Raw genomic sequence first — 72,089 nt, forward strand, 5'->3', positions numbered from 1 at the left:
AAGAGGCAATGATTGTGGTTGTTTATTTTTCGTGCCCAAGCAGGAAAAGTCCTTTAAATAAGGCAATTGGTGGAAGGTAGGGATATGCAATCTATCCCCCACTATTCAGTTGAGTCTTCTCCTTGCTCCCATTACATGGTTGTAGCATTGAGATCACAAGCCCAAGATCCGTGCAGTGCACATTGTGTCAGAGTCTCTGAGTATAGAAGGGTTCCCCCATTCTGGACCCATGCTCATTTGTCAGAAGCTCTCCCTGGTCAGGGATAAGAGCTGTGAGGTCTGATCCTCACTTCATCCTTTCATCTGCTTCACCTTAGCCTCGTAATGGCAAGGTTAAGAGCAAACACAGCCCGTACAGATGACTTGCTGAGGCAGTCAAACCTATTGTGTGAGCCCCTTGTTTGGTTATAGTGCGTGCTATGTGGATATCTGTTTGAGATGCTTGTTCTCATTTGATGTATGTTTGAATTATTCTGTATGCTTGTGTGCTTGCTTCTTTCCTGGATAGGAGTAGTTTGCTTATGCAAGTAGGATAGAAAACTAAACTTAGGGCAACGATGCATGACAACACTAGGCTCGAGTCCAGCTCCCTAGTAGTGTGTCTTTCCCTGGTTTCTGGTTAGCAATGCGGTCCCTTTCAGGGGAACTACATCGCCCTGATCCTTGTTCCAGACAAGGTATGTAGGCAGGTGGTCGTGCGAGACCACTCCGGGCAACCTTTTTCTTTTTTACGTGTGTTTACTTGTTGTCTGATTGTGTTTTGGCTCGGATGCCGACGTAAGTCCAATGATTGGCTGTCGGGCTCCACGTTTGCCCTTTTGAGTGCGTTTTGGTTCGGATGCCGACGTAATTCCATCCAGTGGTTGTCGGGCTCCATGTTTGCCACCCTTGCTTGTTTGTATGTTTTGTGTTGTTTGGCGTGCGTAAGCCGAACTACAGTGGCTCTGATTCTTGTTCCAGACAAGATATGTAGGCATAAGGTGCGATACCTTATCGAGCTCCCTTCTCTTAACCCCACCTGCGTTCCCTGAGTGTGTGTGTGATGTTTTAGCAACCTTTTCTTTTCTTAGAACGTGGATCCCGTCGAGTACGACGGACGTGAGGGGTGCTAATACCTTCCCCTTGCGTAACCGACTCCCTTACCCTTTCTCTTTGGTCGCAAGACCATTTCCTTTCCAGGTCTCTCTGAGCGTTTCCTTTCCCTATCTTGGGATAAATAACGCGCAGTGGCGGCTCTGTGTTGTGTTTTTATTTGAGCCTCGCCGGTTGTTTTTTCGCAGGATGCGACAGCTTCTAAGTGTGATTTATGACTTGCTTCAAAAGAAAAAACACTGTTCCATTGGTTCAAGCTATCAAAGGGCAAATTGGCCAATTTCCATAACAAGCTTCATTTTGCTAATCATCCAAATTATGCTAAACATGATTAAGGCATGGATTAACATGAGGTATAAAAGCTTAATCCTAACAGAATGCTCAGAATCAACAATCATTTTTTCAGATCAAAATCCAAAATCTCACAAATTCTCTCAATTTCTCACAATTTTTCTCCACACTTTTTTCATCATTCATCAAGAATTCGTGATTTCCTTTGCTTCTTTTTGCTTTGATCATCATCTGCAGGTAATTTGAGAGATCTGTTGAACAAGATTGGTGGAAGAATCAATCAAATTCTCACTGTTGCAAAGCTTGAGCTTCCATGGCAGTTGCAAAATTCCATTGATCCAAGCACTGTTGAGCTGAGCTACACCTTGCATCCACCTCCTACAACATCATACACGATTCTGTTTTCGCTAATTGGGACCAAACTCGCACGATTTCCACAGCTGCACAATCACAAGGTAAAATTTCGAAAGCTCCGATTCTTGAAATCCACATGTGGTTTAGATAGATCTTGCGACATAGAATATACTGCAAATCGAATCATGATTTTTCGTTGAGTATTGAATGAGTTATGTAGATCTGAACGTTTGAGTGTGAAACTTTCTTCGATCGATCCGTGAAGCATGATTAGATCTAGGTTAATTGCTTGTTAGAATAATGATCTACATGACATGACGTTTCGATCGGTATATCATTTGCTGGTTTTCGTGGCAAAAAAGTGATGTTGATGATGAACAGCATGAGAACGTGAAGAACGCGTCCAGCTTCGAATTTCTGGGCAAAAACACGCGTTTGATCCTTCCGCCTGGATTTCCATTTCAAAATCTTGTTTCCCGCCGCGCCTGGACCAATCACATGACGCCATGGAGTTTAGTGAAACGGGGCGTTTTGCCCCCTGGTTCAATTAATTACAGAAATGACACTCAGCGCTTAATTCATTTAATTAAATGTTAATAATTATTTCATTTTATAACCTAACTTCTAAAAATCATAATTAATTCAATTTTAATCCAATTTGAGTGAGGATTTTTGCATTGATCTCCAAATTTCCTCTAGTTTTTTTTAGGCATGATAATGAAAGTTGTGCCTGGTAGATTGTTGGTTTTGGCTAGTGATCTTTGACATGTATGCATTATACATATGTTTTGCCATATTGATCATGAAATCTTGATGCATTATCCAAAATGATTGAAATTTCACATGCTTGTTCTTGACTCTTTCCTGGTGATTTTGATGTATAGTTTGCTATTTTTGAGTCCCTGGTTAGAGAGATATGATGTGATCTTCATGAGTGTGACAATGTGTGTCACACTATGTTATGCCATGTTCATGATTTTATTTTCCATACCTATGCTATGCCTATGGCTCTTAATGTTTGCATGTGATATCATATGTATGTCTAGTTTCACCATGACTTTTTGTGGATTTGTTTGATCCATTTCCTATTTGATTGGGATTTTTGTTGGCTGTTTAGTCATTTTAGGGTTTTTCTTGAGTGATCAACTTACTTATCTTGTGAAATCCTCATCCCTTATCATATGAAGGTGAAATTTGGTGGAGTGTTTCTTGACATGTTTAGCTTCATCTTGGGTTTGGTCCCATCCATTTATCATTTGTTTTCACTGTTTTACATTTGCTTGAAGTTGGTGTACACTTTGTGGCCTTATTTGGAGTTGTATTTGCATACCATGACTTCCTGATTTAATTCCCCTACTTCCATTTATCCAAATGTCATGAAATTTGATATGTAGCTCATTGAATGTGTGCTGTTTGAGCTGGAATTTTTGTGGAATTTATTGAGCTGTTTTGGTATTAGTTTGATTGTGATCATTCTGTTTGCTCCAATGTGATTCCAAAATGCATAGTTTGACATGTTTAGCTTGTGAAATGCAATTGGTGAATGTTTTGGATGTGGGACCAACTGGAATTTATTCTTGTTTGTTAAATATTGATTTTGATCAATTTTCACTTGCTGTTTTGAATTTTTCATCTCCTTTTGACCCTAGGCTTGTCCTAGTGGTCTTACTTCTCACATTTGAGTTGTTTTTTCAGGTTAAGAAGCAAAATGCTTTGAAGAGCTTAATTCAAGTTAATTGATTTTGGTTTATTTGATTATCATGAACTGACTTGTTTTATTTTGTAGGATGCTAACTCATTTGCTTTGAGTTTGTGCTTTGCACATATGATTGATTGTGTTGTCTGTTGGTTCATAACTTGTTTGTTTTGACTTTATGACCTGAATACTGATTATATTTGATTGATTTCAGGTACCATAGTCGCTTTAGTTCCTTGAGAACTAGCTATTGCTTTGCTTTGCTTACGCATTGAGGTAGACTCTCTTGTCTCCATGTAGTCTGGAAGACCTGGCTTGTTATTTAGCCAGGCAACTGTCTGAAGTCCTCCTTAAGAGGCAATGTTTGTGATTGTTTACTTTGTCCCCAAGCAGGTAAAGACCTCATATGAGGCAATTGGTAGACAAAAGAGATATGTAACCTATCTCCTACTATTCTGTGAGTCACTCACCTTGCTCACACTACATGTGTTGATGCATAGTGAGTAAAAACCCAAGATCTATCGAGTCTAACTTGTGGAGAGAGTTCCATCTTTCTGAACTCCCACACCTTCTGATATTCAATACTCTCCCTGACCAGGGATACGAGTGATGAGGCACACCCCTCATATCCTTTCATCTGCTTCACCTTGGCTCTCAATGTCAAGGTTAAGAGCGCCTTTCACCCTATTCCAGTTGACTTTTAAAGTCCAACCTTTGTTTGAGCCCAATTGTGTGGTTATAGTGTGTGCTACTTGAACTTGTTTGATTGATTATTTGATTCATTTGAACATGATTGCTTACTTGCCATTGTGCATTCATCATTATTGATTGTTAATTCTTGTATGATCATCATTGCATACCCTTGTGGTTTGTTTGAGTTTACCCATTGAGGACAATTGTAAGACCAGGTTGATTGGCTTTTGTTCCCATGATATGGAAGGATAGAGTGTAAGACCTCATTGGTCACTCATATCTTCTTTGCTCTTGTTTGTTGTATGAGAGGATGCAATTATAAGTCCCTGTGATGTGGCATTTGTATTCCTATGACCATACTTTAGAGGTTGGTATAAGTCCAGATAGATTGGCATCCGACATCCAAGTTTTGTTTACTTTAGGAGGTTGGTATAAGTCCAGATAGATTGGCATCCGACATCCAAGTTTTGTTTTACTTTAGGAGGTTGGTGTAAACCCAGTTATTGGTATCCGACATCCGCTTTTGCTTTTGTGAGATTGGTATAAGACCATTGATGGCATCCAATATCATTGTTTATTTTAGGAGATCGGTGTAAACCCAGTTATTGGTATCCGACATCCGTTTTTGTTTGTGAGATTGGTATAAGACCATTGATGGCATCCGGTATCACCTTATTTTGCTTACTTGCATTGTTGCCTCATTCCTAAGGACACACTTGAATCATCTTCTATATGATTTCAAGAGGTGAAATTCTAGGAAGTTCTACACTTCTTCATCCACACCCTTTTTGTTTCAAAACCCCTTTTCACTTGTTGACTTTTAAAAACTTGAAAATGCATGTTGTGCAAACATTCTCATTCTCTTTTCAAATTAGAAACTTGGACCCTAAGTCCTTGACTTTTCAAACTTCTTTTCATAACACTTCTTTGAATCAATCTTAACCATACTCTGACCATATTTTGTGAATAATCATAATCAGTTAATCCAACTCATTCAATTGTTTTGTGGCTTTGTCCATGCTTGTTAAGTTTTCATACATTAGCCATAGGTTTGATTTATCCTAGTTGGTTGATGTTAATCTCACCTATTTGTCCTTAGTTGATTGAATTGTAAGTCTTCCTTGCTTATTATAGGGTTAACCCCTCATTAGCAAGTGGAAGCTTTTCTCACATGGTGGACTTGTTGTTTCATAAGGTTGAGTCTTCTCCCATTGGTAATGAAAAGCCTTAATGCTTATGTTTTAAAATGAACTCACAAATCTTTGGAAATCTTTTAGCCGAACTACGGGGTTTTGATCCTTACCTTTGATGGAAGGTACGTAGGCAACGGGTTCATCCGTTCAAACACAAAAATAACTAACTTGTACATTCTTTTCTCATCATCCCATTCGTGTTTGCACAATATGTCAAAAACAAATAAATATTCTTATACAACAAGTGTGAAAAGGGCTCCCTAGGAGTACCTAGGACGTGATGGGTGCCTAACACCTTCCCATTGCGTAATTTACCCCTTACCCAGACTCTCTGATCTTTTATTGGTTTTCTACGTGTAAAACTTCTTAGGTTTTTGTTCGCTTTTTAACCAGTCCTTAGGATAAATAAAAGTGCGGTGGCGACTCGATTCATTGTATACTTTGCTTATGGTTTAATCAATAAATCATATAGCGACGAATACACCGCTATAGAAAAGTGGCGACTCCACTGGGGATAAATGCATTTTAGACCTTCCCTGGTGGTATTGCCTACTTTTCACCCTTGTTGTATGATATTTGTTTATGTGTTATTTGTACAATTTGGGATAACTGTATTGATTGTAATGTTTGAATTGCTTGATATACAATTGCTGTTTGCTTTGGTGATCTTTGTGAGATGAGTTCTATACCCGAACTCGAGTGCACTCTAGGATAGGAGAATGACATAGTCTTGTTGACTGGTGTGGAGTATTCCTTAGCCAGTTGACTTGCGAGTCCATTCACTTGGTGGAGGTCATGTTGAATTAACAATGTCACACAAGTCATTTGTGGTTAGGCATTATTCATTCAATCATGTGCCTTAGAAGCCAAGGACCGTAGTTTACCAAACCCATCTTGGCCTATTTTTAGGACGTAGTGCGGAGGTCGTTCAGATGTAAGATCTGATGCGATTGTTACGCGATACTACACTCATAAGAGTCTCTCTCGAGAATATTTTTGGAATACGAGTATTCGTTTCTCCGATAATATCCGAGAGATGGGACGATGATTATGGGAACCTCGGGTAGAACATGTCTGGCAGGTTTAAACCCTAGTACACTCCCTTTGGGTGGTTCTTAACCGAGACTCCATGCTCGTGACTCTCAGCAAACCCGTGATTCGTGGTTGAGTCGTTCAAACGTCGTTAATATCAATGGAACTTGGGCGTTGATAAGGTGTAAACCATAATCCGCCAAAATGGATGGTTGATATTAAGGATGTTAGAGCCGGTTCATGTACCGTTAATATCAATGGAACTTGGGTGTCGATAAGGTGAAAACCTAAATCCACCAAAATGGATGATTGAAATTAGGGATACAATGAGCTTTCCCACGACCTTTGTTTGGTGTGCTTTGCCTGATCCTTGAGTGTGATTGTTGCATTCATGCATTCATGCATTCATCTTCATTTCATGTCATCAGAAAAAGAGAAAATTTTCAAGGAACCTAAAAGGGTTTATTTGCAAAATTTTCAGACATGGAAAGACCAAAAAGGCATACAAAGAAGTACAGTTTCCGACAGCCCGATGTAAAAGAGTTAAGGAATCTGACATCTTATGTACTAGATCCCTTGGGTTTCAAAGCTCGTTATGGGAAGCTTCTACCTCTGCTCACTACTCAGGTTGATGAGGGTCTGATGAGTACTCTAGCTCAGTTCTATGATCCGCTGTATCATTGCTTCTCCTTTCCGGATTTCCAGTTGTTGCCTACCTTGGAGGAGTATTCTCACCTCATTGGGATCCCTATTCTGGATCAAGTGTCGTTCAGTGGCCTAGAGAGTATTCCATCTGCTCGAGAGATTGCCAGTTTGTTGCATATAGATGAAGATCTGATTAAAGCTAATCTGACTACCAAAGGTGGAATTCAGGGTTTTCCTTCCGAGTTCCTCGTCGCTCAAGCTACCATCTATGGGAAAGCAATGAGTGAGGATGCCTTTGAGGCTTTATTTGTGTTGCTTATCTACGGTTTAGTGCTGTTTCCCAACTTCGACAAGTTTGTGGACATGAATGCTATTAGGATCTTCTCAGTTCTTAATCCTGTTCCGACTTTGTTGGGTGATGCATATGTCTCTTTGCACTCGAGGAATGCGAAGGGTGGTGGAGTTATCGTCTGCTGTCTGCCTTTGCTGTACAAGTGGTTTATTTCGCACTTGCCACAGACACTTGCTTTTAAGGAGAACAAGGGATGTCTACGGTGGTCTCAGAGACTCATGTCTCTCACTAATGATGATATCTCTTGGTATGATCGCGTGTATGATACCGTTCAGATTATTGACTATTGTGGTGAATTCCCTAATGTGCCTCTTCTTGGTACATGTGGTGGGATCAGCTACAACCCTATTCTAGCACGACGTCAGCTTGGGTTCCCCCTAAAGGATAAACCTCATAACATTCTGTTAGAAGGTGTGTTCTTTCAGGAGGGTAAAGATCCCCAAGGCCTGAAAGCCAGATTCGTCCGCGCTTGGCGCAAGATCTGCAAGAAGAGCAGGAATGAGTTGGGTCCGAAGAATTGCATTGCTTTGGAGCCTTATACCTCTTGGGTCATACAGAGAGCTTCCGTATACCTTATGCCATACGATCATTCGAGACCTACACCGTTGGATGTGGTTGGGCCTTCAACCCTCCCTACCCAACGTGTAGAGGAGTTGAGAGAAGAAGACCTTTCACGTGCTTGGATCCGCGAAAGAGAGGAATTGCTGCAGCAGCTTAAGGAGAAAGACGCTCTGATTGAGTTTCTTGAGCATCGAGTGATCGATGATCCGAACGATACATGGACTTCTCTGCTTCCTCAGTCTTCTAAGTTCTGGAAGAGGAGGTATGATCAGCTTGCTAAGGAGAAAGCAGATATGGAAGCAGCCTATGAAAGAGAGATCAAGAAGCTGTGCACTTCTCGTCTTCCAGCATCCCGAGCTATTAGGGATCCATAGGATATTATTTTCCTTTTCTCCTTGTAATTGAATCAAAAATGCTGTACTTCTTTGTCTCGATTATATTGAATGAGATATTTTCCACATGAGATCAAAATGCTTAAAAAATCAAAAATTGCAAACAACACCCTAAAGGTTCCTTGAAAATAAAATAAAGCATATGCACTAGCATTTCATGCATCATTTTGCATAAGCAGGTACCTTGTTTCCGGTCTTCTTGTCCTAACTCTGTGTTCTTCATTTATTTTGAAGACAAGCTGACTCACCGGTATTATACTCGAGCCAATTCTGCAAGAGTTATGGATCAGCTAGAGCAAGAGAACCGTGAATTGAAAGAAGAGGTCGCCAGACTTGGCGCTTTAATGGAGCAACTTCTTGCTGCCCAGAATCAACCTGCTCAACCGCCTGCAACTCCTGTCCAGAGGACAGTTATTTCTGAGATTGTGGCTCCGTCTGTGCCGGCCGCCAGTGCTCATTTTGCATCTCACGCAATGCCAGCCGGATTTCCTTGGGGTATGCCTCCAGGTTTCATGCCTGATATCCCTGCTCCAACCTTTGCTCACATGCCGGCATCTAGCCCGGTCCCTGTTGTTGCTCCTCCTGTCGTGCATACCATGCCGAGGGTAGACGACACCATCTATCATTCTGAGCCGTCTGAGGGCCCGGACGTCAATGAGAAGATGGACGCCATGAATGACCAATTCCTTGAGCTGAGGAAGGAATTGAAGACCCTCAGAGGTAAAGATCTTTTCGGCAAGTCTGCTGCCGAATTATGCCTTGTTCTTGGCGTGAAAATACCGATCAAATTCAAAGTGCCTGACTTTGAAAAATACAAGGGGAACACCTGTCCACTTGCTCACCTGGTCATGTACGCCAGGAAGATGTCTACCCAAACTGATAATGATCAGCTGTTGATTCATTATTTCCAAGACAGTTTATCGGGTGCTGCGCTCAGATGGTATATGAGCTTGGATAGTGCTAATATCAGATCCTTCAACGACCTTGGCGAAGCCTTCGTCAAACAGTACAAATATAACGTCGATATGGCGCCTGACCGAGATCAACTCAGGTCCATGTCGCAGAAAGACAAAGAAACCTTCAAGGAGTACGCCCAGAGGTGGCGAGAGCTTGCTGCTCAGATTACTCCTCCGCTAGAGGAGAAAGAGATGACTAAGATCTTCCTAAAGACTCTTAGCTCATTTTATTACGAGCGGATGGTAGCAAGTGCTCCCTCTGATTTCACCGAGATGGTGAACATGGGGATGCGACTTGAGGAAGGTGTCCGTGAAGGACGGTTAGCCAAGGATGAGAGCTCTTCTTCTAAACGGTATGGGGCGTTCAAGAAGAAGGATGGGGAGGCACATGCTGTGCAATCCCATACCAAGCCTAGAAGACCCTCTGTTCAGAGGAAGCCTGCACGGCATAACAACAATCAGCATCAGGTGGCTCACATAGCACCTGTTTTCAGAGACAGCGCTCCGCAACAACAGCCTTACCAGCAACAATATCAGCCGCCTCAGTATCAGCAACCGCAACATCAACAACAATCTTCTCAACAGTATCGTCAACAACAATCTCGTCCACAGCAATAGGCTTACCAACCTCGGGGTAGCACAACCAATCAAGCTAACATGAACTACGATAGGAAAAAGATCAGTTTCGATCCAATTCCTATGTCATATGCAGAGCTTTATCCTTCCTTGTTGGAAAGGAAATTGGTTAGTCCAAGGGATCCTCCAGCTGTACCGGTCAACCCTCAGTGGTGGTATAAGCCTGATCTGCATTGTGTCTATCATTCTAGCGCTCCAGGCCACGATATAGAGAACTGTTTTCAGCTGAAGACCAAGGTTCAGGACCTTGTGAGATGCGGTATTCTGAGTTTCGAAGACTCAAGCCCAAACATTACCAAGAACCCATTGCCCGCGCATGGGAAATCTGTTAATATGGTCCAGGGATGCCCTGGGAAATACAAGGTCAAATACGTCAGCCATATTAGACAGTCGTTGGTCGAATTACATCGGTTGCTGTGTCAGTACAGCCACATGGAGCACGACCACGACAAGTGCCGCATTTACTCAGTTAACCGCTTGGGTTGCAATCATGTGCGCAGAGAACTCCAAGAGTTATTAGATGAGGGAACCATTGAGATTCTGCAGAATCGCAATGTTGACGAGGACGAACCTGAAGTGAATGTTATATCTCCAGTGTTCAAATTACCTGAGCCTGTTATTATTCGCTATGATAGCAGCAAGCCGAAGGCTTCTCCCTCCTTAGTGATCAAACCTGCAGGCCCCGTGCCTTATTCGTCTGACCGAGCTGTGCCGTTCAGATATAACCCAGTTGCTGTGCAAGATGGGGTAGAAGTGCCTTTGCCTTCAACTGCTGTAACCAATATCGCTGACGTAAGCGGGCTGACCCGGAGTGGTCGTGTTTTCTCTGCACCTGCTAAGGCCCCTGTTGCTTCTGAATCCGCTGAGCGTCCGGTTGGGACCGCTGTTAATATTCAGAATCCGGCACTTGATGTTGCTAGACCCTCCTCTGTACAAAAAACTCCTACTTCTTCATATGGCCCGAGTGGCATTGCGAATGAAGAATCTGATGAGATGCTGAGGCTCATCAAGAAGAGCGAGTATAACGTTGTAGACCAGCTTCTACAAACGCCATCCAAAATCTCCATACTATCCTTGTTGTTGCATTCAGAACCCCATAGGGAGGCTCTGCAGAAAGTCTTGGATTTGGCGTATGTTGATCACGACGTCACCATTGAATAATTTGACAGTATAGTTGCAAACATCACTGCTTGCAACACTTTGAGTTTTAGTGACGCTGATCTCCCTGAGGAGGGAAGAGACCACAACATGGCTTTACACATATCTCTGAACTGCAAATCTGATGCTATGTCCAACGTGCTGGTGGACACTGGATCATCCCTAAATGTATTGCCAATATCCACACTCTCCAGATTGTCATATCAAGGTCCTCCTATGAGGCAGAGTGGGGTCGTTGTGAAGGCATTCGATGGGTCGCGCAAGACCGTGATTGGGGAAGTTGATCTCCCTATCAAAATCGGACCAAGTGATTTCCAGGTTACCTTTCAGGTAATGGATATCCACCCAATATGCCGACTGTGAATAGATCCAACCAAACACAGACAACCTAAGCAGAATTACCTTTCAATTCAAAACATTAAACTGAAACCTCACCAATATTAAATTTTAAGAACGTAACCAAAATACCGCTGGCGTTTAAAAGCTTCAACTTAACTCATAGCCCAAATAAACTCTCCAATTGTAATGTTTCCATGAAAACACCTAACTTTTACTCCGCTTTCTCTTTTAAATTTTTTTAAATATTAAAATTGGGATAGTAGAAAAGTATACGCATAAAAATATAACATTAGGTTTATTTGTGATCCGAATAATAAACGGGTATTCAGAGAAATAATTAGATTAATTATTGGATATCTAAATTTGTTTGTCTCGTATATAAACTTTATTTTATCAACGCCCTGATTTTAGTCATCCTTTCATAAATAATATACAATAGTAAAGTCAAGTAATTAATTCTATTGATTATATTACTTTTTAAATTATTAATTATTATTTATTATATAAAAATCATAATTAGTTACAACTAAGTTAATCTTTGATTTGAGAGGAAGGAGAAGTATTTAAGTGACACTTTATTAATATCTTGATGTTAGAATAGTGAGTGGTATTCTATTATGGATATCATATTAGACCTTTTGAGATATTTGTTATTTCTCATTATAATATAATAAAACCTTTATTATCTAAACTTATTTTATACATTAGAATAGAAAGCAAAAAAAGTGCAATAGAAAAAAAATGTGCATTAGTTTTAACTTAGTAGGTTTTATGATAAAAATGTCAAATAGAGAGTGGAGAGATTTAATATTAAAAATAAATTTACCAATTGATACTCAATATGCCGACTGTGAATAGATCTAACCAAACACAGACAACCTAAGCAATATTACCTTTCAATTCAAAACATTAAACTGAAACCTCACCAATATTAAATTTTAAGAACGTAACAAAAATACCGCTAGCGTTTAAAAGCTTCAACTTAAGTCACAGCCCAAATAAACTCTCTAATTGTAATGTTTCCATGAAAACACCTAACTTGTACTCCACTTTCTCTTTTAAATTTTTGTAAATAATAAAATTGGGATAGTAGAAAAGTATACGCATAAAAATATAACATTGGGTTTATTTGTGATCCGAATAATAAACGGGTATTCAGAGAAATAATTAGATTAATTATTGGATATCTAAATTTGTTTGTCTCGTATATAAACTTTATTTTATCAACGCCCTGATTTTACTCATCCTTTCATAAATAATATACAATAGTAAAGTCAAGTAATTAATTCTATTGATTATATTACTTTTTAAATTACTAATTATTATTTATTATATAAAAATCATAATTAGTTACAACTAAGTTAATCTTTGATTTGAGAGGAAGGAGAAGTATTTAAGTGACACTTTATTAATATCTTGATGTTAGAATAGTGAGTGGTATTCTATTATGGATATCATATTAGACCTTTTGAGATCTTTGTTATTTCTCATTATAATATAATAAAACCTTTATTATCTAAACTTATTTTATACAATAGAATAGAAAAAAATAAGTGCATTAGAAAAAAAACGTTCATTAGCTTTGACTTAGTAGGTTTTATGATAAAAATGTCAAATAGAGAGTGGAGAGATTTAATATTAAAAATAAATTTACCAATTGATACTCAATATGCCGACTGTGAATAGATCCAACCAAACACAGACAACCTAAGCAATATTACCTTTCAATTCAAAACATTAAACTGAAACCTCACCAATATTAAATTTTAAGAACGTAACAAAAATACCGCTAGCGTTTAAAAGCATCAACTTAACTCACAACCCAAATAAACTCTCCAATTTTATTGTTTCCATTAAAACACCTAACTTGTACTCCACTTTCTCTTTTAAATTTTTGTATATACTAAAATTGGGATAGTAGAAAAGTATACGCATAAAAATATAAAATTCCATAAAAATATAACATTTGGTTTATTTGTGATCCGAATAATAAATGGGAATTCAGATAAATAATTATATTAATTATTGGATATCTAAGTTTGTTTGTCTCATAAATATACTTTATTTTATCAACGGCTTGATTTTACTCATCGTGAGTGGTATTCTATTATGGATATTATATTAGACCTTTTGAGATGTTTTTTATTTCTCATTATAATATAATAAAACCATTATTATCTAAACTTATTTTATACAGTAGAATAGAAAAAAAAAGTTCATTAGAAAAAAATGTGCATTAGTTTTGACTTAGTAGGTTTTATGATAAAAATGTAAAATAGAGAGTGGAGAGATTTAATATTAAAAATAAATTCACCAGTTGATACTCAATATGTCGACTGTGAATAGATCCAACCAAACACTAACAACCTAAGCAGAATTACCTTTCAATTCAAAACATTAAACTGAAACCTCACCGATATTAAATTTTAAGAACGTAACCAAAATACCGCTAGCGTTTAAAAGCTTCAACTTAACTCACAACCCAAATAAACTCTCAAATTGTAATGTTTCCATGAAAACACCTAACTTTTACTCCGCTTTCTCTTTTAAATTTTTTTAAATATTAAAATTGGTATAGTAGAAAAGTATACGCATAAAAATATAACATTAGGTTTATTTGTGATCCGAACAATAAACGGGTATTCAGAGAAATAATTAGATTAATTATTGGATATCTAAATTTGTTTGTCTCATATATAAACTTTATTTTATCAACGGCCTGATTTTACTCATCCTTTCATAAATAATATACAATAGTAAAGTCAAGTAATTAATTCTATTGATTATATTACTTTTTAAATTATTAATTATTATTTATTATATAAAAATCATAATTAGTTACAACTAAGTTAATCTTTGATTTGAGAGGAAGGAGAAGTATTTAAGTGGTACTTTAAATAATATCTTGATGTTAGAATAGTGAGTGGTATTCTATTATGGATATTATATTAGACCTTTTGAGATGTTTTTTATTTCTCATTATAATATAATAAAACCATTATTATCTAAACTTATTTTATACAGTAGAATAGAAAAAAAAAAGTTCATTAGAAAAAAATGTGCATTAATTTTGACTTAGTAGGTTTTATGATAAAAATGTAAAATAGAGAGTGGAGAGATTTAATATTAAAAATAAATTCACCAGTTGATACTCAATATGTCGACTGTGAATAGATCCAACCAAACACAGACAACCTAAGCAGAATTACCTTTCAATTCAAAACATTAAACTGAAACCTCACCGATATTAAATTTTAAGAACGTAACCAAAATACCGCTGGCGTTTAAAAGCTTCAACTTAACTCACAGCCCAAATAAACTCTCAAATTGTAATGTTTCCAGGAAAACACCTAACTTTTACTCCGCTTTCTCTTTTAAATTTTTTTAAATATTAAAATTGGGATAGTAGAAAAGTATACGCATAAAAATATAACATTAGGTTTATTTGTGATCCGAACAATAAACGGGTATTCAGAGAAATAATTAGATTAATTATTGGATATCTAAATTTGTTTGTCTCATATATAAACTTTATTTTATCAACGGCCTGATTTTACTCATCCTTTCATAAATAATATACAATAGTAAAGTCAAGTAATTAATTCTATTGATTATATTACTTTTTAAATTATTAATTATTATTTATTATATAAAAATCATAATTAGTTACAACTAAGTTAATCTTTAATTTGAGAGGAAGGAGAAGTATTTAAGTGACACTTTATTAATATCTTGATGTTAGAATACTGAGTGGTATTCTATTATGGATATCATATTAGACCTTTTGAGATCTTTGTTATTTCTCATTATAATATAATAAAACCTTTAGTATCTGAACTTATTTTATACATTAGAATAGAAAGAAAAAAAAGTGCATTAGAAAAAAAATGTGCATTAGTTTTGACTTAGTAGGTTTTATGATAAAAATGTCAAATAGAGAGTGGAGAGATTTAATATTAAAAATAAATTTACCAATTGATACTCAATATGCCGACTGTGAATAGATCCAACCAAACACAGACAACCTAAGCAATATTACCTTTCAATTCAAAACATTAAACTGAAACCTCACCAATATTAAATTTTAAGAACGTAACAAAAATACCGCTAGCGTTTAAAAGCTTCAACTTAACTCACAGCCCAAATAAACTCTCCAATTTTAATGTTTCCATGAAAACACCTAACTTGTACTCCACTTTCTCTTTTAAATTTTTGTAAATAATAAAATTGGGATAGTAGAAAAGTATACGCATAAAAATATAACATTGGGTTTATTTGTGATCCGAATAATAAACGGGTATTCAGAGAAATAATTAGATTAATTATTGGATATCTAAATTTGTTTGTCTCGTATATAAACTTTATTTTATCAACGCCCTGATTTTACTCATCCTTTCATAAATAATATACAATAGTAAAGTCAAGTAATTAATTCTATTGATTATATTACTTTTTAAATTACTAATTATTATTTATTATATAAAAATCATAATTAGTTACAACTAAGTTAATCTTTGATTTGAGAGGAAGGAGAAGTATTTAAGTGACACTTTATTAATATCTTGATGTTAGAATAGTGAGTGGTATTCTATTATGGATATCATATTAGACCTTTTGAGATCTTTGTTATTTCTCATTATAATATAATAAAACCTTTATTATCTAAACTTATTTTATACAATAGAATAGAAAAAAATAAGTGCATTAGAAAAAAAAACGTGCATTAGCTTTGACTTAGTAGGTTTTATGATAAAAATGTCAAATAGAGAGTGGAGAGATTTAATATTAAAAATAAATTTACCAATTGATACTCAATATGCCGACTGTGAATAGATCCAACCAAACACAGACAACCTAAGCAATATTACCTTTCAATTCAAAACATTAAACTGAAACCTCACCAATATTAAATTTTAAGAACCTAACAAAAATACCGCTAGCGTTTAAAAGCATCAACTTAACTCACAACCCAAATATACTCTCCAATTTTATTGTTTCCATGAAAACACCTAACTTGTACTCCACTTTCTCTTTTAAATTTTTGTAAATACTAAAATTGGGATAGTAGAAAAGTATACGCATAAAAATATAAAATTCCATAAAAATATAACATTAGGTTTATTTGTGATCCGAATAATAAATGGGAATTCAGATAAATAATTAGATTAATTATTGGATATCTAAGTTTGTTTGTCTCATAAATATACTTTCTTTTATCAATGGCTTGATTTTACTCATCGTGAGTGGTATTCTATTATGGATATTATATTAGACCTTTTGAGATGTTTTTTATTTCTCATTATAATATAATAAAACCATTATTATCTAAACTTATTTTATACAGTAGAATAGAAAAAAAAAAGTTCATTAGAAAAAAATGTGCATTAGTTTTGACTTAGTAGGTTTTATGATAAAAATGTAAAATAGAGAGTGGAGAGATTTAATATTAAAAATAAATTCACCAGTTGATACTCAATATGTCGACTGTGAATAGATCCAACCAAACACAGACAACCTAAGCAGAATTACCTTTCAATTCAAAACATTAAACTGAAACCTCACCGATATTAAATTTTAAGAACGTAACCAAAATACCGTTGGCGTTTAAAAGCTTCAACTTAACTCACAGCCCAAATAAACTCTCAAATTGTAATGTTTCCAGGAAAACACCTAACTTTTACTCCGCTTTCTCTTTTAAATTTTTTTAAATATTAAAATTGGGATAGTAGAAAAGTATACGCATAAAAATATAACATTAGGTTTATTTGTGATCCGAACAATAAACGGGTATTCAGAGAAATAATTAGATTAATTATTGGATATCTAAATTTGTTTGTCTCATATATAAACTTTATTTTATCAACGGCCTGATTTTACTCATCCTTTCATAAATAATATACAATAGTAAAGTCAAGTAATTAATTCTATTGATTATATTACTTTTTAAATTATTAATTATTATTTATTATATAAAAATCATAATTAGTTACAACTAAGTTAATCTTTGATTTGAGAGGAAGGAGAAGTATTTAAGTGACACTTTATTAATATCTTGATGTTAGAATACTGAGTGGTATTCTATTATGGATATCATATTAGACCTTTTGAGATCTTTGTTATTTCTCATTATAATATAATAAAACTTTTAGTATCTGAACTTATTTTATACATTAGAATAGAAAGAAAAAAAGTGCATTAGAAAAAAATGTGCATTAGTTTTGACTTAGTAGGTTTTATGATAAAAATGTCAAATAGAGAGTGGAGAGATTTAATATTAAAAATAAATTTACCAATTGATACTCAATATGCCGACTGTGAATAGATCCAACCAAACACAGACAACCTAAGCAATATTACCTTTCAATTCAAAACATTAAACTGAAACCTCACCAATATTAAATTTTAAGAACGTAACAAAAATACCGCTAGCGTTTAAAAGCTTCAACTTAACTCACAGCCCAAATAAACTCTCCAATTTAATGTTTCCATGAAAACACCTAACTTGTACTCCACTTTCTCTTTTAAATTTTTGTAAATAATAAAATTGGGATAGTAGAAAAGTATACGCATAAAAATATAACATTGGGTTTATTTGTGATCCGAATAATAAACGGGTATTCAGAGAAATAATTAGATTAATTATTGGATATCTAAATTTGTTTGTCTCGTATATAAACTTTATTTTATCAACGCCCTGATTTTACTCATCCTTTCATAAATAATATACAATAGTAAAGTCAAGTAATTAATTCTATTGATTATATTACTTTTTAAATTACTAATTATTATTTATTATATAAAAATCATAATTAGTTACAACTAAGTTAATCTTTGATTTGAGAGGAAGGAGAAGTATTTAAGTGACACTTTATTAATATCTTGATGTTAGAATAGTGAGTGGTATTCTATTATGGATATCATATTAGACCTTTTGAGATCTTTGTTATTTCTCATTATAATATAATAAAACCTTTATTATCTAAACTTATTTTATACAATAGAATAGAAAAAAATAAGTGCATTAGAAAAAAAAAACGTGCATTAGCTTTGACTTAGTAGGTTTTATGATAAAAATGTCAAATAGAGAGTGGAGAGATTTAATATTAAAAATAAATTTACCAATTGATACTCAATATGCCGACTGTGAATAGATCCAACCAAACACAGACAACCTAAGCAATATTACCTTTCAATTCAAAACATTAAACTGAAACCTCACCAATATTAAATTTTAAGAACCTAACAAAAATACCGCTAGCGTTTAAAAGCATCAACTTAACTCACAACCCAAATATACTCTCCAATTTTATTGTTTCCATGAAAACACCTAACTTGTACTCCACTTTCTCTTTTAAATTTTTGTAAATACTAAAATTGGGATAGTAGAAAAGTATACGCATAAAAATATAAAATTCCATAAAAATATAACATTAGGTTTATTTGTGATCCGAATAATAAATGGGAATTCAGATAAATAATTAGATTAATTATTGGATATCTAAGTTTGTTTGTCTCATAAATATACTTTCTTTATCAATGGCTTGATTTTACTCATCGTGAGTGGTATTCTATTATGGATATTATATTAGACCTTTTGAGATGTTTTTTATTTCTCATTATAATATAATAAAACCATTATTATCTAAACTTATTTTATACAGTAGAATAGAAAAAAAAAGTTCATTAGAAAAAAATGTGCATTAGTTTTGACTTAGTAGGTTTTATGATAAAAATGTAAAATAGAGAGTGGAGAGATTTAATATTAAAAATAAATTCACCAGTTGATACTCAATATGTCGACTGTGAATAGATCCAACCAAACACAGACAACCTAAGCAGAATTACCTTTCAATTCAAAACATTAAACTGAAACCTCACCGATATTAAATTTTAAGAACGTAACCAAAATACCGCTGGCGTTTAAAAGCTTCAACTTAACTCACAGCCCAAATAAACTCTCAAATTGTAATGTTTCCATGAAAACACCTAACTTTTACTCCGCTTTCTCTTTTAAATTTTTTTAAATATTAAAATTGGGATAGTAGAAAAGTATACGCATAAAAATATAACATTAGGTTTATTTGTGATCCGAACAATAAACGGGTATTCAGAGAAATAATTAGATTAATTATTGGATATCTAAATTTGTTTGTCTCATATATATACTTTATTTTATCAACGGCCTGATTTTACTCATCCTTTCATAAATAATATACAATAGTAAAGTCAAGTAATTAATTCTATTGATTATATTACTTTTTAAATTATTAATTATTATTTATTATATAAAAATCATAATTAGTTACAACTAAGTTAATCTTTGATTTGAGAGGAAGGAGAAGTATTTAAGTGACACTTTATTAATATCTTGATGTTAGAATAGTGAGTGGTATTCTATTATGGATATCATATTAGACCTTTTGAGATCTTTGTTATTTCTCATTATAATATAATAAAACCTTTAGTATCTGAACTTATTTTATACATTAGAATAGAAAGAAAAAAAGTGCATTAGAAAAAAAATGTGCATTAGTTTTGACTTAGTAGGTTTTATGATAAAAATGTCAAATAGAGAGTGGAGAGATTTAATATTAAAAATAAATTTACCAATTGATACTCAATATGCCGACTGTGAATAGATCCAACCAAACACAGACAACCTAAGCAATATTACCTTTCAATTCAAAACATTAAACTGAAACCTCACCAATATTAAATTTTAAGAACGTAACAAAAATACCGCTAGCGTTTAAAAGCTTCAACTTAACTCACAGCCCAAATAAACTCTCCAATTTTAATGTTTCCATGAAAACACCTAACTTGTACTCCACTTTCTCTTTTAAATTTTTGTAAATAATAAAATTGGGATAGTAGAAAAGTATACGCATAAAAATATAACATTGGGTTTATTTGTGATCCGAATAATAAACGGGTATTCAGAGAAATAATTAGATTAATTATTGGATATCTAAATTTGTTTGTCTCGTATATAAACTTTATTTTATCAACGCCCTGATTTTACTCATCCTTTCATAAATAATATACAATAGTAAAGTCAAGTAATTAATTCTATTGATTATATTACTTTTCAAATTACTAATTATTATTTATTATATAAAAATCATAATTAGTTACAACTAAGTTAATCTTTGATTTGAGAGGAAGGAGAAGTATTTAAGTGACACTTTATTAATATCTTGATGTTAGAATAGTGAGTGGTATTCTATTATGGATATCATATTAGACCTTTTGAGATCTTTGTTATTTCTCATTATAATATAATAAAACCTTTATTATCTAAACTTATTTTATACAATAGAATAGAAAAAAATAAGTGCATTAGAAAAAAAAACGTGCATTAGCTTTGACTTAGTAGGTTTTATGATAAAAATGTCAAATAGAGAGTGGAGAGATTTAATATTAAAAATAAATTTACCAATTGATACTCAATATGCCGACTGTGAATAGATCCAACCAAACACAGACAACCTAAGCAATATTACCTTTCAATTCAAAACATTAAACTGAAACCTCACCAATATTAAATTTTAAGAACCTAACAAAAATACCGCTAGCGTTTAAAAGCATCAACTTAACTCACAACCCAAATATACTCTCCAATTTTATTGTTTCCATGAAAACACCTAACTTGTACTCCACTTTCTCTTTTAAATTTTTGTAAATACTAAAATTGGGATAGTAGAAAAGTATACGCATAAAAATATAAAATTCCATAAAAATATAACATTAGGTTTATTTGTGATCCGAATAATAAATGGGAATTCAGATAAATAATTAGATTAATTATTGGATATCTAAGTTTGTTTGTCTCATAAATATACTTTCTTTTATCAATGGCTTGATTTTACTCATCGTGAGTGGTATTCTATTATGGATATTATATTAGACCTTTTGAGATGTTTTTTATTTCTCATTATAATATAATAAAACCATTATTATCTAAACTTATTTTATACAGTAGAATAGAAAAAAAAAAGTTCATTAGAAAAAAATGTGCATTAGTTTTGACTTAGTAGGTTTTATGATAAAAATGTAAAATAGAGAGTGGAGAGATTTAATATTAAAAATAAATTCACCAGTTGATACTCAATATGTCGACTGTGAATAGATCCAACCAAACACAGACAACCTAAGCAGAATTACCTTTCAATTCAAAACATTAAACTGAAACCTCACCGATATTAAATTTTAAGAACGTAACCAAAATACCGCTAGCGTTTAAAAGCTTCAACTTAACTCACAGCCCAAATAAACTCTCCAATTGTAATGTTTCCATGAAAACACCTAACTTTTACTCCGCTTTCTCTTTTAAATTTTTTTAAATATTAAAATTGGGATAGTAGAAAAGTATACGCATAAAAATATAACATTAGGTTTATTTGTGATCCGAACAATAAACGGGTATTCAGAGAAATAATTAGATTAATTATTGGATATCTAAATTTGTTTGTCTCATATATATACTTTATTTTATCAACGGCCTGATTTTACTCATCCTTTCATAAATAATATACAATAGTAAAGTCAAGTAATTAATTCTATTGATTATATTACTTTTTAAATTATTAATTATTATTTATTATATAAAAATAATAATTAGTTACAACTAAGTTAATCTTTGATTTGAGAGGAAGGAGAAGTATTTAAGTGGTACTTTAAATAATATCTTGATGTTAGAATAGTGAGTGGTATTCTATTATGGATATTATATTAGACCTTTTGAGATATTTGTTATTTCTCATTATAATATAATAAAACCTTTATTATCTAAACTTATTTTATACCATAGAATAGAAAAAAATAAGTGCATTAGAAAAAAAAACGTGCATTAGCTTTGACTTAGTAGGTTTTATGATAAAAATGTCAAATAGAGAGTGGAGAGATTTAATATTAAAAATAAATTTACCAATTGATACTCAATATGCCGACTGTGAATAGATCCAACCAAACACAGACAACCTAAGCAATATTACCTTTCAATTCAAAACATTAAACTGAAACCTCACCAATATTAAATTTTAAGAACGTAACCAAAATACCGCTAGCGTTTAAAAGCTTCAACTTAACTCACAGCCCAAATAAACTCTCCAATTGTAATGTTTCCATGAAAACACCTAACTTTTACTCCGCTTTCTCTTTTAAATTTTTTAAATATTAAAATTGGGATAGTAGAAAAGTATACGCATAAAAATATAACATTAGGTTTATTTGTGATCCGAATAATAAACGGGTATTCAGAGAAATAATTAGATTAATTATTGGATATCTAAATTTGTTTGTCTCGTATATAAACTTTATTTTATCAACGCCCTGATTTTACTCATCCTTTCATAAATAATATACAATAGTAAAGTCAAGTAATTAATTCTATTGATTATATTACTTTTTAAATTATTAATTATTATTATATATAAAAATCATAATTAGTTACAACTAAGTTAATCTTTGATTTGAGAGGAAGGAGAAGTATTTAAGTGACACTTTATTAATATCTTGATGTTAGAATAGTGAGTGGTATTCTATTATGGATATCATATTAGACCTTTTGAGATCTTTGTTATTTCTCATTATAATATAATAAAACCTTTAGTATCTGAACTTATTTTATACATTAGAATAGAAAGAAAAAAAAGTGCATTAGAAAAAAAATGTGCATTAGTTTTGACTTAGTAGGTTTTATGATAAAAATGTCAAATAGAGAGTGGAGAGATTTAATATTAAAAATAAATTTACCAATTGATACTCAATATGCCGACTGTGAATAGATCCAACCAAACACAGACAACCTAAGCAATATTACCTTTCAATTCAAAACATTAAACTGAAACCTCACCAATATTAAATTTTAAGAACGTAACAAAAATACCGCTAGCGTTTAAAAGCTTCAACTTAACTCACAGCCCAAATAAACTCTCCAATTTTAATGTTTCCATGAAAACACCTAACTTGTACTCCACTTTCTCTTTTAAATTTTTGTAAATAATAAAATTGGGATAGTAGAAAAGTATACGCATAAAAATATAACATTGGGTTTATTTGTGATCCGAATAATAAACGGGTATTCAGAGAAATAATTAGATTAATTATTGGATATCTAAATTTGTTTGTCTCGTATATAAACTTTATTTTATCAACGCCCTGATTTTACTCATCCTTTCATAAATAATATACAATAGTAAAGTCAAGTAATTAATTCTATTGATTATATTACTTTTTAAATTACTAATTATTATTTATTATATAAAAATCATAATTAGTTACAACTAAGTTAATCTTTGATTTGAGAGGAAGGAGAAGTATTTAAGTGACACTTTATTAATATCTTGATGTTAGAATAGTGAGTGGTATTCTATTATGGATATCATATTAGACCTTTTGAGATCTTTGTTATTTCTCATTATAATATAATAAAACCTTTATTATCTAAACTTATTTTATACAATAGAATAGAAAAAAATAAGTGCATTAGAAAAAAAAACGTGCATTAGCTTTGACTTAGTAGGTTTTATGATAAAAATGTCAAATAGAGAGTGGAGAGATTTAATATTAAAAATAAATTTACCAATTGATACTCAATATGCCGACTGTGAATAGATCCAACCAAACACAGACAACCTAAGCAATATTACCTTTCAATTCAAAACATTAAACTGAAACCTCACCAATATTAAATTTTAAGAACCTAACAAAAATACCGCTAGCGTTTAAAAGCATCAACTTAACTCACAACCCAAATATACTCTCCAATTTTATTGTTTCCATGAAAACACCTAACTTGTACTCCACTTTCTCTTTTAAATTTTTGTAAATACTAAAATGGGATAGTAGAAAAGTATACGCATAAAAATATAAAATTCCATAAAAATATAACATTAGGTTTATTTGTGATCCGAATAATAAATGGGAATTCAGATAAATAATTAGATTAATTATTGGATATCTAAGTTTGTTTGTCTCATAAATATACTTTATTTTATCAACGGCTTGATTTTACTCATCGTGAGTGGTATTCTATTATGGATATTATATTAGACCTTTTGAGATGTTTTTTATTTCTCATTATAATATAATAAAACCATTATTATCTAAACTTATTTTATACAGTAGAATAGAAAAAAAAAAGTTCATTAGAAAAAAATGTGCATTAGTTTTGACTTAGTAGGTTTTATGATAAAAATGTAAAATAGAGAGTGGAGAGATTTAATATTAAAAATAAATTCACCAGTTGATACTCAATATGTCGACTGTGAATAGATCCAACCAAACACAGACAACCTAAGCAGAATTACCTTTCAATTCAAAACATTAAACTGAAACCTCACCGATATTAAATTTTAAGAACGTAACCAAAATACCGCTAGCGTTTAAAAGCTTCAACTTAACTCACAGCCCAAATAAACTCTCCAATTGTAATGTTTCCATGAAAACACCTAACTTTTACTCCGCTTTCTCTTTTAAATTTTTTTAAATATTAAAATTGGGATAGTAGAAAAGTATACGCATAAAAATATAACATTAGGTTATTTGTGATCCGAACAATAAACGGGTATTCAGAGAAATAATTAGATTAATTATTGGATATCTAAATTTGTTTGTCTCATATATATACTTTATTTTATCAACGGCCTGATTTTACTCATCCTTTCATAAATAATATACAATAGTAAAGTCAAGTAATTAATTCTATTGATTATATTACTTTTAAATTATTAATTATTATTTATTATATAAAAATAATAATTAGTTACAACTAAGTTAATCTTTGATTTGAGAGGAAGGAGAAGTATTTAAGTGGTACTTTATTAATATCTTGATGTTAGAATAGTGAGTGGTATTCTATTATGGATATTATATTAGACCTTTTGAGATATTTGTTATTTCTCATTATAATATAATAAAACCTTTATTATCTAAACTTATTTTATACAATAGAATAGAAAAAAAAAAGTGCATTAGAAAAAAAAACGTGCATTAGCTTTGACTTAGTAGGTTTTATGATAAAAATGTCAAATAGAGAGTGGAGAGATTTAATATTAAAAATAAATTTACCAATTGATACTCAATATGCCGACTGTGAATAGATCCAACCAAACACAGACAACCTAAGCAATATTACCTTTCAATTCAAAACATTAAACTGAAACCTCACCAATATTAAATTTTAAGAACGTAACCAAAATACCGCTAGCGTTTAAAAGCTTCAACTTAACTCACAGCCCAAATAAACTCTCCAATTTAATGTTTCCATGAAAACACCTAACTTTTACTCCACTTTCTCTTTTAAATTTTTTAAATATTAAAATTGGGATAGTAGAAAAGTATACGCATAAAAATATAACATTAGGTTTATTTGTGATCCGAATAATAAACGGGTATTCAGAGAAATAATTAGATTAATTATTGGATATCTAAATTTGTTTGTCTCGTATATAAACTTTATTTTATCAACGCCCTGATTTTACTCATCCTTTCATAAATAATATACAATAGTAAAGTCAAGTAATTAATTCTATTGATTATATTACTTTTTAAATTATTAATTATTATTTATTATATAAAAATCATAATTAGTTACAACTAAGTTAATCTTTGATTTGAGAGGAAGGAGAAGTATTTAAGTGACACTTTATTAATATCTTGATGTTAGAATAGTGAGTGGTATTCTATTATGGATATCATATTAGACCTTTTGAGATCTTTGTTATTTCTCATTATAATATAATAAAACCTTTATTATCTAAACTTATTTTATACATTAGAATAGAAAAAAAAAAGTGCATTAGAAAAAAAATGTGCATTAGTTTTGACTTAGTAGGTTTTATGATAAAAATGTCAAATAGAGAGTGGAGAGATTTAATATTAAAAATAAATTTACCAATTGATACTCAATATGCCGACTGTGAATAGATCCAACCAAACACAGACAACCTAAGCAATATTACCTTTCAATTCAAAACATTAAACTGAAACCTCACCAATATTAAATTTTAAGAACGTAACAAAAATACCGCTAGCGTTTAAAAGCTTCAACTTAACTCACACCCAAATAAACTCTCCAATTTTAATGTTTCCATGAAAACACCTAACTTGTACTCCACTTTCTCTTTTAAATTTTTTTAAATAATAAAATTGGGATAGTAGAAAAGTATACGCATAAAAATATAACATTGGGTTTATTTGTGATCCGAATAATAAACGGGTATTCAGAGAAATAATTAGATTAATTATTGGATATCTAAATTTGTTTGTCTCGTATATAAACTTTATTTTATCAACGCCCTGATTTTACTCATCCTTTCATAAATAATATACAATAGTAAAGTCAAGTAATTAATTCTATTGATTATATTACTTTTTAAATTACTAATTATTATTTATTATATAAAAATCATAATTAGTTACAACTAAGTTAATCTTTGATTTGAGAGGAAGGAGAAGTATTTAAGTGTCACTTTATTAATATCTTGATGTTAGAATAGTGAGTGGTATTATATTATGGATATTTCTCATTATAATATAATAAAACCATTATTATCTAAACTTATTTTATACAGTAGAATAGAAAAAAAAAGTTCATTAGAAAAAAATGTGCATTAGTTTTGACTTAGTAGGTTTTATGATAAAAATGTAAAATAGAGAGTGGAGAGATTTAATATTAAAAATAAATTCACCAGTTGATACTCAATATGTCGACTGTGAATAGATCCAACCAAACACAGACAACCTAAGCAGAATTACCTTTCAATTCAAAACATTAAACTGAAACCTCACCGATATTAAATTTTAAGAACGTAACCAAAATACCGCTAGCGTTTAAAAGCTTCAACTTAACTCACAGCCCAAATAAACTCTCCAATTGTAATGTTTCCATGAAAACACCTAACTTTTACTCCGCTTTCTCTTTTAAATTTTTTTAAATATTAAAATTGGGATAGTAGAAAAGTATACGCATAAAAATATAACATTAGGTTTATTTGTGATCCGAACAATAAACGGGTATTCAGAGAAATAATTAGATTAATTATTGGATATCTAAATTTGTTTGTCTCATATATATACTTTATTTTATCAACGGCCTGATTTTACTCATCCTTCATAAATAATATACAATAGTAAAGTCAAGTAATTAATTCTATTGATTATTACTTTTTAAATTATTAATTATTATTATTATATAAAAATAATAATTAGTTACAACTAAGTTAATCTTTGATTTGAGAGGAAGGAGAAGTATTTAAGTGGTACTTTATTAATATCTTGATGTTAGAATAGTGAGTGGTATTCTATTATGGATATTATATTAGACCTTTTGAGATATTTGTTATTTCTCATTATAATATAATAAACCTTTATTATCTAAACTTATTTTATACAATAGAATAGAAAAAAAAAGTGCATTAGAAAAAAAATGTGCATTAGCTTTGACTTAGTAGGTTTTATGATAAAAATGTCAAATAGAGAGTGGAGAGATTTAATATTAAAAATAAATTTACCAATTGATACTCAATATGCCGACTGTGAATAGATCCAACCAAACACAGACAACCTAAGCAATATTACCTTTCAATTCAAAACATTAAACTGAAACCTCACCAATATTAAATTTTAAGAACGTAACAAAAATACCGCTAGCGTTTAAAAGCTTCAACTTAACTCACAGCCCAAATAAACTCTCCAATTTAATGTTTCCATGAAAACACCTAACTTGTACTCCACTTTCTCTTTAAATTTTTGTAAATAATAAAATTGGGATAGTAGAAAAGTATACGCATAAAAATATAACATTAGGTTTATTTGTGATCCGAATAATAAACGGGTATTCAGAGAAATAATTAGATTAATTATTGGATATCTAAATTTGTTTGTCTCGTATATAAACTTTATTTTATCAACGCCCTGATTTTACTCATCCTTCATAAATAATATACAATAGTAAAGTCAAGTAATTAATTCTATTGATTATATTACTTTTTAAATATTAATTATTATTTATTATATAAAAATCATAATTAGTTACAACTAAGTTAATCTTTGATTTGAGAGGAAGGAGAAGTATTTAAGTGACACTTTATTAATATCTTGATGTTAGAATAGTGAGTGGTATTCTATTATGGATATCATATTAGACCTTTTGAGATCTTTGTTATTTCTCATTATAATATAATAAAACCTTTATTATCTAAACTTATTTTATACATTAGAATAGAAAGAAAAAAAAAGTGCATTAGAAAAAAAATGTGCATTAGTTTTGACTTAGTAGGTTTTATGATAAAAATGTCAAATAGAGAGTGGAGAGATTTAATATTAAAAATAAATTTACCAATTGATACTCAATATGCCGACTGTGAATAGATCCAACCAAACACAGACAACCTAAGCAATATTACCTTTCAATTCAAAACATTAAACTGAAACCTCACCAATATTAAATTTTAAGAACGTAACAAAAATACCGCTAGCGTTTAAAAGCTTCAACTTAACTCACATCCCAAATAAACTCTCCAATTTTAATGTTTCCATGAAAACACCTAACTTGTACTCCACTTTCTCTTTTAAATTTTTTTAAATAATAAAATTGGGATAGTAGAAAAGTATACGCATAAAATATAACATTGGGTTTATTTGTGATCCGAATAATAAACGGGTATTCAGAGAAATAATTAGATTAATTATTGGATATCTAAATTGTTTGTCTCGTATATAAACTTTATTTTATCAACGCCCTGATTTTACTCATCCTTTCATAAATAATATACAATAGTAAAGTCAAGTAATTAATTCTATTGATTATATTACTTTTTAATTACTAATTATTATTTATATATAAAAATCATAATTAGTTACAACTAAGTTAATCTTGATTTGAGAGGAAGGAGAAGTATTTAAGTGTCACTTTATTAATATCTTGATGTTAGAATAGTGAGTGGTATTATTATGGATATTCTCATTATAATATAATAAAACCATTATTATCTAAACTTATTTTATACAGTAGAATAGAAAAAAAAAGTGCATTAGAAAAAAAAATGTGCATTAGTTTTGACTTAGTAGGTTTTATGATAAAAATGTCAAATAGAGAGTGGAGAGATTTAATATTAAAAATAAATTTACCAATTGATACTCAATATGCCGACTGTGAATAGATCCAACCAAACACAGACAACCTAAGCAGAATTACCTTTCAATTCAAAACATTAAACTGAAACCTCACCAATATTAAATTTTAAGAACGTAACCAAAATACCGCTAGCGTTTAAAAGCTTCAACTTAACTCACAGCCCAAATAAACTCTCCAATTGTAATGTTTCCATGAAAACACCTAACTTTTACTCCGCTTTCTCTTTTAAATTTTTTTAAATATTAAAATTGGGATAGTAGAAAAGTATACGCATAAAAATATAACATTAGGTTTATTTGTGATCCGAACAATAAACGGGTATTCAGAGAAATAATTAGATTAATTATTGGATATCTAAATTTGTTTGTCTCATATATATACTTTATTTTATCAACGGCCTGATTTTACTCATCCTTTCATAAATAATATACAATAGTAAAGTCAAGTAATTAATTCTATTGATTATATTACTTTTTAAATTATTAATTATTATTTATTATATAAAAATAATAATTAGTTACAACTAAGTTAATCTTTGATTTGAGAGGAAGGAGAAGTATTTAAGTGGTACTTTATTAATATCTTGATGTTAGAATAGTGAGTGGTATTCTATTATGGATATTATATTAGACCTTTTGAGATATTTTTTATTTATCATTATAATATAATAAAACATTTATATCTAAACTTATTTTAAACAATAGAATAGAAAAAAATAAGTGAATTAGAAAAAAAAAACGTGCATTAGCTTTGACTTAGTAGGTTTTATGATAAAAATGTCAAATAGAGAGTGGAGAGATTTAATATTAAAAATAAATTTACCAATTGATACTCAATATGCCGACTGTGAATAGATCCAACCAAACACAGACAACCTAAGCAATATTACCTTTCAATTCAAAACATTAAACTGAAACCTCACCAATATTAAATTTTAAGAACGTAACCAAAATACCGCTAGCGTTTAAAAGCTTCAACTTAACTCACAGCCCAAATAAACTCTCCAATTTTAATGTTTCCATGAAAACACCTAACTTGTACTCCACTTTCTCTTTTAAATTTTTGTAAATATTAAAATTGGGATAGTAGAAAAGTATACGCATAAAAATATAACATTGGGTTTATTTGTGATCCGAATAATAAACGGGTATTCAGAGAAATAATTAGATTAATTATTGGATATCTAAATTTGTTTGTCTCGTATATAAACTTTATTTTATCAACACCCTGATTTTACTCATCCTTTCATAAATAATATATAATAGTAAAGTCAAGTAATTAATTCTATTGATTATATTACTTTTTAAATTATTAATTATTATTTATTATATAAAAATCATAATTAGTTACAACTAAGTTAATCTTTGATTTGAGAGGAAGGAGAAGTATTTAAGTGACACTTTATTAATATCTTGATGTTAGAATAGTGAGTGGTATTCTATTATGGATATCATATTAGACCTTTTGAGATCTTTGTTATTTCTCATTATAATATAATAAAACCTTTATTATCTGAACTTATTTTATACATTAGAATAGAAAGAAAAAAAAGTGCATTAGAAAAAAAATGTGCATTAGTTTTGACTTAGTAGGTTTTATGATAAAAATGTCAAATAGAGAGTGGAGAGATTTAATATTAAAAATAAATTTACCAATTGATACTCAATATGCCGACTGTGAATAGATCCAACCAAACACAGACAACCTAAGCAATATTACCTTTCAATTCAAAACATTAAACTGAAACCTCACCAATATTAAATTTTAAGAACGTAACCAAAATACCGCTAGCATTTAAAAGCTTCAACTTAACTCACAGCCCAAATAAACTCTCCAATTTTAATGTTTCCATGAAAACACCTAACTTTTACTCCACTTTCTCTTTAAAATTTTTGTAAATATTAAAATTGGGATAGTAGAAAAGTATACGCATAAAAATATAACATTGGGTTTATTTGTGATCCGAATAATAAACGGGTATTCAGAGAAATAATTAGATTAATTATTGGATATCTAAATTTGTTTGCCTCATATATATACTTTATTTTATCAACGGTCTGATTTTACTCATCCTTTCATAAATAATATACAATAGTAAAGTCAAGTAATTAATCTTTGATTATATTACTTTTTAAATTATTAATTATTATTTATTATATAAAAATAATAATTAGTTACAACTAAGTTAATCTTTGATTTGAGAGGAAGGAGAAGTATTTAAGTGGTACTTTATTAATATCTTGATGTTAGAATAGTGAGTGGTATTCTATTATGGATATTATATTAGACCTTTTGAGATATTTGTTATTTCTCATTATAATATAATAAAACCTTTATTATCTAAACTTATTTTATACAATAGAATAGAAAAAAATAAGTGCATTAGAAAAAAAAACGTGCATTAGCTTTGACTTAGTAGGTTTTATGATAAAAATGTCAAATAGAGAGTGGAGAGATTTAATATTAAAAATAAATTTACCAATTGATACTCAATATGCCGACTGTGAATAGATCCAACCAAACACAGACAACCTAAGCAATATTACCTTTCAATTCAAAACATAAACTGAAACCTCACCAATATTAAATTTTAAGAACCTAACAAAAATACCGCTAGCGTTTAAAAGCTTCAACTTAACTCACAACCCAAATATACTCTCCAATTTTATTGTTTCCATGAAAACACTTAACTTGTACTCCACTTTCTCTTTTAAATTTTTGTAAATACTAAAATTGGGATAGTAGAAAAGTATACGCATAAAAATATAAAATTGCATAAAAATATAACATTAGGTTTATTTGTGATCCGAATAATAAACGGGAATTCAGATAAATAATTAGATTAATTATTGGATATCTAAATTTGTTTGTCTCATAAATATACTTTATTTTATCAACGGCTTGATTTTACTCATCGTGAGTGGTATTCTATTATGGATATTATATTAGACCTTTTGAGATGTTTTTTATTTCTCATTATAATATAATAAAACCATTATTATCTAAACTTATTTTATACAGTCGAATAAAAAAAAATGTTCATTAGAAAAAAATGTGCATTAGTTTTGACTTAGTAGGTTTTATGATAAAAATGTCAAATAGAGAGTGGAGAGATTTAATATTAAAAATAAATTTACCAATTGATACTCAATATGCCGACTGTGAATAGATCCAACCAAACACAGACAACCTAAGTAGAATTACTTTTCAATTTAAAACATTAAACTGAAACCTCGCCAATATTAAATTTTAAGAACGTAACCAAAATACCGCTAGCGTTTAAAAGCTTCAACTTAACTCACAGCCCAAATAAACTCTCCAATTGTAATGTTTCCATGAAAACACCTAACTTTACTAAGCTTTCTCTTTAAAAAAAATTTAAATATTAAAATTGGGATAGTAGAAAAGTATACGCATAAAAATATAACATTAGGTTTATTTGTGATCCGAACAATAAACGGGTATTCAGAGAAATAATTAGATTAATTATTGGATATCTAAATTTGTTTGTCTCATATATATACTTTATTTTATCAACGGCCTGATTTTACTCATCCTTTCATAAATAATATACAATAGTAAAGTCAAGTAATTAATTCTATTGATTATATTACTTTTAAATTATTAATTATTATTTATTATATAAAAATCATAATTAGTTACAACTAAGTTAATCTTTGATTTGAGAGGAAGGAGAAGTATTTAAGTGGTACTTTATTAATATCTTGATGTTAGAATAGTGAGTGGTATTCTATTATGGATATTATATTAGACCTTTTGAGATATTTGTTATTTCTCATTATAATATAATAAAACCTTTATATCTAAACTTATTTTATACAATAGAATAGAAAAAAAAAGTGCATTAGAAAAAAAATGTGCATTAGTTTTGACTTAGTAGGTTTTATGATAAAAATGTCAAATAGAGAGTGGAGAGATTTAATATTAAAAATAAATTTACCAATTGATACTCAATATGCCGACTGTGAATAGATCCAACCAACACAGACAACCTAAGCAATATTACCTTTCAATTCAAAACATTAAACTGAAACCTCACCAATATTAAATTTTAAGAACGTAACCAAAATACCGCTAGCGTTTAAAAGCTTCAACTTAACTCACAGCCCAAATAAACTCTCCAATTGTAATGTTTCCATGAAAACACCTAACTTGTACTCCACTTTCTCTTTAAATTTTTTAAATATTAAAATTGGGATAGTAGAAAAGTATACGCATAAAAATATAACATTAGGTTTATTTGTGATCCGAATAATAAACGGGTATTCAGAGAAATAATTAGATTAATTATTGGATATCTAAATTTGTTTGTCTCATATATATACTTTATTTTATCAACGGCCTGATTTTACTCATCCTTTCATAAATAATATACAATAGTAAAGTCAAGTAATTAATTCTATTGATTATATTACTTTTTAAATTATTAATTATTATTTATTATATAAAATAATAATTAGTTACAACTAAGTTAATCTTTGATTTGAGAGGAAGGAGAAGTATTTAAGTGGTACTTTATTAATATCTTGATGTTAGAATAGTGAGTGGTATTCTATTATGGATATTATATTAGACCTTTTGAGATCTTTGTTATTTCTCATTATAATATAATAAAACCTTTATTATCTAAACTTATTTTATACAATAGAATAGAAAAAAAAAGTGCATTAGAAAAAAAAACGTGCATTAGCTTTGACTTAGTAGGTTTTATGATAAAAATGTCAAATAGAGAGTGGAGAGATTTAATATTAAAAATAAATTTACCAATTGATACTCAATATGCCGACTGTGAATAGATCCAACCAAACACAGACAACCTAAGCAATATTACCTTTCAATTCAAAACATTAAACTGAAACCTCACCAATATTAAATTTTAAGAACCTAACAAAAATACCGCTAGCGTTTAAAAGCTTCAACTTAACTCACAACCCAAATATACTCTCCAATTTTATTGTTTCCATGAAAACACCTAACTTGTACTCCACTTTCTCTTTTAAATTTTGTAAATACTAAAATTGGGATAGTAGAAAAGTATACGCATAAAAATATAAATTGCATAAAAATATAACATTAGGTTTATTTGTGATCCGAATAATAAACGGGAATTCAGATAAATAATTAGATTAATTATTGGATATCTAAATTTGTTTGTCTCATAAATATACTTTATTTTATCAACGGCTTGATTTTACTCATCGTGAGTGGTATTCTATTATGGATATTATATTAGACCTTTTGAGATGTTTTTTATTTCTCATTATAATATAATAAAACCATTATTATCTAAACTTATTTTATACAGTAGAATAAAAAAAAATGTTCATTAGAAAAAAATGTGCATTAGTTTTGACTTAGTAGGTTTTATGATAAAAATGTCAAATAGAGAGTGGAGAGATTTAATATTAAAAATAAATTTACCAATTGATACTCAATATGCCGACTGTGAATAGATCCAACCAAACACAGACAACCTAAGCAGAATTACCTTTCAATTCAAAACATTAAACTGAAACCTCACCAATATTAATTTTAAGAACGTAACCAAAATACCGCTAGCGTTTAAAAGCTTCAACTTAACTCACAGCCCAAATAAACTCTCCAATTGTAATGTTTCCATGAAAACACCTAACTTTTACTCCGCTTTCTCTTTAAAAAAAATTTAAATATTAAAATTGGGATAGTAGAAAAGTATACGCATAAAAATATAACATTAGGTTTATTTGTGATCCGAACAATAAACGGGTATTCAGAGAAATAATTAGATTAATTATTGGATATCTAAATTTGTTTGTCTCATATATATACTTTATTTTATCAACGGCCTGATTTTACTCATCCTTTCATAAATAATATACAATAGTAAAGTCAAGTAATTAATTCTATTGATTATATTACTTTTTAAATTATTAATTATTATTTATTATATAAAAATAATAATTAGTTACAACTAAGTTAATCTTTGATTTGAGAGGAAGGAGAAGTATTTAAGTGGTACTTTATTAATATCTTGATGTTAGAATAGTGAGTGGTATTCTATTATGGATATTATATTAGACCTTTTGAGATATTTGTTATTTCTCATTATAATATAATAAAACTTTATTATCTAAACTTATTTTATACAATAGAATAGAAAAAAATAAGTGCATTAGAAAAAAAAATGTGCATTAGCTTTGACTTAGTAGGTTTTATGATAAAAATGTCAAATAGAGAGTGGAGAGATTTAATATTAAAAATAAATTTACCAATTGATACTCAATATGCCGACTGTGAATAGATCCAACCAAACACAGACAACCTAAGCAATATTACCTTTCAATTCAAAACATTAAACTGAAACCTCACCAATATTAAATTTTAAGAACGTAACCAAAATACCGCTAGCGTTTAAAAGCTTCAACTTAACTCACAGCCCAAATAAACTCTCCAATTTTAATGTTTCCATGAAAACACCTAACTTGTACTCCACTTTCTCTTTTAATTTTTGTAAATATTAAAATTGGGATAGTAGAAAAGTATACGCATAAAAATATAACATTAGGTTTATTTGTGATCCGAATAATAAACGGGTATTCAGAGAAATAATTAGATTAATTATTGGATATCTAAATTTGTTTGTCTCGTATATAAATTTATTTATCAACGCCCTGATTTTACTCATCCTTTCATAAATAATATACAATAGTAAAGTCAAGTAATTAATTCTATTGATTATATTACTTTTAAATTATTAATTATTATTTATTATATAAAAATCATATTAGTTACAACTAAGTTAATCTTTGATTTGAGAGGAAGGAGAAGTATTTAAGTGACACTTTATTAATATCTTGATGTTAGAATAGTGAGTGGTATTCTATTATGGATATCATATTAGACCTTTTGAGATCTTTGTTATTTCTCATTATAATATAATAAAACCTTTATTATCTAAACTTATTTTATACATTAGAATAGAAAAAAAAAAGTGCATTAGAAAAAAAATGTGCATTAGTTTTGACTTAGTAGGTTTTATGATAAAAATGTCAAATAGAGAGTGGAGAGATTTAATATTAAAAATAAATTTACCAATTGATACTCAATATGCCGACTGTGAATAGATCCAACCAAACACAGACAACCTAAGCAATATTACCTTTCAATTCAAAACATTAAACTGAAACCTCACCAATATTAAATTTTAAGAACGTAACAAAAATACCGCTAGCGTTTAAAAGCTTCAACTTAACTCACAGCCCAAATAAACTCTCCAATTTTAATGTTTCCATGAAAACACCTAACTTGTACTCCACTTTCTCTTTAAAATTTTTGTAAATATTAAAATTGGGATAGTAGAAAAGTATACGCATAAAAATATAACATTGGGTTTATTTGTGATCCGAATAATAAACGGGTATTCAGAGAAATAATTAGATTAATTATTGGATATCTAAATTTGTTTGCCTCATTTATATACTTTATTTTATCAACGGCCTGATTTTACTCATCCTTCCATAAATAATATACAATAGTAAAGTCAAGTAATTAATTCTATTGATTATATTACTTTTTAAATTATTAATTATTATTTATTATATAAAAATAATAATTAGTTACAACTAAGTTAATCTTTGATTTGAGAGGAAGGAGAAGTATTTAAGTGGTACTTTATTAATATCTTGATGTTAGAATAGTGAGTGGTATTCTATTATGGATATTATATTAGACCTTTTGAGATATTTGTTATTTCTCATTATAATATAATAAAACCTTTATTATCTAAACTTATTTTATACAATAGAATAGAAAAAAAAATGCATTAGAAAAAAAAAACGTGCATTAGCTTTGACTTAGTAGGTTTTATGATAAAAATGTCAAATAGAGAGTGGAGAGATTTAATATTAAAAATAAATTTACCAATTGATACTCAATATGCCGACTGTGAATAGATCCAACCAAACACAGACAACCTAAGCAAATTACCTTTCAATTCAAAACATTAAACTGAAACCTCACCAATATTAAATTTTAAGAACGTAACCAAAATACCGCTAGCGTTTAAAAGCTTCAACTTAACTCACAGCCCAAATAAACTCTCCAATTGTAATGTTTCCATGAAAACACCTAACTTTTACTCCGCTTTCTCTTTTAATTTTTTTTAAATATTAAAATTGGGATAGTAGAAAAGTATACGCATAAAAATATAACATTAGGTTTATTTTGATCCGAATAATAAACGGGTATTCAGAGAAATAATTAGATTAATTATTGGATATCTAAATTTGTTTGTCTCGTATATAACTTTATTTTATCAACGGCCTGATTTTACTCATCCTTTCATAAATAATATATAATAGTAAAGTCAAGTAATTAATTCTATTGATTATATTACTTTTAAATTATTAATTATTATTTATTATATAAAAATCATAATTAGTTACAACTAAGTTAATCTTTGATTTGAGAGGAAGGAGAAGTATTTAAGTGGTACTTTATTAATATCTTGATGTTAGAATAGTGAGTGGTATTCTATTATGGATATCATATTAGACCTTTTGAGATCTTTGTTATTTCTCATTATAATATAATAAAACCTTTATTATCTAAACTTATTTTATACATTAGAATAGAAAGAAAAAAAAGTGCATTAGAAAAAAAATGTGCATTAGTTTTGACTTAGTAGGTTTTATGATAAAAATGTCAAATAGAGAGTGGAGAGATTTAATATTAAAAATAAATTTACCAATTGATACTCAATATGCCGACTGTGAATAGATCCAACCAAACACAGACAACCTAAGCAATATTACCTTTCAATTCAAAACATTAAACTGAAACCTCACCAATATTAAATTTTAAGAACGTAACAAAAATACCGCTAGCGTTTAAAAGCTTCAACTTAACTCACAGCCCAAATAACTCTCCAATTTTAATGTTTCCATGAAAACACCTAACTTGTACTCCACTTTCTCTTTAAAATTTTTGTAAATATTAAAATTGGGATAGTAGAAAAGTATACGCATAAAAATATAACATTGGGTTTATTTGTGATCCGAATAATAAACGGGTATTCAGAGAAATAATTAGATTAATTATTGGATATCTAAATTTGTTTGCCTCATTTATATACTTTATTTTATCAACGGCCTGATTTTACTCATCCTTCCATAAATAATATACAATAGTAAAGTCAAGTAATTAATTCTATTGATTATATTACTTTTTAAATTATTAATTATTATTTATTATATAAAAATCATAATTAGTTACAACTAAGTTAATCTTTGATTTGAGAGGAAGGAGAAGTATTTAAGTGACACTTTATTAATATCTTGATGTTAGAATAGTGAGTGGTATTCTATTATGGATATCATATTAGACCTTTTGAGATCTTTGTTATTTCTCATTATAATATAATAAAACCTTTATTATCTAAACTTATTTTATACATTAGAATAAAAGAAAAAAAAAGTGCATTAGAAAAAAAATGTGCATTAGTTTTGACTTAGTAGGTTTTATGATAAAAATGTCAAATAGAGAGTGGAGAGATTTAATATTAAAATAAATTTACCAATTGATACTCAATATGCCGACTGTGAATAGATCCAACCAAACACAGACAACCTAAGCAATATTACCTTTCAATTCAAAACATTAAACTGAAACCTCACCAATATTAAATTTTAAGAACGTAACAAAAATACCGCTAGCGTTTAAAAGCTTCAACTTAACTCACAGCCCAAATAAACTCTCCAATTGTAATGTTTCCATGAAAACACCTAACTTGTACTCCACTTTCTCTTTTAATTTTTGTAAATAATAAAATTGGGATAGTAGAAAAGTATACGCATAAAAATATAACATTGGGTTTATTTGTGATCCGAATAATAAACGGGTATTCAGAGAAATAATTAGATTAATTATTGGATATCTAAATTTGTTTGTCTCGTATATAAACTTTATTTTATCAACGCCCTGATTTTACTCATCCTTTCATAAATAATATACAATAGTAAAGTCAAGTAATTAATTCTATTGATTATATTACTTTTAAATTATTAATTATTATTTATTATATAAAAATCATAATTAGTTACAACTAAGTTAATCTTGGATTTGAGAGGAAGGAGAAGTATTTAAGTGACACTTTATTAATATCTTGATGTTAGAATAGTGAGTGGTATTCTATTATGGATATTATATTAGACCTTTTGAGATATTTGTTATTTCTCATTATAATATAATAAAACCTTTATTATCTAAACTTATTTTATACAATAGAATAGAAAAAATAAGTGCATTAGAAAAAAAAATGTGCATTAGCTTTGACTTAGTAGGTTTTATGATAAAAATGTCAAATAGAGAGTGGAGAGATTTAATATTAAAAATAAATTACCAATTGATACTCAATATGCCGACTGTGAATAGATCCAACCAAACACAGACAACCTAAGCAAATTACCTTTCAATTCAAAACATTAAACTGAAACCTCACCAATATTAAATTTTAAGAACGTAACCAAAATACCGCTAGCGTTTAAAAGCTTCAACTTAACTCACAGCCCAAATAAACTCTCCAATTGTAATGTTTCCATGAAAACACCTAACTTTTACTCCGCTTTCTCTTTAAATTTTTGTAAATATTAAAATTGGGATAGTAGAAAAGTATACGCATAAAATATAACATTAGGTTTATTTGTGATCCGAATAATAAACGGGTATTCAGAGAAATAATTAGATTAATTATTGGATATCTAAATTTGTTTGTCTCGTATATAAACTTTATTTTATCAACGCCCTGATTTTACTCATCCTTTCATAAATAATATACAATAGTAAAGTCAAGTAATTAATTCTATTGATTATATTACTTTTTAAATTATTAATTATTATTTATTATATAAAAATCATAATTAGTTACAACTAAGTTAATCTTTGATTTGAGAGGAAGGAGAAGTATTTAAGTGGTACTTTATTAATATCTTGATGTTAGAATAGTGAGTGGTATTCTATTATGGATATCATATTAGACCTTTTGAGATCTTTGTTATTTCTCATTATAATATAATAAAACCTTTATTATCTAAACTTATTTTATACATTAGAATAGAAAAAAAAAAAGTGCATTAGAAAAAAAATGTGCATTAGTTTTGACTTAGTAGGTTTTATGATAAAAATGTCAAATAGAGAGTGGAGAGATTTAATATTAAAAATAAATTTACCAATTGATACTCAATATGCCGACTGTGAATAGATCCAACCAAACACAGACAACCTAAGCAATATTACCTTTCAATTCAAAACATTAAACTGAAACCTCACCAATATTAAATTTTAAGAACGTAACAAAAATACCGCTAGCGTTTAAAAGCTTCATTTTAACTCACAGCCCAAATAAACTCTCCAATTTTAATGTTTCCATGAAAACACCTAACTTGTACTCCACTTTCTCTTTAAAATTTTTGTAAATATTAAAATTGGGATAGTAGAAAAGTATACGCATAAAAATATAACATTGGGTTTATTTGTGATCCGAATAATAAACGGGTATTCAGAGAAATAATTAGATTAATTATTGGATATCTAAATTTGTTTGTCTCATTATATACTTTATTTTATCAACGGCCTGATTTTACTCATCCTTCATAAATAATATACAATAGTAAAGTCAAGTAATTAATTCTATTGATTATATTACTTTTTAAATTATTAATTATTATTTATTATATAAAAATCATAATTAGTTACAACTAAGTTAATCTTTGATTTGAGAGGAAGGAGAAGTATTTAAGTGACACTTTATTAATATCTTGATGTTAGAATAGTGAGTGGTATTCTATTATGGATATCATATTAGACCTTTTGAGATCTTTGTTATTTCTCATTATAATATAATAAAACCTTTATTATCTAAACTTATTTTATACATTAGAATAGAAAGAAAAAAAAGTGCATTAGAAAAAAAATGTGCATTAGTTTTGACTTAGTAGGTTTTATGATAAAAATGTCAAATAGAGAGTGGAGAGATTTAATATTAAAAATAAATTTACCAATTGATACTCAATATGCCGACTGTGAATAGATCCAACCAAACACAGACAACCTAAGCAATATTACCTTTCAATTCAAAACATTAAACTGAAACCTCACCAATATTAAATTTTAAGAACGTAACAAAAATACCGCTAGCGTTTAAAAGCTTCAACTTAACTCACAGCCCAAATAAACTCTCCAATTGTAATGTTTCCATGAAAACACCTAACTTGTACTCCACTTTCTCTTTTAAATTTTTGTAAATAATAAAATTGGGATAGTAGAAAAGTATACGCATAAAAATATAACATTGGGTTATTTGTGATCCGAATAATAAACGGGTATTCAGAGAAATAATTAGATTAATTATTGGATATCTAAATTTGTTTGTCTCGTATATAAACTTTATTTTATCAACGCCCTGATTTTACTCATCCTTTCATAAATAATATACAATAGTAAAGTCAAGTAATTAATTCTATTGATTATATTACTTTTTAATTATTAATTATTATTTATTATATAAAATCATAATTAGTTACAACTAAGTTAATCTTGGATTTGAGAGGAAGGAGAAGTATTTAAGTGACACTTTATTAATATCTTGATGTTAGAATAGTGAGTGGTATTCTATTATGGATATTATATTAGACCTTTTGAGATATTTGTTATTTCTCATTATAATATAATAAAACCTTTATTATCTAAACTTATTTATACAATAGAATAGAAAAAAAAAAGTGCATTAGAAAAAAAAACGTGCATTAGCTTTGACTTAGTAGGTTTTATGATAAAAATGTCAAATAGAGAGTGGAGAGATTTAATATTAAAAATAAATTTACCAATTGATACTCAATATGCCGACTGTGAATAGATCCAACCAAACACAGACAACATAAGCAGAATTACCTTTCAATTCAAAACATTAAACTGAAACCTCACCAATATTAAATTTTAAGAACGTAACCAAAATACCGCTGGCGTTTAAATGCTTCAACTTAACTCACAGCCCAAATAAACTCTCCAATTGTAATGTTTCCATGAAAACACCTAACTTTTACTCCGCTTTCTCTTTTAAATTTTTTAAATATTAAAATTGGGATAGTAGAAAAGTATACGCATAAAAATATAACATTAGGTTTATTTTTGATCCGAATAATAAACGGGTATTCAGAGAAATAATTAGATTAATTATTGGATATCTAAATTTGTTTGTCTCGTATATAAACTTTATTTTATCAACACCCTGATTTTACTCATCCTTTCATAAATAATATATAATAGTAAAGTCAAGTAATTAATTCTATTGATTATATTACTTTTTAAATTATTAATTATTATTTATTATATAAAAATCATAATTAGTTACAACTAAGTTAATCTTTGATTTGAGAGGAAGGAGAAGTATTTAAGTGGTACTTTATTAATATCTTGATGTTAGAATAGTGAGTGGTATTCTATTATGGATATCATATTAGACCTTTTGAGATCTTTGTTATTTCTCATTATAATATAATAAAACCTTTATTATCTGAACTTATTTTATACATAGAATAGAAAAAACTAAGTGCATTAGAAAAAAAATGTGCATTAGTTTTGACTTAGTAGGTTTTATGATAAAAATGTCAAATAGAGAGTGGAGAGATTTAATATTAAAAATAAATTTACCAATTGATACTCAATATGCCGACTGTGAATAGATCCAACCAAACACAGACAACCTAAGCAATATTACCTTTCAATTCAAAACATTAAACTGAAACCTCACCAATATTAAATTTTAAGAACGTAACAAAAATACCGCTAGCGTTTAAAAGCTTCAACTTAACTCACAGCCCAAATAAACTCTCCAATTTTAATGTTTCCATGAAAACACCTAACTTGTACTCCACTTTCTCTTTTAAATTTTTGTAAATAATAAAATTGGGATAGTAGAAAAGTATACGCATAAAATATAACATTGGGTTTATTTGTGATCCGAATAATAAACGGGTATTCAGAGAAATAATTAGATTAATTATTGGATATCTAAATTTGTTTGTCTCGTATATAAACTTTATTTTATCAACGCCTGATTTTACTCATCCTTTCATAAATAATATACAATAGTAAAGTCAAGTAATTAATTCTATTGATTATATTACTTTTTAAATTATTAATTATTATTTATTATATAAAAATCATAATTAGTTACAACTAAGTTAATCTTGGATTTGAGAGGAAGGAGAAGTATTTAAGTGACACTTTATTAATATCTTGATGTTAGAATAGTGAGTGGTATTCTATTATGGATATCATATTAGACCTTTTGAGATCTTTGTTATTTCTATTATAATATAATAAAACCTTTATTATCTAAACTTATTTTATACATTAGAATAGAAAGAAAAAAAAGTGCATTAGAAAAAAAATGTGCATTAGTTTTGACTTAGTAGGTTTTATGATAAAATGTCAAATAGAGAGTGGAGAGATTTAATATTAAAAATAAATTTACCAATTGATACTCAATATGCCGACTGTGAATAGATCCAACCAAACACAGACAACCTAAGCAATATTACCTTTCAATTCAAAACATTAAACTGAAACCTCACCAATATTAAATTTTAAGAACGTAACAAAATACCGCTAGCGTTTAAAAGCTTCAACTTAACTCACAGCCCAAATAAACTCTCCAATTGTAATGTTTCCATGAAAACACCTAACTTGTACTCCACTTTCTCTTTTAAATTTTTGTAAATAATAAAATTGGGATAGTAGAAAAGTATACGCATAAAAATATAACATTGGGTTTATTTGTGATCCGAATAATAAACGGGTATTCAGAGAAATAATTAGATTAATTATTGGATATCTAAATTTGTTTGTCTCGTATATAAACTTTATTTTATCAACGCCCTGATTTTACTCATCCTTTCATAAATAATATACAATAGTAAAGTCAAGTAATTAATTCTATTGATTATATTACTTTTTAAATTATTAATTATTATTTATTATATAAAAATCATAATTAGTTACAACTAAGTTAATCTTGGATTTGAGAGGAAGGAGAAGTATTTAAGTGACACTTCATTAATATCTTGATGTTAGAATAGTGAGTGGTATTCTATTATGGATATTATATTAGACCTTTTGAGATATTTGTTATTTCTCATTATAATATAATAAAACCTTTATTATCTAAACTTATTTTATACAATAGCGTAGAAAAAAATAAGTGCATTAGAAAAAAAAACGTGCATTAGCTTTGACTTAGTAGGTTTTATGATAAAAATGTCAAATAGAGAGTGGAGAGATTTAATATTAAAAATAAATTTACCAATTGATACTCAATATGCCGACTGTGAATAGATCCAACCAAACACAGACAACCTAAGCAAATTACCTTTCAATTCAAAACATTAAACTGAAACCTCACCAATATTAAATTTTAAGAACGTAACAAAATACCGCTAGCGTTTAAAAGCTTCAACTTAACTCACAGCCCAAATAAACTCTCCAATTGTAATGTTTCCATGAAAACACCTAACTTTTACTCCACTTTCTCTTTTAAATTTTTTAAATATTAAAATTGGGATAGTAGAAAAGTATACGCATAAAAATATAACATTAGGTTTATTTTGATCCGAATAATAAACGGGTATTCAGAGAAATAATTAGATTAATTATTGGATATCTAAATTTGTTTGTCTCGTATATAAACTTTATTTTATCAACGCCTGATTTTACTCATCCTTTCATAAATAATATACAATAGTAAAGTCAAGTAATTAATTCTATTGATTATATTACTTTTTAAATTATTAATTATTATTTATTATATAAAAATCATAATTAGTTACAACTAAGTTAATCTTTGATTTGAGAGGAAGGAGAAGTATTTAAGTGGTACTTTTTAATATCTTGATGTTAGAATAGTGAGTGGTATTCTATTATGGATATCATATTAGACCTTTTGAGATCTTTGTTATTTCTCATTATAATATAATAAAACCTTTATTATCTAAACTTATTTTATACATTAGAATAGAAAGAAAAAAAAGTGCATTAGAAAAAAAATGTGCATTAGTTTTGACTTAGTAGGTTTTATGATAAAAATGTCAAATAGAGAGTGGAGAGATTTAATATTAAAAATAAATTTACCAATTGATACTCAATATGCCGACTGTGAATAGATCCAACCAAACACAGACAACCTAAGCAATATTACCTTTCAATTCAAAACATTAAACTGAAACCTCACCAATATTAAATTTTAAGAACGTAACAAAAATACCGCTAGCGTTTAAAAGCTTCAACTTAACTCACAGCCCAAATAAACTCTCCAATTGTAATGTTTCCATGAAAACACCTAACTTGTACTCCACTTTCTCTTTTAAATTTTTGTAAATATTAAAATTGGGATAGTAGAAAAGTATACGCATAAAAATATAACATTGGGTTATTTGTGATCCGAATAATAAACGGGTATTCAGAGAAATAATTAGATTAATTATTGGATATCTAAATTTGTTTGTCTCGTATATAAACTTTATTTTATCAACGCCTGATTTTACTCATCCTTTCATAAATAATATACAATAGTAAAGTCAAGTAATTAATTCTATTGATTATATTACTTTTTAAATTATTAATTATTATTTATTATATAAAAATCATAATTAGTTACAACTAAGTTAATCTTTGATTTGAGAGGAAGGAGAAGTATTTAAGTGGTACTTTATTAATATCTTGATGTTAGAATAGTGAGTGGTATTCTATTATGGATATCATATTAGACCTTTTGAGATCTTTGTTATTTCTCATTATAATATAATAAAACCTTTATTATCTAAACTTATTTTATACATAGAATAGAAAAAAAAAAAGCATTAGAAAAAAAATGTGCATTAGTTTTGACTTAGTAGGTTTTATGATAAAAATGTCAAATAGAGAGTGGAGAGATTTAATATTAAAAATAAATTTACCAATTGATACTCAATATGCCGACTGTGAATAGATCCAACCAAACACAGACAACCTAAGCAATATTACCTTTCAATTCAAAACATTAAACTGAAACCTCACCAATATTAAATTTTAAGAACGTAACAAAAATACCGCTAGCGTTTAAAAGCTTCAACTTAACTCACAGCCCAAATAAACTCTCCAATTTTAATGTTTCCATGAAAACACCTAACTTGTACTCCACTTTCTCTTTAAAATTTTTGTAAATATTAAAATTGGGATAGTAGAAAAGTATACGCATAAAAATATAACATTGGGTTTATTTGTGATCCGAATAATAAACGGGTATTCAGAGAAATAATTAGATTAATTATTGGATATCTAAATTTGTTTGCCTCATTTATATACTTTATTTTATCAACGGCCTGATTTTACTCATCCTTCCATAAATAATATACAATAGTAAAGTCAAGTAATTAATTCTATTGATTATATTACTTTTAAATTATTAATTATTATTTATTATATAAAAATCATAATTAGTTACAACTAAGTTAATCTTTGATTTGAGAGGAAGGAGAAGTATTTAAGTGACACTTTAATATCTTGATGTTAGAATAGTGAGTGGTATTCTATTATGGATATCATATTAGACCTTTTGAGATCTTTGTTATTTCTCATTATAATATAATAAAACCTTTATTATCTAAACTTATTTTATACATTAGAATAGAAAAAAAAAAGTGCATTAGAAAAAAAATGTGCATTAGTTTTGACTTAGTAGGTTTTATGATAAAATGTCAAATAGAGAGTGGAGAGATTTAATATTAAAAATAATTTACCAATTGATACTCAATATGCCGACTGTGAATAGATCCAACCAAACACAGACAACCTAAGCAATATTACCTTTCAATTCAAAACATTAAACTGAAACCTCACCAATATTAAATTTTAAGAACGTAACAAAAATACCGCTAGCGTTTAAAAGCTTCAACTTAACTCACAGCCCAAATAAACTCTCCAATTTTAATGTTTCCATGAAAACACCTAACTTGTACTCCACTTTCTCTTTAAATTTTTGTAAATATTAAAATTGGGATAGTAGAAAAGTATACGCATAAAAATATAACATTGGGTTTATTTGTGATCCGAATAATAAACGGGTATTCAGAGAAATAATTAGATTAATTATTGGATATCTAAATTTGTTTGCTCATATATATACTTTATTTTATCAACGGCCTGATTTTACTCATCCTTCCATAAATAATATACAATAGTAAAGTCAAGTAATTAATTCTATTGATTATATTACTATTTAAATTATTAATTATATTTATTATATAAAAATAATAATTAGTTACAACTAAGTTAATCTTTGATTTGAGAGGAAGGAGAAGTATTTAAGTGGTACTTTATTAATATCTTGATGTTAGAATAGTGAGTGGTATTCTATTATGGATATTATATTAGACCTTTTGAGATATTTGTTATTTCTCATTATAATATAATAAAACCTTTATTATCTAAACTTATTTTATACAATAGAATAGAAAAAAATAAGTGCATTAGAAAAAAAAACGTGCATTAGCTTTGACTTAGTAGGTTTTATGATAAAAATGTCAAATAGAGAGTGGAGAGATTTAATATTAAAAATAAATTTACCAATTGATACTCAATATGCCGACTGTGAATAGATCCAACCAAACACAGACAACCTAAGCAGAATTACCTTTCAATTCAAAACATTAAACTGAAACCTCACCAATATTAAATTTTAAGAACGTAACCAAAATACCGCTAGCGTTTAAAAGCTTCAACTTAACTCACAGCCCAAATAAACTCTCCAATTTTAATGTTTCCATGAAAACACCTAACTTGTACTCCACTTTCTCTTTAAATTTTTGTAAATATTAAAATTGGGATAGTAGAAAAGTATACGCATAAAAATATAACATTAGGTTTATTTTGATCCGAATAATAAACGGGTATTCAGAGAAATAATTAGATTAATTATTGGATATCTAAATTTGTTTGTCTCGTATATAAACTTTATTTTATCAACGCCCTGATTTTACTCATCCTTTCATAAATAATATACAATAGTAAAGTCAAGTAATTAATTCTATTGATTATATTACTTTTAAATATTAATTATTATTATTATATAAAATCATAATTAGTTACAACTAAGTTAATCTTTGATTTGAGAGGAAGGAGAAGTATTTAAGTGGTACTTTATTAATATCTTGATGTTAGAATAGTGAGTGGTATTCTATTATGGATATCATATTAGACCTTTTGAGATCTTTGTTATTTCTCATTAATATAATAAAACCTTTATTATCTAAACTTATTTATACAATAGAATAGAAAGAAAAAAAAAAGTGCATTAGAAAAAAAATGTGCATTAGTTTGACTTAGTAGGTTTTATGATAAAAATGTCAAATAGAGAGTGGAGAGATTTAATATTAAAAATAAATTTACCAATTGATACTCAATATGCCGACTGTGAATAGATCCAACCAAACACAGACAACCTAAGCAATATTACCTTTCAATTCAAAACATTAAACTGAAACCTCACCAATATTAAATTTTAAGAACGTAACAAAAATACCGCTAGCGTTTAAAAGCTTCAACTTAACTCACAGCCCAAATAAACTCTCCAATTGTAATGTTTCCATGAAAACACCTAACTTGTACTCCACTTTCTCTTTAAATTTTTGTAAATAATAAAATTGGGATAGTAGAAAAGTATACGCATAAAAATATAACATTGGGTTTATTTGTGATCCGAATAATAAACGGGTATTCAGAAAATAATTAGATTAATTATTGGATATCTAAATTTGTTTGTCTCTATATAAACTTTATTTTATCAACGCCTGATTTTACTCATCCTTTCATAAATAATATACAATAGTAAAGTCAAGTAATTAATTCTATTGATTATATTACTTTTTAAATATTAATTATTATTATTATATAAAAATAATAATTAGTTACAACTAAGTTAATCTTTGATTTGAGAGGAAGGAGAAGTATTTAAGTGGCACTTTATTAATATCTTGATGTTAGAATAGTGAGTGGTATTCTATTATGGATATTATATTAGACCTTTTGAGATCTTTGTTATTTCTCATTATAATATAATAAAACCTTTATTATCTAAACTTATTTTATACATTAGAATAGAAAAAAAAAAAGTGCATTAGAAAAAAATGTGCATTAGTTTGACTTAGTAGGTTTATGATAAAAATGTCAAATAGAGAGTGGAGAGATTTAATATTAAAAATAAATTTACCAATTGATACTCAATATGCCGACTGTGAATAGATCCAACCAAACACAGACAACCTAAGCAATATTACCTTTCAATTCAAAACATTAAACTGAAACCTCACCAATATTAAATTTTAAGAACGTAACAAAATACCGCTAGCGTTTAAAAGCTTCAACTTAACTCACAGCCCAAATAAACTCTCCAATTTTAATGTTTCCATGAAAACACCTAACTTGTACTCCACTTTCTCTTTTAAATTTTTTAAATATTAAAATTGGGATAGTAGAAAAGTATACGCATAAAAATATAACATTAGGTTTATTTGTGATCCGAATAATAAACGGGTATTCAGAGAAATAATTAGATTATTATTGGATATCTAAATTTGTTTGTCTCGTATATAAACTTTATTTTATCAACGGCCTGATTTTACTCATCCTTCATAAATAATATACAATAGTAAAGTCAAGTAATTAATTCTATTGATTATATTACTTTTAAATTATTAATTATTATTTATTATATAAATAATAATTAGTTACAACTAAGTTAATCTTTGATTTGAGAGGAAGGAGAAGTATTTAAGTGGTACTTTATTAATATCTTGATGTTAGAATAGTGAGTGGTATTCTATTATGGATATCATATTAGACCTTTTGAGATCTTTGTTATTTCTCATTATAATATAATAAAACCTTTATTATCTAAACTTATTTATACATTAGAATAGAAAGAAAAAAAAGTGCATTAGAAAAAAAGTGCATTAGTTTTGACTTAGTAGGTTTTATGATAAAAATGTCAAATAGAGAGTGGAGAGATTTAATATTAAAAATAAATTTACCAATGATACTCAATATGCCGACTGTGAATAGATCCAACCAAACACAGACAACCTAAGCAATATTACCTTTCAATTCAAAACATTAAACTGAAACCTCACCAATATTAAATTTTAAGAACCTAACAAAAATACCGCTAGCGTTTAAAAGCTTCAACTTAACTCACAACCCAAATATACTCTCCAATTTTATTGTTTCCATGAAAACACCTAACTTGTACTCCACTTTCTCTTTTAAATTTTGTAAATACTAAATTGGGATAGTAGAAAAGTATACGCATAAAAATATAAAATGCATAAAAATATAACATTAGGTTATTTGTGATCCGAATAATAAACGGGAATTCAGATAAATAATTAGATTATTATTGGATATCTAAATTGTTTGTCTCATAAATATACTTTATTTATCAACGGCTTGATTTTACTCATCGTGAGTGGTATTCTATTATGGATATTATATTAGACCTTTTGAGAATTTTTTATTTCTCATTATAATATAATAAAACCATATTATCTAAATTATTTTATACAGTAGAATAGAAAAAAAAAGTGCATTAGAAAAAAATGTGCATTAGTTTTGACTTAGTAGGTTTTATGATAAAAATGTAAAATAGAGAGTGGAGAGATTTAATATTAAAAATAAATTTACCAATTGATACTCAATATGCCGACTGTGAATAGATCCAACCAAACACAGACAACCTAAGCAGAATACCTTTCAATTCAAAACATTAAACTGAAACCTCATCAATATTAAATTTTAAGAACGTAACCAAAATACCGCTAGCGTTTAAAAGCTTCAACTTAACTCACAGCCCAAATAAACTCTCCAATTGTAATGTTTCCATGAAAACACCTAACTTGTACTCCACTTTCTCTTTTAAATTTTTTTAAATATTAAAATTGGGATAGTAGAAAAATACGCATAAAAATATAACATTAGGTTTATTTGTGATCCGAATAATAAATGGGAATTCAGATAAATAATTAGATTAATTATTGGATATCTAAATTTGTTTGTCTCATAAATATACTTTATTTTATCAACGGCTTGATTTTACTCATCATGAGTGGAATTCTATTATGGATTTATATTAGACCTTTTGAGATGTTTTGTTATTTTCATTATAATATAATAAAACCATTATTATCTAAACTTATTTTATATAGTAGAATATAGAAAAAAAAGTTCATTAGAAAAAAAATGTGCATTAGTTTGACTTAGTAGGTTTTATGATAAAAAATGTAAATAGAGAGTGGAGAGATTTAATATTAAAAATAATTCACCAATTGATACTCAATATGTCGACTGTGAATAGATCCAACCAAACACAGACAACCTAAGCAGAATTACCTTTCAATTAAAAACATTAAACTGAAACCTCATCAATATAAATTTTAAGAACGTAACCAAAATACCGCTAGCGTTTAAAAGCTTCAACTTAACTCACAGCCCAAATAAACTCTCCAATTGTAATGTTTCCATGAAAACACCTAACTTGTAATCCACTTTCTCTTTTAAATTTTTTAAATATTAAAATTGGGATAGTAGAAAAGTATACGCATAAAAATATAACATTAGGGTTATTTGTGATCCGAAAATAAACGGGTATTCAGAGAAATAATTAGATTAATTATTGGATATCTAAATTTGTTTGTCTCAATATATACTTTATTTTATCAACGGCCTGATTTACTCATCCTTCATAAATAATATACAATAGTAAAGTCAAGTAATTAATTCTATTGATTATATTACTTTTAAATTATTAATTATTATTATTATATAAAAATAATAATTAGTTACAACTAAGTTAATCTTTGATTTGAGAGGAAGGAGAAGTATTTAAGTGGTACTTTATTAATATCTTGATGTTAGAATAGTGAGTGGTATTCTATTATGGATATTATATTAGACCTTTTGAGATATTTGTTATTTCTCATTATAATATAATAAAACTTTATTATCTAAACTTATTTTATACAATAGAATAGAAAAAAAATAAGTGCATTAGAAAAAAAAACGTGCATTAGCTTTGACTTAGTAGGTTTTATGATAAAAATGTCAAATAGAGAGTGGAGAGATTTAATATTAAAAATAAATTTACCAATTGATACTCAATATGCCGACTGTGAATAGATCCAACCAAACACAGACAACCTAAGCAATATTACCTTTCAATTCAAAACATTAAACTGAAACCTCACCAATATTAAATTTTAAGAACGTAACCAAAATACCGCTAGCGGTTAAAAGCTTCAACTTAACTCACAGCCCAAATAAACTCTCCAATTGTAATGTTTCCATGAAAACACCTAACTTGTACTCCACTTTCTCTTTTAAATTTTTGTAAATATAAAATGGGATAGTAGAAAAGTATACGCATAAAAATATAACATTAGGTTTATTTGTGATCCGAATAATAAACGGGTATTCAGAGAAATAATTAGATTAATTATTGGATATCTAAATTTGTTTGTCTCGTATATAAATTTATTTTATCAAGGCCTGATTTTACTCATCCTTCATAATAATATACAATAGTAAAGTCAAGTAATTAATTCTATTGATTATTACTTTTAAATTATTAATTATATTTATTATATAAAAATCATAATTAGTTACAACTAAGTTAATCTTTGATTTGAGAGGAAGGAGAAGTATTTAAGTGACACTTTATTAATATCTTGATGTTAGAATAGTGAGTGGTATTCTATTATGGATATCATATTAGACCTTTTGAGATCTTTGTTATTTCTCATTATAATATAATAAAACCTTTATTATCTAAACTTATTTTATACATTAGAATAGAAAGAAAAAAAAGTGCATTAGAAAAAAAATGTGCATTAGTTTTGACTTAGTAGGTTTTATGATAAAAATGTCAAATAGAGAGTGGAGATTTAATATTAAAAATAAATTTACCAATTGATACTCAATATGCCGACTGTGAATAGATCCAACCAAACACAGACAACCTAAGCAATATTACCTTTCAATTCAAAACATTAAACTGAAACCTCACCAATATTAAATTTTAAGAACGTAACAAAAATACCGCTAGCGTTTAAAAGCTTCAACTTACTCACAGCCCAAATAAACTCTCCAATTTTAATGTTTCCATGAAAACACCTAACTTGTACTCCACTTTCTTTTAAATTTTTGTAAATATTAAAATTGGGATAGTAGAAAAGTATACGCATAAAATATAACATTGGGTTTTTGTGATCCGAATAATAAACGGGTATTCAGAGAAATAATTAGATTAATTATTGGATATCTAAATTTGTTTGTCTCATATATAAACTTTATTTTATCAACGCCCTGATTTTACTCATCCTTTCATAAATAATATACAATAGTAAAGTCAAGTAATTAATTCTATTGATTATATTACTTTTTAAATTATTAATTATTATTTATTATATAAAAATAATAATTAGTTACAACTAAGTTAATCTTTGATTTGAGAGGAAGGAGAAGTATTTAAGTGGTACTTTATTAATATCTTGATGTTAGAATAGTGAGTGGTATTCTATTATGGATATTATATTAGACCTTTTGAGATATTTGTTATTTCTCATTATAATATAATAAAACCTTTATTATCTAAACTTATTTTATACAATAGAATAGAAAAAATAAGTGCATTAGAAAAAAAAACGTGCATTAGCTTTGACTTAGTAGGTTTTATGATAAAAATGTCAAATAGAGAGTGGAGAGATTTAATATTAAAAATAAATTTACCAATTGATACTCAATATGCCGACTGTGAATAGATCCAACCAAACACAGACAACCTAAGCAATATTACCTTTCAATTCAAAACATTAAACTGACTGAAACCTCACCAATATTAAATTTTAAGAACCTAACAAAAATACCGCTAGCGTTTCAAAGCTTCAACTTAACTCACAACCCAAATATACTCTCCAATTTTATTGTTTCCATGAAAACACCTAACTTGTACTCCACTTTCTCTTTTAAATTTTTGTAAATACTAAAATTGGGATAGTAGAAAAGTATACGCATAAAAATATAAAATTGCATAAAAATATAACATTAGGTTTATTTGTGATCCGAATAATAAAGGGAATTCAGATAAATAATTAGATTAATTATTGGATATCTAAATTTGTTTGTCTCATAAATATACTTTATTTTATCAACGGCTTGATTTTACTCATCGTGAGTGGTATTCTATTATGGATATATATTAGACCTTTTGAGATCTTTGTTATTTCTCATTATAATATAATAAAACATTTATTATCTAAACTTATTTATACATTAGAATAGAAAAAAAAAGTGCATTAGAAAAAAATGTGCATTAGTTTTGACTTAGTAGGTTTTATGATAAAAATGTCAAATAGAGAGTGGAGAGATTTAATATTAAAAATACATTTACCAATTGATACTTAATATGCCGACTGTGAATAGATCCAACCAAACACAGACAACCTAAGCAATATTACCTTTCAATTCAAAACATTAAACTGAAACCTCACCAATATTAAATTTTAAGAACGTAACAAAAATACCGCTAGCGTTTAAAAGCTTCAACTTAACTCACAGCCCAAATAAACTCTCCAATTTTAATGTTTCCATGAAAACACCTAACTTGTACTCCACTTTCTCTTTTAAATTTTTGTAAATATTAAAATTGGGATAATAGAAAAGTATACGCATAAAAATATAACATTGGGTTATTTGTGATCCGAATAATAAACGGGTATTCAGAGAAATAATTAGATTAATTATTGGATATCTAAATTTGTTTGCCTCATTTATATACTTTATTTTATCAACGGCCTGATTTTACTCATCCTTCCATAAATAATATACAATAGTAAAGTCAAGTAATTAACTCTATTGATTATATTACTATTTAAATTATTAATTATTATTTATTATATAAAAATAATAATTAGTTACAACTAAGTTAATCTTTGATTTGAGAGGAAGGAGAAGTATTTAAGTGGTACTTTATTAATATCTCGATGTTAGAATAGTGAGTGGTATTCTATATGGATATATATTAGACCTTTTAGATATTTGTTATTTCTCATTATAATATAATAAAACCTTTATTATCTAAACTTATTTTATACAATAGAATAGAAAAAAATAAGTGCATTAGAAAAAAAAAACGTGCATTAGCTTTGACTTAGTAGGTTTTATGATAAAAATGTCAAATAGAGAGTGGAGAGATTTAATATTAAAAATAAATTTACCAATTGATACTCAATATGCCGACTGTGAATAGATCCAACCAAACACAGACAACCTAAGCAATATTACCTTTAATTCAAAACATTAAACTGAAACCTCACCAATATTAAATTTTAAGAACTAACAAAAATACCGCTAGCGTTTAAAAGCTTCAACTTAACTCACACCCAAATATACTCTCCAATTTTATTGTTTCCATGAAAACACCTAACTTGTACTCCACTTTCTCTTTTAAATTTTTTAAATACTAAATTGGGATAGTAGAAAAGTATACGTATAAAATATAAAATTGCATAAAAATATAACATTAGGTTTATTTGTGATCCGAATAAAACTGGAATTCAGATAAATAATTAGATTAATTATTGGATATCTAAATTTGTTTGTCTCATAAATATACTTTATTTTATCAACGGCTTGATTTTACTCATCGTGAGTGGTTTATTCTATATGGATATTATATTGGACCTTTTGAGATCTTTTTATTTCTCATTATAATATAATAAAACCTTTATTATCTAAACTTATTTTATACATTAGAATAGAAAAAAAAGTGCATTAGAAAAAAAATGTGCATTAGTTTTGACTTAGTAGGTTTATGATAAAATGATCAAATAGAGAGTGGAGAGATTTAATATTAAAAATAAATTTACCAATTGATACTTAATATGCCGACTGTGAATAGATCCAACCAAACACAGACAACCTAAGCAATATTACCTTTCAATTCAAACATTAAACTGAAACCTCACCAATATTAAATTTTAAGAACGTAACAAAAATACCGCTAGCGTTTAAAAGCTTCAACTTAACTCACAGCCAAATAAACTCTCCAATTTTAATGTTTCCATGAAAACACTAACTTGTACTCCACTTTCTCTTTTAAATTTTTGTAAATATTAAAATTGGGATAATAGAAAAGTATACGCATAAAAATATAACATTGGGTTATTTGTGATCCGAATAATAAACGGGTATTCAGAGAAATAATTAGATTAATTATTGGATATCTAAATTTGTTTGCCTCATTTATATACTTTATTTATCAACGGCCTGATTTTACTCATCGTGAGTGGTATTCTATTATGGATATATTAGACCTTTTGAGATATTTGTTATTTCTCATTATATATAATAAAACCTTTATTATCTAAACTTATTTATACAATAGAATAGAAAAAATAAGTGCATGAAAAAAAAACGTGCATTAGCTTTGACTTAGTAGGTTTATGATAAAAATGTCAAATAGAGAGTGGAGAGATTTAATATTAAAAATAAATTTACCAATTGATACTCAATATGCCGACTGTGAATAGATCCAACCAAACACAGACAACCTAAGCAAATTACCTTTCAATTCAAAACATTAAACTGAAACCTCACCAATATTAAATTTTAAGAACCTAACAAAAATACCGCTAGCGTTTAAAAGCTTCAACTTAACTCACAACCCAAATATACTCTCCAATTTTATTGTTCCATGAAAAACACCTAACTTGTACTCCACTTTCTTTTAAATTTTTGTAAATACAAATTGGGATAGTAGAAAAGTATACGCATAAAAATATAATTGCATAAAAAAAACATTAGGTTATTTGTGATCCGAATAATAAACTGGAATTCAGATAATAATTAGATTAATTATTGGATATCTAAATTTGTTTGTCTCATAAATATACTATTTTATCAACGGCTTGATTTTACTCATCGTGAGTGGTATTCTATTATGGATATTAATTAGACTTTTGAGATCTTGTTATTTCTCATTATAATATATAAAACCTTTAATCTAAACTTATTTTATACAGTAGAATAGAAAAAAAAAGTGCATTAGAAAAAATGTGCATTAGTTTTGACTTAGTAGGTTTTATGATAAAAATGAAAATAGAGAGTGGAGAGATTTAATATTAAAAATAAATTTACCAATTGATACTTAATATGCCGACTGTGAATAGATCCAACCAAACACAGACAACCTAAGCAATATTACCTTTCAATTCAAAACATTAAACTGAAACCTCACCAATATAATTTTAAGAACGTAACAAAAATACCGCTAGCGTTTAAAAGCTTCAACTTAACTACACCAGCCAAATAACTCTCCAATTTAATGTTTCCATGAAAACACCTAACTTGTACTCCACTTTCTCTTTTAATTTTTGTAAATATTAAAATTGGGATAATAGAAAAGTATACGCATAAAAATATAACATTGGGTATTTGTGATCCGAATAATAAACGGGTATTCAGAGAAATAATTAGATTAATTATTGGATATCTAAATTTGTTTGCCTCATTTATATACTTTATTTTATCAACGGCCTGATTTACTCATCCTTCCATAAATAATATACAATAGTAAAGTCAAGTAATTAACTCTATTGATTATATTACTATTTAAATATTAATTATTATTTATTATATAAAAATAATAATTAGTTACAACTAAGGTAATCTTTGATTTGAGAGGAAGGAGAAGTATTTAAGTGGCACTTTATTAATATCTTATGTTAGAATAGTGAGTGGTATTCTATTATGGATATCATATTAGACCTTTTGAGATCTTTGTTATTTCTCATTAATATAATAAAACCTTTATTATCTAAACTTATTTTATACAGTAGAATAGAAAAAAAAAAGTGCATTAGAAAAAAAAAATGTGCATTAGTTTTGACTTAGTAGGTTTTATGATAAAATGTCAAATAGAGAGTGGAGAGATTTAATATTAAAAATAAATTTACCAATTGATACTCAATATGCCGACTGTGAATAGATCCAACCAAACACAGACAACCTAAGCAAATTACCTTTCAATTCAAAACATTAAACTGAAACCTCACCAATATTAAATTTTAAGAACGTAACAAAATACCGCTAGCGTTTAAAAGCTTCAACTTAACTCACAGCCCAAATAAACTCTCCAATTGTAATGTTTCCATGAAAACACCTAACTTGTACTCCACTTTCTCTTTTTAAATTTTTGTAAATAATAAAATTGGGATAGTAGAAAAGTATACGCATAAAATATAACATTGGGTTTATTTGTGATCCGAATAATAAACGGGTATTCAGAGAAATAATTAGATTAATTATTGGATATCTAATTTGTTTGTCTCGTATATAACTTTATTTTATCAACGCCCTGATTTTACTCATCCTTTCATAAATAATATACAATAGTAAAGTCAAGTAATTAATTCTATTGATTATATTACTTTTTAAATTATTAATTATTATTTATTATATAAAATCATAATTAGTTACAACTAAGTTAATCTTTGATTTGAGAGGAAGGAGAAGTATTTAAGTGACACTTTATTAATATCTTGATGTTAGAATAGTGAGTGGTATTCTATTATGGATATCATATTAGACCTTTTGAGATCTTTGTTATTTCTCATTATAATATAATAAAACCTTTATTATCTAAACTTATTTTATACATTAGAATAGAAAAGAAAAAAAAGTGCATTAGAAAAAAAATGTGCATTAGTTTTGACTTAGTAGGTTTTATGATAAAAATGTCAAATAGAGAGTGGAGAGATTTAATATTAAAAATAAATTACCAATTGATACTCAATATGCCGACTGTGAATAGATCCAACCAACACAGACAACCTAAGCAATATTACCTTTCAATTCAAAACATTAAACTGAAACCTCACCAATATTAAATTTAAGAACGTAACAAAAATACCGCTAGCGTTTAAAAGCTTCAACTTAACTCACACCCAAATAAACTCTCCAATTTTAATGTTTCCATGAAAACACCTAACTTGTACTCCACTTTCTCTTTAAATTTTTGTAAATACTAAAATTGGGATAGTAAAAAGTATACGCATAAAAATATAACATTGGGTTTATTTGTGATCCGATAATAAACGGGTATTCAGAGAAATAATTAGATTAATTATTGGATATCTAAATTTGTTTGTCTCGTATATAAACTTTATTTTATCAACGCCCTGATTTTACTCATCCTTTCATAAATAATATACAATAGTAAAGTCAAGTAATTAATTCTATTGATTATATTACTTTTTAAATTACTAATTATTATTTATTATATAAAAATCATAATTAGTTACAACTAAGTTAATCTTTGATTTGAGAGGAAGGAGAAGTATTTAAGTGACTTATTAATATCTTGATGTTAGAATAGTGAGTGGTATTCTATTATGGATATCATATTAGACCTTTTGAGATCTTTGTTATTTCTCATTATAATATAATAAAACCTTTATTATCTAAACTTATTTTATACAATAGAATAGAAAAAATAAGTGCATTAGAAAAAAAATGTGCATTAGCTTTGACTTAGTAGGTTTTATGATAAAAATGTCAAATAGAGAGTGGAGAGATTTAATATTAAAATAAATTTACCATTGATACTCAATATGCCGACTGTGAATAGATCCAACCAAACACAGACAACCTAAGCAATATTACCTTTCAATTCAAAACATTAAACTGAAACCTCACCAATATTAAATTTTAAGAACCTAACAAAAATACCGCTAGCGTTTAAAAGCTTCACTTAACTCACAACCCAAATATACTCTCCATTTTATTGTTTCCATGAAAACACCTAACTTGTACTCCACTTTCTCTTTTAAATTTTTGTAAATACTAAAATTGGGATAGTAGAAAAGTATACGTATAAAAATATAAAATTGCATAAAAATATAACATTAGGTTTATTTGTGATCCGAATAATAAACTAATTCAGATAAATAATTAGATTAATTATTGGATATCTAAATTTGTTTGTCTCATAAATATACTTTATTTTATCAACGGCTTGATTTTACTCATCGTGAGTGGTATTCTATTATGGATATTATATTAGACCTTTTGAGATCTTTGTTATTTCTCATTATAATATAATAAAACCTTTATTATCTAAACTTATTTTATACATTAGAATAGAAAAAAAAGTGCATTAGAAAAAATGTGCATTAGTTTTGACTTAGTAGGTTTTATGATAAAAATGTCAAATAGAGAGTGGAGAGATTTAATATTAAAAATAAATTACCATTGATACTAATATGCCGACTGTGAATAGATCCAACCAAACACAGACAACCTAAGCAATATTACCTTTCAATTCAAAACATTAAACTGAAACCTCACCAATATTAAATTTTAAGAACGTAACAAAAATACCGCTAGCGTTTAAAAGCTTCAACTTAACTCACAGCCCAAATAAACTCTCCAATTTTAATGTTTCCATGAAAACACCTAACTTGTACTCCACTTTCTCTTTTAAATTTTTTTAAATATTAAATTGGGATAGTAGAAAAGTATACGCATAAAAATAAACATTGGGTTATTTGTGATCCGAATAATAACGGGTATTCAGAGAAATAATTAGATTAATTATTGGATATCTAAATTTGTTTGTCTCATATATATACTTTATTTTATCAACGGCCTGATTTTACTCATCGTGAGTGGTATTCTATTATGGATATTATATTAGACCTTTTAGATATTTGTTATTTCTCATTATAATATAATAAAACCTTTATTATCTAAACTTATTTATACAATAGAATAGAAAAAAAATAAGTGCATTAGAAAAAAAAACGTGCATTAGCTTTGACTTAGTAGGTTTTATGATAAAAATGTCAAATAGAGAGTGGAGAGATTTAATATTAAAAATAAATTTACCAATTGATACTCAATATGCCGACTGTGAATAGATCCAACCAAACACAGACAACCTAAGCAATATTACCTTTCAATTCAAAACATTAAACTGAAACCTCACCAATATTAAATTTTAAGAACCTAACAAAAATACCGCTAGCGTTTAAAAGCTTCAACTTAACTCACAACCCAAATATACTCTCCATTTTATTGTTTCCATGAAAACACCTAACTTGTACTCCACTTTCTCTTTTAAATTTTTGTAAATACTAAAATTGGGATAGTAGAAAAGTATACGTATAAAGTATAAAATTGCATAAAAATATAACATTAGGTTTATTTTGATCCGAATAATAAATGGAATTCAGATAAATAATTAGATTAATTATTGGATATCTAAATTTGTTTGTCTCATAAATATACTTTATTTTATCAACGGCTTGATTTTACTCATCGTGAGTGGTATTCTATTATGGATATTATATTAGACCTTTTGAGATCTTTGTTATTTCTCATTATAATATAATAAAACCTTTATTATCTAAACTTATTTTATACATTAGAATAGAAAAAAAAAGTGCATTAGAAAAAAATGTGCATTAGTTTTGACTTAGTAGGTTTTATGATAAAAATGTCAAATAGAGAGTGGAGAGATTTAATATTAAAAATAAATTTACCAATTGATACTCAATATGCCGACTGTGAATAGATCCAACCAAACACAGACAACCTAAGCAATATTACCTTTCAATTCAAAACATTAAACTGAAACCTCACCAATATTAAATTTTAAGAACGTAACAAAAATACCGCTAGCGTTTAAAAGCTTCATTTTAACTCACAGCCCAAATAAACTCTCCAATATTAATGTTTCCATGAAAACACCTAACTTGTACTCCACTTTCTCTTTAAAATTTTTGTAAATATTAAAATTGGGATAGTAGAAAAGTATACGCATAAAAATATAACATTGGGTTTATTTGTGATCCGAATAATAAACGGGTATTCAGAGAAATAATTAGATTAATTATTGGATATCTAAATTTGTTTGCCTCATTTATATACTTTATTTTATCAACGGCCTGATTTTACTCATCCTTCATAAATAATATACAATAGTAAAGTCAAGTAATTAACTCTATTGATTATATTACTTTTTAAATTATTAATTATTATTTATTATATAAAAATAATAATTAGTTACAACTAAGTTAATCTTTGATTTGAGAGGAAGGAGAAGTATTTAAGTGGCACTTTATTAATATCTTGATGTTAGAATAGTGAGTGGTATTCTATTATGGATATCATATTAGACCTTTTGAGATCTTTGTTATTTCTCATTATAATATAATAAAACCTTTATTATCTAAACTTATTTTATACATTAGAATAGAAAGAAAAAAAAAAGTGCATTAGAAAAAAAAATTGCATTAGTTTGACTTAGTAGGTTTTATGATAAAATGTCAAATAGAGAGTGGAGAGATTTAATATTAAAAATAATTTACCAATTGATACTCAATATGCCGACTGTGAATAGATCCAACCAAACACAGACAACCTAAGCAATATTACCTTTCAATTCAAAACATTAAACTGAAACCTCACCAATATTAAATTTTAAGAACCTAACAAAAATACCGCTAGCGTTTAAAGCTTCAACTTAACTCACAACCCAAATATACTCTCCAATTTATTGTTTCCATGAAAACACCTAACTTGTACTCCACTTTCTCTTTTAAATTTTTGTAAATACTAAAATTGGGATAGTAGAAAAGTATACGCATAAAAATATAAAATTGCATAAAAATATAACATTAGGTTTATTTGTGATCCGAATATAAACGGGAATTCAGATAAATAATTAGATTAATTATTGGATATCTAATTTGTTTGTCTCATAAATATACTTTATTTTATCAACGGCTTGATTTTACTCATCGTGAGTGGTATTCTATTATGGATATTATATTAGACCTTTTGAGATCTTTGTTATTTCTCATTATAATATAATAAAACCTTTATTATCTAAACTTTTTTATACAATAGAATAGAAAAAAAAGTGCATTAGAAAAAAAATGTGCATTAGTTTTGACTTAGTAGGTTTTATGATAAAAATGTCAAATAGAGAGTGGAGAGATTTAATATTAAAAATAAATTTACCATTGATACTCAATATGCCGACTGTGAATAGATCCAACCAACACAGACAACCTAAGCATATTACCTTTCAATTCAAAACATTAAACTGAAACCTCACCAATATTAAATTTTAGGAACCTAACTGAAACCTCCGCTTTCTCTTTTAAATTTTTTTAAATATTAAAATTGGGATAGTAGAAAAGTGTATGCAAAAAATATAACATTAGGTTTATTTGTGATCCGAACAATAAACGGGTATTCAGAGAAATAATTAGATTAATTATTGGATATCTAAATTTGTTTGTCTCATATATATACTTTATTTTATCAACGGCCTGATTTTACTCATCCTTTCATAAATAATATACAATAGTAAAGTCAAGTAATTAATTCTATTGATTATATTACTTTTTAAATTATTAATTATTATTTATTATATAAAAATATAATTAGTTACAACTAAGTTAATCTTTGATTTGAGAGGAAGGAGAAGTATTTAAGTGTACTTTATTAATATCTTGATGTTAGAATAGTGAGTGGTATTCTATTATGGATATTATATTAGACCTTTTGAGATCTTTGTTATTTCTCATTATAATATAATAAAACCTTTATTATCTAAACTTATTTTATACAATAGAATAGAAAAAAATAAGTGCATTAGAAAAAAAAACGTGCATTAGCTTTGACTTAGTAGGTTTTATGATAAAAATGTCAAATAGAGAGTGGAGAGATTTAATATTAAAATAAATTTACCAATTGATACTCAATATGCCGACTGTGAATAGATCCAACCAAACACAGACAACCTAAGCAGAATTACCTTTCAATTCAAAACATTAAACTGAAACCTCACCAATATTAATTTTAAGAACGTAACCAAAATACCGCTAGCGTTTAAAAGCTTCAACTTAACTCACAGCCCAAATAAACTCTCCAATTGTAATGTTTCCATGAAAACACCTAACTTTTACTCCGCTTTCTCTTTTAAATTTTTTTAAATATAAAATTGGGATAGTAGAAAAGTATACGCATAAAAATATAACATTAGGTTTATTTGTGATCCGAATAATAAACGGGTATTCAGAGAAATAATTAGATTAATTGGATATCTAAATTTGTTTGTCTCGTATAAACTTTATTTTATCAACCCCTGATTTTACTCATCCTTTCATAAATAATATACAATAGTAAAGTCAAGTAATTAATTCTATTGATTATATTACTTTTTAAATTATTAATTATTATTTATTATATAAAAATCATAATTAGTTACAACTAAGTTAATCTTTGATTTGAGAGGAAGGAGAAGTATTTAAGTGACACTTTATTAATATCTTGATGTTAGAATAGTGAGTGGTATTCTATTATGGATATCATATTAGACCTTTTGAGATCTTTGTTATTTCTCATTATAATATAATAAAACCTTTATTATCTGAACTTATTTTATACATTAGAATAGAAAAAAAAAAGTGCATTAGAAAAAAAATGTGCATTAGTTTTGACTTAGTAGGTTTTATGATAAAAATGTCAAATAGAGAGTGGAGAGATTTAATATTAAAAATAAATTTACCAATTGATACTCAATATGCCGACTGTGAATAGATCCAACCAAACACAGACAACCTAAGCAATATTACCTTTCAATTCAAAACATTAAACTGAAACCTCACCAATATTAAATTTTAAGAACCTAACAAAAATATCGCTAGCGTTTAAAAGCATCAACTTAACTCACAACCCAAATATACTCTCCAATTTTATTGTTTCCATGAAAACACCTAACTTGTACTCCACTTTCTCTTTTAAATTTTTGTAAATACTAAAATTGGGATAGTAGAAAGTATACGCATATAAACAATTCATAAAAATATAACATTAGTTTATTTGTGATCCGAATAATAAATGGGTATTCAGAGAAATAATTAGATTAATTATTGGATATCTAATTTTGTTTGTCTCATAAATATACTTTATTTTATCAACGGCCTAATTTTAGTCATCCTTCCAAAAATAATATACAATAGTAAAGTCAAGTAATTAATTCTATTGTTTATATTACTTTTTAAATTATTAATTATTATTTATTATATAAAATAATAATTAGTTACAACTAAGTTAATCTTTGATTTGAGAGGAAGGAGAAGTATTTAAGTGGTACTTTATTAATATCTTGATGTTAGAATAGTGAGTGGTATTCTATTATGGATATTATATTAGACCTTTTGAGATATTTGTTATTTCTCATTATAATATAATAAAACCTTTATTATCTAAACTTATTTTATACAATAGAATAGAAAAAAATAAGTGCATTAGAAAAAAAAACGTGCATTAGCTTTGACTTAGTAGGTTTTATGATAAAAATGTCAAATAGAGAGTGGAGAGATTTAATATTAAAAATAAATTTACCAATTGATACTCAATATGCCGACTGTGAATAGATCCAACCAAACACAGACAACCTAAGCAGAATTACCTTTCAATTCAAAACATTAAACTGAAACCTCACCAATATTAAATTTTAAGAACGTAACCAAAATACCGCTGGCGTTTAAAAGCTTCAACTTAACTCACAGCCCAAATAAACTCTCCAATTGTAATGTTTCCATGAAAACACCTAACTTTTACTCCGCTTTCTCTTTTAAATTTTTTTAAATATTAAAATTGGGATAGTAGAAAAGTATACGCAAAAAATATAACATTAGGTTTATTTGTGATCCGAATAATAAACGGGTATTCAGAGAAATAATTAGATTAATTATTGGATATCTAAATTTGTTTGTCTCGTATATAAACTTTATTTTATCAACGCCCTGATTTTACTCATCCTTTCATAAATAATATACAATAGTAAAGTCAAGTAATTAATTCTATTGATTATATTACTTTTTAATTATTAATTATTATTTATTATATAAAAATCATAATTAGTTACAACTAAGTTAATCTTTGATTTGAGAGGAAGGAGAAGTATTTAAGTGACACTTTATTAATATCTTGATGTTAGAATAGTGAGTGGTATTCTATTATGGATATCATATTAGACCTTTTGAGATCTTTGTTATTTCTCATTATAATATAATAAAACATTTATTATCTAAACTTATTTTATACATTAGAATAGAAAAAAAAAAGTGCATTAGAAAAAAAAAGTGCATTAGTTTTGACTTAGTAGGTTTTATGATAAAAATGTCAAATAGAGAGTGGAGAGATTTAATATTAAAAATAAATTTACCAATTGATACTCAATATGCCGACTGTGAATAGATCCAACCAAACACAGACAACCTAAGCAAATTACCTTTCAATTCAAAACATTAAACTGAAACCTCACCAATATTAAATTTTAAGAACGTAACAAAATACCGCTAGCGTTTAAAAGCTTCAACTTAACTCACAGCCCAAATAAACTCTCCAATTGTAATGTTTCCATGAAAACACCTAACTTGTACTCCACTTTCTCTTTTAAATTTTTTTAATATTAAAAATTGGGATAGTAGAAAAGTATACGCATAAAAATATAACATTGGGTTTATTTGTGATCCGAATAATAAACGGGTATTCAGAGAAATAATTAGATTAATTATTGGATATCTAAATTTGTTTGTCTCGTATATAAACTTTATTTTATCAACGCCCTGATTTTACTCATCCTTTCATAAATAATATACAATAGTAAAGTCAAGTAATTAATTCTATTGATTATATTACTTTTTAAATTACTAATTATTATTTATTATATAAAAATCATAATTAGTTACAACTAAGTTAATCTTTGATTTGAGAGGAAGGAGAAGTATTTAAGTGACACTTTATTAATATCTTGATGTTAGAATAGTGAGTGGTATTCTATTATGGATATCATATTAGACCTTTTGAGATCTTTGTTATTTCTCATTATAATATAATAAACCTTTATTATCTAAACTTATTTTATACAATAGAATAGAAAAAAAAAGTGCATTAGAAAAAAAAACGTGCATTAGCTTTGACTTAGTAGGTTTTATGATAAAAATGTCAAATAGAGAGTGGAGAGATTTAATATTAAAAATAAATTTACCAATTGATACTCAATATGCCGACTGTGAATAGATCCAACCAAACATAGACAACCTAAGCAATATTACCTTTCAATTCAAAACATTAAACTGAAACCTCACCAATATTAAATTTTAAGAACCTAACAAAAATACCGCTAGCGTTTAAAAGCATCAACTTAACTCACAACCCAAATATACTCTCCAATTTTATTGTTTCCATGAAAACACCTAACTTGTACTCCACTTTCTCTTTTAAATTTTTGTAAATACTAAAATTGGGATAGTAGAAAAGTATACGCATAAAAATATAACATTAGGTTTATTTGTGATCCGAATAATAAATGGGAATTCAGATAAATAATTAGATTAATTATTGGATATCTAAGTTTGTTTGTCTCATAAATATACTTTATTTTATCAACGGCTTGATTTTACTCATCGTGAGTGGTATTCTATTATGGATATTATATTAGACCTTTTGAGATGTTTTTTTATTTCTCATTATAATATAATAAAACCATTATTATCTAAACTTATTTTATACAGTAGAATAGAAAAAAAAAAGTTCATTAGAAAAAAATGTGCATTAGTTTTGACTTAGTAGGTTTTATGATAAAAATGTAAAATAGAGAGTGGAGAGATTTAATATTAAAAATAAATTCACCAGTTGATACTCAATATGTCGACTGTGAATAGATCCAACCAAACACAGACAACCTAAGCAGAATTACCTTTCAATTCAAAACATTAAACTGAAACCTCACCGATATTAATTTTAAGAACGTAACCAAAATACCGCTAGCGTTTAAAAGCTTCAACTTAACTCACAGCCCAAATAAACTCTCCAATTGTAATGTTTCCATGAAAACACCTAACTTTTACTCCGCTTTCTCTTTTAAATTTTTTTAAATATTAAAATTGGGATAGTAGAAAAGTATACGCATAAAAATATAACATTAGGTTTATTTGTGATCCGAACAACAAACGGGTATTCAGAGAAATAATTAGATTAATTATTGGATATCTAAATTTGTTTGTCTCATATATACTTTATTTTATCAACGGCCTGATTTTACTCATCCTTTCATAAATAATATACAATAATAAAGTCAAGTAATTAATTCTATTGATTATATTACTTTTTAAATTATTAATTATTATTTATTATATAAAAATAATAATTAGTTACAACTAAGTTAATCTTTTATTTGAGAGGAAGGAGAAGTATTTAAGTGGTACTTTATTAATATCTCGATGTTAGAATAGTGAGTGGTATTCTATTATGGATATCATATTAGACCTTTTGAGATATTTGTTATTTCTCATTATAATATAATAAAACCTTTATTATCTAAACTTATTTTATACAATAGAATAGAAAAAATAAGTGCATTAGAAAAAAAACGTGCATTAGCTTTGACTTAGTAGGTTTTATGATAAAAATGTCAAATAGAGAGTGGAGAGATTTAATATTAAAAATAAATTTACCAATTGATACTCAATATGCCGACTGTGAATAGATCCAACCAAACACAGACAACCTAAGCAATATTACCTTTCAATTCAAAACATTAAACTGAAACCTCACCAATATTAAATTTTAAGAACGTAACAAAAATACCGCTAGCGTTTAAAAGCTTCAACTTAACTCACAGCCCAAATAAACTCTCCAATTGTAATGTTTCCATGAAAACACCTAACTTGTACTCCACTTTCTCTTTTAAATTTTTGTAAATAATAAAATTGGGATAGTAGAAAAGTATACGCATAAAAATATACATTGGGTTTATTTGTGATCCGAATAATAAACGGGTATTCAGAGAAATAATTAGATTAATTATTGGATATCTAAATTTGTTTGTCTCGTATATAAACTTTATTTTATCAACGCCCTGATTTTACTCATCCTTTCATAAATAATATACAATAGTAAAGTCAAGTAATTAATTCTATTGATTATATTACTTTTTAAATTATTATTATTATTTATTATATAAAAATCATAATTAGTTACAACTAAGTTAATCTTTGATTTGAGAGGAAGGAGAAGTATTTAAGTGACACTTTATTAATATCTTGATGTTAGAATAGTGAGTGGTATTCTATTATGGATATCATATTAGACCTTTTGAGATCTTTGTTATTTCTCATTATAATATAATAAAACCTTTATTATCTAAACTTATTTTATACAATAGAATAGAAAAAAAAAGTGCATTAGAAAAAAAAACGTGCATTAGCTTTGACTTAGTAGGTTTTATGATAAAAATGTCAAATAGAGAGTGGAGAGATTTAATATTAAAAATAAATTTACCAATTGATACTCAATATGCCGACTGTGAATAGATCCAACCAAACACAGACAACCTAAGCAAATTACCTTTCAATTCAAAACATTAAACTGAAACCTCACCAATATTAAATTTTAAGAACGTAACCAAAATACCGCTAGCGTTTAAAAGCTTCAACTTAACTCACAGCCCAAATAAACTCTCCAATTTAATGTTTCCATGAAAACACCTAACTTGTACTCCGCTTTCTCTTTTAAATTTTTTTAAATATTAAAATTGGGATAGTAGAAAAGTATACGCATAAAAATATAACATTGGGTTTATTTGTGATCCGAATAATAAACGGGTATTCAGAGAAATAATTAGATTAATTATTGGATATCTAAATTTGTTTGTCTCGTATATAAACTTTATTTTATCAACGCCCTGATTTTACTCATCCTTTCATAAATAATATACAATAGTAAGTCAAGTAATTAATTCTATTGATTATATTACTTTTAAATTATTAATTATTATATTATATAAAAATCATAATTAGTTACAACTAAGTTAATCTTTGATTTGAGAGGAAGGAGAAGTATTTAAGTGACACTTTATTAATATCTTGATGTTAGAATAGTGAGTGGTATTCTATTATGGATATCATATTAGACCTTTTGAGATATTTGTTATTTCTCATTATAATATAATAAAACCTTTATTATCTAAACTTATTTTATACATTAGAATAGAAAGAAAAAAAGTGCATTAGAAAAAAATGTGCATTAGTTTTGACTTAGTAGGTTTTATGATAAAAATGTCAAATAGAGAGTGGAGAGATTTAATATTAAAATAAATTTACCAATTGATACTCAATATGCCGACTGTGAATAGATCCAACCAAACACAGACAACCTAAGCAATATTACCTTTCAATTCAAAACATTAAACTGAAACCTCACCAATATTAAATTTTAAGAACGTAACAAAAATACCGCTAGCGTTTAAAAGCTTCAACTTAACTCACAGCCCAAATAAACTCTCCAATTGTAATGTTTCCATGAAAACACCTAACTTGTACTCCACTTTCTCTTTTAAATTTTTGTAAATATTAAATTGGGATAGTAGAAAAGTATACGCATAAAAATATAACATTGGGTTTATTTGTGATCCGAATAATAAACGGGTATTCAGAGAAATAATTAGATTAATTATTGGATATCTAAATTTGTTTGTCTCGTATATAAACTTTATTTTATCAACGCCCTGATTTTACTCATCCTTTCATAAATAATATACAATAGTAAAGTCAAGTAATTAATTCTATTGATTATATTACTTTTTAAATTATTAATTATTATTTATTATATAAAAATCATAATTAGTTACAACTAAGTTAATCTTTGATTTGAGAGGAAGGAGAAGTATTTAAGTGACACTTTATTAATATCTTGATGTTAGAATAGTGAGTGGTATTCTATTATGGATATCATATTAGACCTTTTGAGATCTTTGTTATTTCTCATTATAATATAATAAAACCTTTATTATCTAAACTTATTTTATACAATAGAATAAAAAAAATAAGTGCATTAGAAAAAAAAACGTGCATTAGCTTTGACTTAGTAGGTTTTATGATAAAATGTCAAATAGAGAGTGGAGAGATTTAATATTAAAAATAAATTTACCAATTGATACTCAATATGCCGACTGTGAATAGATCCAACCAAACACAGACAACCTAAGCAATATTACCTTTCAATTCAAAACATTAAACTGAAACCTCACCAATATTAAATTTTAAGAACGTAACCAAAATACCGCTAGCGTTTAAAAGCTTCAACTTAACTCACAGCCCAAATAAACTCTCCAATTGTAATGTTTCCATGAAAACACCTAACTTGTACTCCACTTTCTCTTTTAAATTTTTGTAAATACTAAAATTGGGATAGTAGAAAAGTATACGCATAAAAATATAAAATTCCATAAAAATATAACATTAGGTTTATTTGTGATCCGAATAATAAATGGGAATTCAGATAAATAATTAGATTAATTATTGGATATCTAAGTTTGTTTGTCTCATAAATATACTTTATTT

The sequence above is a fragment of the Lathyrus oleraceus genome, chromosome 3 (genome assembly GCF_024323335.1).
Source record: "Lathyrus oleraceus cultivar Zhongwan6 chromosome 3, CAAS_Psat_ZW6_1.0, whole genome shotgun sequence".
Taxonomy (NCBI): domain Eukaryota; kingdom Viridiplantae; phylum Streptophyta; class Magnoliopsida; order Fabales; family Fabaceae; genus Lathyrus; species Lathyrus oleraceus.